Source organism: Micromys minutus (assembly GCF_963924665.1).
Source record: "Micromys minutus genome assembly, chromosome: 18".
NCBI classification, from domain to species: domain Eukaryota; kingdom Metazoa; phylum Chordata; class Mammalia; order Rodentia; family Muridae; genus Micromys; species Micromys minutus.
Window position 1 is genome coordinate 36,036,284 of NC_137953.1, and position 72,089 is coordinate 36,108,372.

At 35.9% G+C, this 72,089-nt stretch overlaps 1 protein-coding gene and 1 pseudogene across 2 annotated transcripts; one reads left to right on the forward strand and one right to left on the reverse strand.

Moving 5' to 3' along the window:
- Window positions 1-11,803: 11,803 nt before the first annotated feature.
- Window positions 11,804-24,328, forward strand: LOC308432613 (sororin-like; the record flags this gene model as incomplete). Its single annotated transcript, XM_080932388.1, has 2 exons — window positions 11,804-11,834; window positions 23,439-24,328. The coding sequence occupies 2 exons, from the start codon at window positions 11,804-11,806 to the stop codon at window positions 24,326-24,328; spliced, it is 921 nt and encodes a 306-aa protein (XP_080788514.1).
- A 10,585-nt stretch (window positions 24,329-34,913) lies between these two features.
- On the reverse strand, window positions 34,914-35,392 carry LOC308432825 (large ribosomal subunit protein eL24-like; annotated as a pseudogene). Its single transcript has one exon. The product of its transcript is annotated as a large ribosomal subunit protein eL24-like (transcript).
- Between the last annotated feature and the right edge of the window lie 36,697 nt (window positions 35,393-72,089).

The following is a 72,089-nucleotide window of genomic DNA, read 5'->3' on the forward strand; positions in this document are numbered from 1 at the left end:
TCATTCTTTTATTCAATCTTCATATCCCTCAACAGTGCAATTCTCATGCACATCAAATTTTATTCAGTACAAAACAAATACATCTGCAATTCACCATCCTTGAATGGTTCACTCCATTTGTTCAAGCTATATCAATATAAAACAGCATGAAGAACAGCATTACTTATGATAGATTTAATAACACTTCAATTCAATAAAGGTTATGAAACTTTAAACATTCACACGGATTTGTACACCAGTTGAAAAATGTATCTGCACTACAAACCATTTTTGGAGTAAAAGGTTATAATCAAAATGCTTGAATTTAATTTTCCAAAAGAAATATATTATTTTTTTAAAAAAATAATAATTTATTATAAACTTTTCAAAGTCAGAAATGAAAAATACATCATGAGCATGCAAAGTTGATAAGCAAAGGAAGGGAGGGACTTGGATGGGAGTGGGGAGAGGGAGGAAAAAGGAGGGCAGAGTCAGGTATGGCAGAAGACAGGGGAGAAGTCCAGAGGAGTCAAGAGAATTAATGGAAATATCCAGCCATGAGGGTTAGGAAGTGGGTGCAGGGGAACCTATAGAAAGTCCCAGACAACTGGAATGTGAGAGGCTTCTAGGACTCAATGGGATGACTTTATCCACAATGCCCAAAAGTAGGGAGATGAAATCTGAAATGACCTCCAGTAGTTAGAAAGTTTCCTGCCCCACCCAAAATAGGGATAATGTCACTACCTCATTTAAAATTTAAAATTTTTGACCCAAAATTACTCAAAAGTAAAAAAAAAATACAGGGACAAAAATGGAGCAGGGATTGAAAGAAAAGCCATCTAGTGACGACCACCACTTGGGATTTATCCCATGGGTGGGCACCAAATCCTGACACTATTACTGATGCCATGTTTTGCTTGCAGACAGGACACTAGCATAACTGTCCTCTGAAAAACTGAATTAGACAAAGATACTTACATCCAACCATTGGACTGAGGTCAGAAACACAGAAGAGTTGGGGGAAGGATTGAAGGAGCTAAGGTGTTGGCAACCTGTAGCAGGACCAACAGTTTCAACTAATCCAGACCCCTAAAAACTCCCAGAGACCAAGCCATTAACCAAAGAACATACATGGGCTGGTCTGTGTCCCTCCCCAGCACATATATAGCAGAGGACTACTTTGTCTGCTTCAGTGGGAAATAATGTGCCTAATCCTGTAAAGACCTAGTGCCCCAAAAATGATGGACATGGGGCAGGGAATGAGCTGAAGGTTAGGGGGTAAGTAGCACCCTCCCAGAGGAAAAGGGGAAGAGAATAAGGTGAAGAACTCATGGAGAAAGATCCAAAAAGGGGAACAACACTGGGAATGTAAATAATAAAGAATAAAAAATAATTAAATGCTAAAAACCATTATATTAAATATAGTCTAGAACTGGCTAAATGTCTCAGAAGGTAGACACCAACCATTGCAAACAGATTTCGATCCTCAGGACTCACATGATGGTAGATGATAACTTTCTCCTATGATTTGTTGTAATCTCTATATATTCAAAAAGTCCTTCAAACACACACACACACACACACACACACACACACACACACACACACACACACACTATCATACAATTAAAGAAAAAAATCACAAGATCAACTTGGAAGATAATCACAGAGTGCTATGCGTTGTTTGGGAAAAATTCTTTATTTCATTTAATGTGAGTGAGTGAGTGAGTATTTATGTTCCTATGCCATGTAATGTCTGCTAAAGTGGGAAGACTTTCACATTATTTATGACAGGATTTTATGTTGGTCAGTACCATATATGCCAGGCTAGCTAACGCATGAGATCCTGGTATTCTTTTCGTGTCTGCCTCTTTTATCACTAGAAAAGTGCTGGAATCACCGACATGCACTATTGCTTTTAGCTTTACATATTTTGAAGAATGAAGTCTGTGTCTTTAAAGTGGTCCAGCAAGCCCTTTATCCACTAAAACATCTATCTACCCAACATAGCTTCATTGATTTTATGAACCTCAAGATTGTCCCCACCTGATGATGTGATTTCTATAAATTGTGGAGGTTTAGTTAGAGTTTCATTGCTGTAAAGAGACACCTTGACTAAGGCAACTTTTGTAAGAGACAACATTTAATTTAGGCTGTCTTACAGGTTCAGAGGTTTAGATCATTATCATTAAAGTGGGAGCATGGCAGCTTGTACAAAAGAATGGCGCTGGAAAAGCTGAGAGAGAGTTCTACCTCTTATTCCGATGACAAACAGGAAAATACTGGCTTTCAGACAGCTTAGAGGTCAACTACCACACTGACACACTTTCTCCAGTAGGGTCACACCTATTCTAAAAAGGCCACACCTGCTAACAGTGCCACTTCCTAGACCAAGCATATTCAAACTTTTATTTATTTATTTATTTATTTATTTATTTATTTACCAAATTTTCTTTTTTATTGGATATTCTCTATATTTACATTTCAGATGTTATCCTCTTTCCACCAATCCCATCCCCTCTCCACCTTCAATTGCCTTCATGAAGCTACTCCCTCTCCCAACAATCCTCTCCCACCTGTATCAATTCCTCTAATAAAGGACATCTGGATTCTTTCCAGCTTATGAATTTTATAAGTAAGACTGCAATGCACATGGTGGAGCATGTTAGATTTTGGAGATACTTTTGGGTGTATGACCAGGAGTGGTAGAGCTGGGTACTCAGGTAGTACTATGTCCAATTTTCTGAGGAACCAAGAGTGTTTTACCAGCTTACTACCCCACTAAAAATAAAAGAGTATTCTGCTTTCTTCACATCCTTGCCAGTATCTGCTATAACCTGAGTTCTTGATCTTAGCCATTCTGACTGGTAAATTGGTCTGAAGTTCACTTTCTACATAGGGTATTTTTGTATTATAGGAATTAGCTTAATCTTGGCTGACAAGAAAAAGTTGAGTAGTGTTTTTTCTATTTCTATTTTGTGGTATAATTAGAGAGTATTGGTATTTGCTCTTCTATGAGAGTCTGATATAAATTTTCACTAAATCCATTTGATCTGGCGTTTTCTTGCTTGGGAGGCTTTTAATGACTGCTTCTATATAATAAGGAGTTATGGGACTCTTTTTTTAAACTTTATTTTAAAAAAACAAAGATAAAAGAAAAATTATACATTTTTGCATAAATTTATACAAATACAATTGTGTCAGTGCTTGGATTTTTTTTTCTTTCTTTTAAGGTTTGATACTCTGCATTAAGGTCTTACTAGTTACAATTAGCAAAAAGTACATGTAAAACAGGGTGTAACCCGGAATTAGTCAACATTTTCTTGGTGTATAAGGATTGAGCATGACTTTTTTTGTTGTTGTTGTTGTTTTGTTTTGTTTCCTTTTTTTTTTTTCATGAACTTTACACAGTCTGTGAGTTGTTTCTGGAACAGTCCTAGCCTCTGGGATTAGCATCCCACTATCAATGACTGGATATCATGTCTGGTCTTTTGTGACTGGGTTATCACTCTCAGGATGATATTCTCTAGATGAAGCCAGTTTCTTAAGAATTTGGTTAAGTCATTGTTTCTGATGGCTGAGTAGTATTCCATTGTGTAAATGTACCAGAATATTTGTATCCATTCATCTACTGAAGGACATCTGGGTTCCTTCGAGCTTCTGGCTATTATAAATAGAGCTGCTATAAACATTGTGGTGCATGTATCTTTGTTGTATATTAAAGTGTCTCTGGGGTATATGCCCAGAAGCAGAATAGGTGGATCGTCAGGTAGTACTATGTCCAATTTTCTGAGGAATCCCCAGACTGATTTTCAGAGTGGTTGTATCAGTTTACAACCCCACCAACAGTGGAGAAGTGTTCCTCTTTCTCCACAACCTCGCCAGCATTGGCTGTCATATAAGTTTTGGATCTTGGCCAACCTGACTGGTGTGAGGTGGAATCTCAGAGTTGTTTTGAATTGCATTTCCCTAAGGCTAAGGATGTCGAGCACTTCCTTAGATGTTTCTCAGCCATTCCATATTCCTCAATTAAGAACGTTTTGTTTAGCTGTGTACCCCATTTTTAATAGGGTTGCTTGATTCTCTGGTGCCTAGCTTTTTGAGTTCCTTGTATACCGTGGATATTAGGGCTCTATCTGATGTGGAGTTGGTAAACATCTTTTCCCATTCTGTTGGCTGCTGCTTTGTTTTCTTAACAATGTCCTTAGCCTTACAGAAACTTTGTAATCTCATTAAGTCCCATTTGTTAATCTTTGACCTAAGAGCTTGAGCCATTGGTGTTTTGTTCAGGAAATTTTTCTCCTGTGCCTATGTGTTCTAAGGTTTTCTCTACTTTCTCATCTAATAGTTTCAGTGCACCTGGTTTAATGTGAAGATCTTTGATCCACTTACACTTGAGCTTTGTACAAGGAGATAAGAATGGGTCTATTTTCATTCTTCTGCATGCTGAGTGCTAGTTGGACCAGCACAATTTGTTGAATAGGCTGTCCTATTTCCATTGAATGTTTACAGCTCCTTTGTCAAAAATCAGGTGACCATATACGTGAGGGCTCATTTCTGGATCTTCTATTCTATTCCATTGATCCATGTGCCTATTTCAGTAGAGTTCAATGGAGTTTTCACCACAATTGCCTTGTAATATAGCTTGAGGTCAGGGATAGTGATTCCCCCAGATGTTTTCTTGTTGTTGAGGATGGATTTCGCTATTCTAGGTCTTTTGTTATTCCTTCTGAAATTGCACATTGATCTTTCCAACTCAATGAAGAACTGGGTTGGAATTTTGATGGGGATTGCATTGAATCTGTAGATTGCTTTTGGTAGGATGGTAATTTTTAAATGGTGGTCCTTCCAATCCAAGAGCATGTCAGATCCTTTTATTTTCTGAGATATTCCTTGATTTCCTTCTTTAGAGGTTTGAAGATCTTGTCATACAGGTCCTTCGCTTGCTTAGTTGGAGTCACTCCAAGGTATTTCATAATTTTTGTGACTGTTGTGAAGGGTATATTTTCCCTAATTTCTTTCTCCACATGTTTGTCCTTTGAATATAGGAAGGCTACTGATTTGTTTGAGTTAATTTTCTATCAAGCCACTTTGCTGAACTTGTTTATCAGCTGTAGGAGTTCTCTGGTGGAATTTTTGCGGTCACTTAAGTACACTATCATGTCATCCACAAAGAGTGATGTTTTTACCTCTTCCTTTTCGATTTGTATACCCTTGATCTCCTTTTGCTGTCTAATTGCTCCAGCCAGGACTTCCAGTACTATGTTGAATAAGTAGGGGGAGAGTCGGCAGCCTTGTCGGTCCCTGATTTTAGTGGTATTGCTTCAAGTTTCCCGCCATTAAGTTTGATGTTGGATGCTGGTTTGCTGTATATTGCTTTTATTATGTTTAGGTATGGACTTTGGATTCCTGTTCTTTCCAAAACTTTTAACATGAAGGGTGTTGAATTTTGTCAAATGCTTTCTCAGCATCTAGTGAGATGACCATGTGATTTTTGTTCTTTGAGTTTGTTTATATGGTGTATTTCATTGATGGATTTTCTTATATTAAACCATCCCTGCATCCCAGGGATGAAGCCTACTTGGTCATGATGAATGATCATTTTGATGTGTTCCTGGATTCGGTTTGCAAGGATTTTGTTGAGTATTTTTGCATCAATGTTCATAAGTGAGATTGGTCTGAAGTTCTCTTTCCTTGTCGGGTCTTTGTGTGGTTTAGGAACGAGGGTTATTGTAGAATCAGAAAATGAGTTAGGTAGTATTCCATCTGATTCTATGTTGTGGAATAGTTTGGAGAGTATTGGTGTTATATTCGCAATAAATGTCTGATAAAAGTCTGCACTGAACCCATTTAGACCTGGGCTTTTTTTGGTTGGGAGGCTTTTGATGACTTCTTCTATTTCTTTAGGTGTTATGGGATTATTTCAATGGTTACCTGGTCCTTGTTTAACTTTAGGATCTTGTATCTGTCTAGGAATTCATCTATTTCCTCCAGATTTTCCAACTTTGTGGAGTATAGGTTATTGTAGTAGGATCTGATGATTTCTTGAATTTCCTCAGTTTCAGTTGTTATGTCTCCACATTCCTTTCTGATTTTGTTAATTTGTATACTCTTTGCCCTCTAGTTAGTCTGTCTAGGGGTTTATCAATCTTGTTGATTTTGTCAAATAACAAACTCTTTGTTTTGTTGATTCTTTGTATGATTCTTTTTGTTTCTATTTGGTCTATTTCTGCCCTAATTTTGATTATTTTTTTGCCGTCTACTCTTCTTGGGTGTATCTGCTTCCTTTTGTTCTAGAGCTTTTAGCTGTGTTTCAATTTGCTGATTTATTCTTTCTCCTGTTTCTTTTTGGAAGCACTTAGGGCTATGAGTTTTCCTCTCAGTACTGCTTTCATTGCATCCCATTGGTTTGGGTATGTTGTGTTTTCGTATTCATTAAATTCTAGAAAATACTTAATTTCTTTATTTCTTCTTTGACCCTGCTATCATTTAACAGAGTGTTGGTTAGTTTCCATGTGTATGTGGGCTTTTTGTTGTCTTTGTTTTTGTTAAAGACCAGCCTTAGCCTATGGTGATCTGAGAAGATGCATGGGAGTATTCCAATCTTCTTTTATCAATTGAGGCTTGTTCTGTGTCCAATTATGTGGTCAATTTTCGAGAAGGTGCCATAAGGTGCTGAGAAGAAGGTGTATTCTTTTACTTCTGGATGATATGTTCTGTAGATATCTGTTAATTCCAGTTGGTTCATAGTCTCTTCTAGTTTTACAGTGTCCTTTTTCAGTTTCTGTTTCCATGATCTGTCCATTGGTGAGAGTGGGGTATTAAAGTCTCCCACTATTATTGTGCGGGGTGAAATGTATTTTTTGAGCTTTAGTAGGGTTTCTTTTATGAATATGGGTTCTTTTGTATTTGGAGCATATATGTTAAGGATTGAGAGTTTCTCCAGACAGATTTCCCCGGTAATGAGTAAAAAGTGTCCTTCCTTATCTTTTTTGATAACTTTAGGTTGGAAATTTACTTTATTCGATATTAGAATAGCCACTCCAGCTTGCTTTTTGGGGCTGTTTGCATGAAAGTTTTTTCCCAACCTTTTACTCTGAGATAGTGTCTGTCTTTGTCTCTGAGATGAGTTTCCTGTATGCAGCAGTATGCTAGATTTTGTTTATGTATCAAGTCTGATAGCCTTTGTCTCTTTATTGGGCAGTTGAGTCCATTTATGTTAATAGATATCAAGAAATATTTGTTTCTGTTTCCTGCTATTATTGCTTTTCTAGGTTGAGTTGTGTCTGTGTCTCTTTCTTCTTTTGGTTTTCTTGCTTTGGAGTTTTCTTGTTTTTACTAGGATGTAGTTCTCCTCTTTGTATTGGGTTTTTTACCTATAATTCATTGTAGTGCTGGGTTTGTGGTCAGATATTGTGTAAATTTAGATTTGTCTTGAAATATCTTCATCTCTCCATCTATGGTGATTGATAGTTTTGCTGGGTATAGCAGCTTGGGCTGGCCATTGTGCTCTCTTAGGGTCTGCATGATGTCTGTCCTGGCTCTTCTAGCTTTCATAGTCTCTCTTGAGAATTTGGGTGTGATTCTGATTGGTCTGCCTTTGTATGATACCTGACCTTTTTCCCTTACTGCTTTTAGTATTCTTTTTTTGCTTTGGGCACTTGGTGTTTTGACTATTATGGTCTGGAGGAATTTCTTTTCTGGTCCAACCTATTTGGAGTTCTGAAGGCTTCTTTTATGGTCTTGGTCATCTCATTCTTAGGGGTAGGGAAGATTTCTTCTATGATTTTGTTGAAGATATTTACTGTGCCTCTTAGTTGATATTCTTCTCACTCTTCTATTCCTATTATCCTTAGGTTCGGTCTTCTCATTGTTTCCTGGATCTCTGGACATTTTGGGTTAGAAGCTTTTTGGTTTTTCCATCTTTTCTGGTTGTTTTGTCTATGTTTACAATGTTGTCCTCAGCCCCCAAGATTCTCTCTTCCATCTCTTGTAGTCCATTGGAAATGCTTGCTTTTTTGACCTCTGATTTTATTTTTAGGTGTTTAACCTCTAGGTTTATCTCTTTTAGTGTTTTCTTTATTGTGCCAATTTCTGTTTTAAATTCTTTCTTCTATTCCTTTATCTCTTTGTTTCTGTTTTCCTCCAGTTCTTTGAGTTCTTTGAGTGTTTTTCTTGTATCCTCTTTAAAAGCTTCTGATTCTTTTTGCTTTTCCTCCAGTTCTTGTTTAAGGATCTCTATCAGTGTCTTGAGGTCTGATTTCAAGTCTCTGTTTTCTTTTTATGGAGTGTTTGGCATTTCGCTGTTTGCTGTGATGGGAGAGCTGGGTACTGGTGTTGCCAGATTGTCTTGGTTTCCTTGGTATATGCTCTTTTGCTTTCCTCTTGCCATCTTGTTTTCAGTGATATGTTCTTGCCTTTCTCTTGTACCTAGTCTGTGTCCCTGTATTCTCCACTGGTCCAGGTGGTGGATGGTCTGAGCCCTGTTCTGTGCCCTAAAGCCGCTGGGTAGAAACAGAGATTCCAATGCTGTGTTCCTGGTCCCTGGATCAGGCAGGGCAGCGGAGCGATTTCCGTGCTCACTCTGCAGAGATCTCTCTGCTCCCTGGCTGCCCAGATCTTCTTGTCACCAGTCTTTAAACCTTTGGGAACTGCCGGTCCAGGTGGCAGATGGGCTGAGCCTGTTCTGTGTCCCAAAGCCACGGCGTGAGAACAGAGGTCTCAAACTTTTATAATGACTGTCTATTCTGGACATGTACTAATAAACTGCTTCTTTTCACTAATAAATAACTTGTAAACTTATCTTTTCTTCCTAATTACAACTTTCTCAAGAAAGTAAGCAATATCATAGACAATGTTTAGCAGTGCTCACCCAGGATCCACATCACAGGAGTCACTGATGTCCACTTAGGTCTCATTATGCTATTGTGTTTCCACACAGGATTTTTATTCTGTTTGTATTTTTTTTACACAAACTATAATTGTGTTGGTGGTGTGCAAATGATCTACAGTGACTAGTGTCACTCTGATGTTGCATTTACACTTATTTTAGTAAATAAATGCAAGTCTCTTTGGCTATAATTTTATGTACCTGAGTTAGTTTTGCTTCAAAATAGAATTTTATATTGTTTTATTTCTTTAGAAATTAATTTTGCATGTGGTATTCTTTAGACCTAGATGCTGAGATAGTTTTGGAGATGAAATCAGTAAGGAACAGGATTGTTCATGAGATATGACACATGCTGGGAAGACTGACAAAAGTCTTCCTTAGCTCGGAGAAGAATTCAAAATATCTGTTTTGCAGTGAGGAGTTCTCATACTCCAATGAAAAGGCTCAGAAATTTTACAGCCAGTTTAATTAGATACTCTTTGCATTCTGACCTGGAACACAGAGTCATTTATTCTTGCCTTGCTCAGTCTCTTAGAACTTATCTCATGTTGTAAATGCTGAAGCAAGTCTGACTGAAATTATCAACAAGAAAAGTTTGTCCCTGACACTGTTCTTCACAAAGCTTTCTAATCCAAGCATAAAATGACTGCATGAGTTACTGTAATATTTACTTTGTAAACTAACAGGTGATTGATAAAATGTTGGTTTCATTAATATTATCTTAAACTTTCAGCAAAGTTCATAGTGCATTCATTGAAAAAAATACTCTATTAATTTTTGTATATGCGCATGAAAAAGAAAAAAATTGACAAGCAAAAATCCAACAAACTTGAAAGAAACCATATATATTTTAGCAGTATGTTGTTTTCAATCATAGAAAAAGAACAATTTATCTATTTTAAGATTAATTAATCAGCACCTAAGAAAAACATGATCAAATATAACCTGTATGAAGATGATGGTTTCAACAGCTCGTAGCTTTTCCTGCTCAGAATTTTATGCAAAGATGACTCAAAACTGGCTCAAAAGCTATACAATGGCTTCAAAGGAAGCATGTTGTTAACAGTGGCTCTTGCTGTGTTCTATGAATGGACAATAATATTCGTGCAAAATAACAGTTGGAAGTTAAATACACCTTTCTTTGAGAAAGAATGAGTCTGTCAAAGTTCTACCTTTTTTTTATTAGGGTACTATTAATCAAAGGAAATGGCTTCTCATTCTCACCTTATACTATAATTATGACACTAAGAATAGACACTAAATTAAACTTTTTGACAAGCTATGGCATTTTTGACTTGAAGAGAATTAATTTATTTACAAAAATGTAGAAGGAGCCTACAGTGGTTTGGACATTGGCATGGTAGATTCTATCTTGAGTCAATTTAAGGAATAAACTGCTTGAAAACTCCTGTAAGCATAAATATTGTGCACTAGGCTTCAAAGGGAAACCCATGCTGTGAATCACAGTCACATACAAAGGATTTTTCAAAGCATCATTAAATGAATTCTACTTAAGGAAAAAATCATAGAATCAAAGAGGCAGCAATATAAGATGTCAATGCAAGTACAAAATTTGGGGAAAAAATGAAGGGAAATTTTGTATAGTAAACAAATGTTAAAAGAATTGAAAATAAATTGTATCTATCATCAGGTAAGTTACTGAGGCAAAGGAGGCTGGCTCTGTAACTGAATCCATCCTTCCCCTTGGGTGTACTCATGCCCAAATCACCCTGAATATATATAAAACATTCAGAATAAGCATCCTGTCTATCAGAGTAAAATTCTTATTAAAATCTCACATTGTCATATGAAATCTAGAATCACATTTCAAAATATACCTCATGATATTTTTTTAGGATTTTGCTAAATAGCATATAACATTTGGAATTGACCCCATCATATGTTATAGGTTCTAAATCTGTGAACATAGATTAATATAGCTAAGGTCAGTCATACTTATGTTTTCCAAATTAATGTTTGATAATATAAGTGTGTGCATGTGTTCTGCCATAAAATTCAATTTGGTATTCATTTCTTGTATCTTCAAAGATGACAGGGTGGTGGAGTAATTGAAAAAGTACCCACAAAATATGTAAGTCATGGAAAACATCAAGTGCAATAAATCTGTGAAAAAAATAATAGCAAAGGCAATGCAAAAACATAAGGAAATAATTTGAAAAAGAAATATTCATAAGAATACTTTCATTGCAAATGAACAAAAGTGAATGTCATTCAATCTCATAAGTGTTAACGTAAACAAAAATTTGCACCTTAAATAGACACATTTCTCTGAGTGACTGAAACAAAGATGACAGGCAAAGATAAATATTGGTAATAAATTATGACAATAAGAATCCTAACTCCTAACCAGACTATAGTTTGTGTACCAAATTTGGAGTCTTGTTTGGCACAGTAAATGAATGTTGAAAATGTACATATGCTTTATTAACACTCTACATTTAACTGGCAAACGAGGTAGTATGAAAATGAGTGAAAATATTCCAAAACTCCTTCTCAGAATTTAACTCTCTCAACATTTGGTATACTTTTTCTGTATTGATAAGGATCTACTGAGAGCATATTAAAAAACATTCTTATAATTCATATGACTTCAATATAAAATAGCAAGAAGGTACAAGAGATTATTTTTCAACATAAAATAAAAGCCTTGTAAGACACCATAAGACCTGAATACCATGTCCAGTAAAGTTGTCACAGGGTTTTCTTCCTCAAGACTAACACTATGCTCATTAGAGATGGTGTAACTATTTGGTTACTCTTCATGAAAATATTACTGAGTTGTCAGCACAGACTTTTCACAACTGTAGACTGTCAAGTGAGAAGCCAAATAGTAGGTAAAAATGGTGGCTTGTGCTGTCCCTTGGCAGAGCTGGCTCCAAGATAGTTAATACAATCTGGTGATCAAAAATAATCATGCCGAGTGACATCAGGCTCAGGCTGGCAGGTAAGGTACCACAGCAGAGGGTTGTCAAGTGATGCTTGCTGAAGGCCAAGTGCTGTGTGTTGGTGTGTGTGCTTCTGGCACACAGACTCCTAGATGGATCACAGGGGGAAACAACATATTTCCTGCAGCCTTAACCCTGTGCCAGCTGTCCAGAAAGAACTATTTAATGACTGAAGCTCCCATAAGAAGTTTGTTTCTCATTGTTAAAAATAAGTCTCTTTTGTTGAAGAAGGCAAATAATGTTCAGTTGTGTTGAAAGGCAATACACACCAAACGCAGAGGGACATTCTCTTACTTGCTATCGAGTAAGTTAAATATAAAAATGCAATAAAGATGTGTGGATATAGAGTCTTGAGGATATTGTATTTAAATGATCCTAATACCTGTATATATTCACTATAAAATACTTGGCTAGTATCTTTACTGAATTTCTTGCCAAGAGTCTTATGAACAGTTTTAGGGTACTGAAGCCTGAAGTTAAGGATGGCAGAGAACACATGAGTTGAAGATTCTGGCTCTCTCTAAGTAGAAAGTTGACAATGTGAAAAAACAAAAAAAAAAAAGTGATACCACTTATCACACATGACTTATATGTGCTCAGAAAACATTGCTCTGTATAGATCATCCCAAATTAAAACAGAGATAAAATTGGCACTCACATGCCTTTATGCTCAGAAATGATGATGGATGCTCTTACCGTGTGTAAGAGAGAATGATACAGGAAGTAGAGTACAACTGTTGGTATTAGTTAATGGAACCACATTTATTCAAGTGCAAGCATTTTATGAATAAAGGGCATCTGACAAGTCTCAGGGCTTGCAAGAAAGACCTTGGGATGTCTTAGTGTAGTATACACTGGGTAATCTATAATTAGAGTCCATGGCAACATAACAGCATGACATGCTGGAAAATGGATAGTATCTGCCACAGAGTTAGAAGAGGTGCCAGCATGGTTCACCAATTCTTAAAGTTACCTATGGAGGGGTTGGCAATAACCATTCTGGAGTGGCATCATTAGGAATGTGGATACACCCATCGGTGTTACAGCTATTTCCTTTTTATTAGCACTTATTTGTTGTACAAAACATTGAGCTCCCCAGATTTACTTTCATGTATATGATATAATTTTGCTATATTTACACACATTGCCCTCTCCTGGCTTTTTTTAAAACTTTCTATTGATTCTTGTGAGCTTCAGATCATGTACCTCATGTGCACGCTTGTCTTCTTGTCCCCTCATAGGTACGGTTTGCCCTGCAACCTCTGCCTCCTCACCAAAAGTAAAACACATGCACAAAGGACAACAAAGAAACAAAGCACAGAAAATATTTCTGTTGCATGTCACAGTGTATTCTACTGTGCATTCCTCTGTCCACACATTTTCACTTGCAAATATTCATTGCAATAAGTCATTGGTCTGGTTTTAGGTCTCTGTCTTTTGTGGCAAGATCAACACTGTATTTTCATTAGGACCCCTCCAAGTTATCCAGTTGTTGCTTGGTGTCAGGAAGATCCCACAGCTTTCATGAGATTTGAATTGGACCTCTTCTGAGACCTCCTAAAGGAGACTCATAGAGGTGCTGTTCTATGCAATATTACTTCAGCATGTTGGCGTCATCCAACTTCAATGGGGAGGCAACCCTGAGCAGATTCTAAGAGGAAATTATATACCTTGCATTCACTTGGGACAGAATTTAAACAATTGGGGCAGAACTTGAGCAACAGTAACTAGGCAGAGTACTGCTTACATTTGGTTGAGCTAAACAACTTTCAAACTGACTCAGTGTATGGTACAGAACTTTTTGAGGGAGTTGCTGGTAACTTTGTTTTAAAGTTTAGCTTGTAAACTAGCACCTTTACTTTTTTCTTTTCTTTTTGTTGTAGCCTATTTTAAAATTAGAACTAAACTAAGTCTTTGTGCCCTCTGACCTTAGAATGACCCCCAACTCTGGCTCTTTCATTTTGAAACAAGACTGGCTCTTTCATGTGTCCCAAATGTTCACAGATAATATATAGTTTGGGTTGAACAATTCAGATCCCTGAATCTAAACCTGGGGATTACCTGAACTAGTCAGCCCATCAACTGTCACTTACTCTCTCACACTGGTTAGTTCTCCAGCACTGCCTGACCACCCAGTGTCACCATCAGCAGGAGGCAGGGTCAGGTCTTTCACTCTCATGCCCTTGGGGACAATTAACCAACACCCAGGTGTCCAGATTTAATTCCACTGTGCTGTCCATTCATGACACAACGCCTATTTTCTCACAGGCTGCAGACTGTGAGGGACTTAGTCAGCTCTATTTTCATACCATTGGGGCTGCCTCAACCCTGCCTTTCCATCAGGACCCTACACTCTGTTGATCAGGTGAGACAAAGGGTTTTCCCTCCTGAGTGTCAGCCACCAGGGATGGGTCTTTAGCTCTCATGAGGCCAGCTTTCAGCTACTTCAGGTGCCGAGGAGGGAAAGGAAAGGAATTTCCCTTGTACCCACTCCATCTCATGCCAGACAAGTGGCATAAACAGCTCTCCCACCCTGTCATCCTCAGGAGGGCTTGCACATTTGTGCCCCTGCCACCAGGGTCAGCTGCGCCGCCCAGATAAGGTGCAGGGCCTGCTATTCAGAGTGCTGCAGCCATAGAGAGACATCGAAACATCACCTGCCTTCATGACCTGAAGACTAGTGTGCCCCACATCCACACCACTCAACAGCAGACAAATGATGGGTTCAGGCCTTCCATGCATTCATCCTTCCACCCTTGGGGCCAGCTCCCACCCTTGGGACCAGCTCCAATCCTTGGGGCCAGCTCACCAATGCTCTCTCCAGCAAGGCAGCTCTACTGTGCTGCCAAGGTGAGGTTCAGGGTTGGCTCTTCTAGTGATACAACTGATGATGGACACACTGAGCTCTCTTGTGTTCATGACCCTGTGGTCAGATTCCCTGAATATCAGAAGTGACAAAGAATATGAGGAAAGGGGGCATTACCTTTATGCATGTGCCGCCCTACAAAAGACAAATGACTGGGTCATCTCTTCCACACTCATGCCTTTTAGGCTAGCTTGATAGTTCCCTCTCCACAAGGACCATCTTTACTTTGCTGCCTGGTTGAGCTTTATGAGCCATTCTCCAAAGCACGGCCAATAGAGAGAGATGAAGTCAGTTCTCTAGAGTGTTGCATCCAGTAAAGGGTGGGGCCAGTTATTCATAGCTCCTGGACATCCACATGGTCCCCAGAGACTTTCCCATCAAAGACAGTCCCATGTTCTCTAGTATAACCCAATGACATTGACACTGACCCCTGCTTAGCCACAGACTAAGACATGACTCACAGTGGCAGATTAGGCTGGGATCTCACCATGATACCATGTGGCAGGAGCAGCTACTCACAACAAGCTACTCCTATCCACTGTCTAGTCTCAAGTTCTATCTTTCTTCATATTGCACAAGCTGTTCAACTTCTCTTCTCTCTAATCAGACCACACAGATTTTTACACTATGTTGGCTGTAAGAGAAGGCTGGCCATGCAGATGGCAGGGTCCTGGTTGACACGCTCCATCAGTACTTTGCCTATGGCCCTCCTTAAGGGCAGGTCTGTGGGTGGCATGTGGCCTACAGGTATCTATCTATATAACTCCTTCTGTGATGTGCTGCTGAATTTGATTTGAGTTTTATGAATCCTAGAAATAAGACCAATATAGCTACCAAGCCAGACATTAATCGAGAATGAATAAAGACTACTATCTGTTTTGCACATGATTAACTTAAGAACAATATCATTAATAAGTCATCTTTTTTCCTATTCCCTAGGGTTTCTTGATTATTCTTATTAGCAATTTTCCTAATCTCTACCCCCTAACCCCTGTCCCCATACACACATATTGTAGATCTCTTTCTAAGTATGGCTTATTTTCTTTAATAGATATATCTTTTGCTCCATCTATTTTCCTGAAAATGAAATACTTGTTTTCTTCTTTTTGGCTGAATACTAACTACTTCATTTTATAATTATATCACAACCTCATTATCCATTCATCTGGTAATAGACATTTCTTCCAACCCTATGGTTTGGTCATTGTGAATAGTCCTTGAATCAGCTTAGGTAAGTGATTACCTCTATTGTATAATGATGATGTATATTCCATTCAGTAGGTTCTATGGGGCATATGGCAATTCTATTTTTAGTTTTATAGAACATATCATACTGATCTACATAAGAGAATCAATCATTCCATGATTTCTGAGTGCGTATTTGACATGTATAACATATTCACATTATGCTTTCTTTTTTGGAGCAGGAGACACCCTATATCAGACTAGTTTCTGTTAAGTCACTGTGTTCAATACACCAAGTCAGTGGCAATTGTACTATCATTGCTGTGGAATAACATCTACCTCCATTATTAAAGTATCAATTTCTCACAGTTGTACACCCAGATCTGCAGTTATCTTGTATGTCTAGATTCTACCAGGTTTCTAGAAAATGCAAAGGGAGGGATTTACTTTCAGACTGATTGGAAGGAAGAAAAACCTGTACTTCTGTATTAAAAACATGCTTTGAACAATTTCCTTTTAAGAAGTAGCTCCTGACATACTAGTGACTCAGTGACCAAGTGAGCAGAACTGAATAATATCTGTTGGGTCACATCCAACAAGATATAAATTTAGGTTTGTAAACCTGCTAGCTATCATCTGGAAGGAAATGGCACACTTGAGATAAAGAAGAGTACAGTGAAGGTCTTATGTAAATTGGATGAGTTAAGTGTCTGATTTCCCCTGTCGCCTACTGTGTTTACACTAACCTGCTTCTTCAACTCACACATATGGCCTCTGTGCAACTTTGCCTTTAGTGTGCTACCTCAACAATTACAATCTCAAGCATGCCAAAGTAATGTTTGACATGATAAGCTGTAACAGGCCACATGGACTGTATAATGCTGAAAAGATGATGGTATGAGGAAATACTTCCATTGAGCAGGGCCTAGAAAAGAGCTTGTATAGCACATATTCTGTGTATTAAATGTAGACTGAGACCTGTTTCTATTCAGACTTCTGTGTAGTGTCAAGAATAACTCGGTTGAGCCAAAGATTTTACAGAAAGATACTGAAATACTACAGGGAAGTAGGCATAAAAAATATAAGCAATTCACAGGCATGAAGCAATATGCACACGTTCTTCTATCACATATTCTAGTGGATATGAACATATCCTGGCCCAATTTTTCTTCTAGAACAACCTCATCTTAATGATGATGATCTTCACTTGATGTTAGTGTTTCCAAAGCTAACACCCAGAATCATGTCAGAGAGTACCTTATTGGAGACTTCCTAAGTCTGACTAAACTTTTTTTACACCTGATTGTATTATCATATTGAGTGTTAACCCAAAATTTTTGGGCTGAATGAAGAGTCATTTAGAGATTTCACATGACTCAGTACTACAGGTTGACAATTCAGGGATTAAAAGCTATATTATTAAACAGATATTTCTAGGAGAAAATATTTTCTGAAAAGCTTTCTTGCATGATGGATCTTACAGTATTTCTCTTTCCTACTCTGAAACGTACACACAATAGAAAACATTCATCAGGTTGTGTTTACATACATCCATATCTAATAAATTAAGTCAATAAAAAGAGGCTATATTTTTAACAACTTTATTTTAAGAAAACAAAGATAAATGTACAAATTTTAAGCATTTTTGTATAAAAGTATGCGAATACATTTTTGTCAGTGCTTGGCTTTTTTGTCCAAAGGTTTGAGAGTGTGCATTAAGGTCTTACTAGTTACAATGAGCATAAAGTACATATAAAATAGGATATAACCTGTAATTAGTCAAAGTTTTCCTGGTGTGAACGGATTGAGCTTAATGTTTTTTTTTTCTTTTCTTTCTTTTTCTTTTCTTTTTCTTTTTTTTTTCTTGACCTCCATTCTGTGAGTTGTTTCTGGGGTATTCAGAGCTTTCTGGGGTTAGTATCCCATGATCAGTGACTGAATATTATGTTTGTTCTTTAGTGACTGGGTTATCTAATTCAGGATATTCTCTAGATGCATCCATTTTCTTAAGAATTTCCTTAAGTCATTATTTCTGATAGCTGAGTACTCCATTGTGTAAATGTATAACAATTTTTGTATCCATTCATCTACTGAAGGACATCTGGGTTTTTTCCAGCTTCTGCCTATTATAAATAGAGCTACTATGAACATTGTGGTGCATGTGTCTTTGTTGTATGTTGGCCTGTCTCTGTGGTACATGCCCAGAAGTGGAATAACTGGATCTTCAGGTAGTACTATGTCCAATTTTCTGAGAAATCACCAGACTGATTTCCAGAGTGGTTGTACCAGTTTACAACCCCACCAAGAGTGGAGAAGTATTCCTCTCTCTTCACAGCCTTGCCAGCATCTGCTGTCATCTGAGTTTTGGATCTTGGCCAATCTGACTGATATGTGTTGGAATCTCAGGGTTGTTTTGATTTGCATTTCCCTGATGGCTAAGGATGTTGAGCACTTCCTTAGATGCTTCTCAGCAATTCGATATTCCTCAATTAAGAGCTTTTTGTATAGCTCTGTACCCCATTTTTAATAGGGTGGTTTGATTCTCTAGTGTCTAGTTCTTTGAGTTCTAAAGAGATAGAAGCAGTCATAAAAAGCCTCTCAAACTAAAAAAGCCCAGGTCCAGAGGGGTTCAGTGCAGAATTTTATCAAACATTTATAGAAGACCTAACTCCAATATTCTCCAAACTATTCCACAAAATAGAATCAGATGGAACTCTGCCTAACTCATTTTTGAGGCTAAAATAACCCTCGTTTTTATAGCACACAAAGGAAAGAGAACTTCAGGCCAATATCACTTATAAACTCTGATGCAAAAATATTCAACAAAATTCTTGCAAACCGGATCCAAAAACACACCAAAATGATCATTCACCATGATCAAGTAGGCTTCATCCCTTGGATGCAGAGATGGTTTAATATAAGCAAATCCATCGATGTAATCCACCATATAAACAAACTCAAAGAACAAAATCACATGGTCATCTCACTAGATGCTGAGAAAGCATTTGACAAAATTCAACACCCCTTTATGTTAAAAGTCTTGGAAAAAACAGGAATACAAGGCCCATACCTAAACATAATAAAAGCAATATACAGCAAACCAACAGCCAACATCAAACTTAACTGTGGGAAACTTGAAGCAATCCCACTAAGATCAGGGACTCGACAAGGCTTCCCACTCCCCCCCTACTTATTCAACATAGTACTGGAAGTCCTGGCTGGAGCAATTAGACAGCTAAAGGAAATCAAAGGGAAATAAATTGGAAAGGAAGAAGTAAAAACATCACTGTTTGCAGATGACATGATAGCATACTTAAATGATCCCACAAATTCTGTCAGAAAACTCCTACAGCTGATAAACAAGTTCAGCAAATTGGTTGGATATAAAATTAACTCAAACAAATCAATAACCTTCCTATACTAAAAGGACAAACAAAATATCTAGAGTAGTGAAATCCATCCTCAACAACAAGAAAACATCTGTGGGAATCACCATCCCTGACCTCAAGGATGGTGGTTTATTATATTAAAAGGCAATCTTGGTTAAAAATGCTTGGTACTAGTACAGAAATAGGCACGTGGATCAATGGAATAGAATAGAAGATCCAGAAATGAACCCTCACATATATGGACACCTAATTTTTTACAAAGAAGCTGTAAACATTCAATGGAAAAATGACAGCCTATTCAACAAATGGTGTTAGTCCAACTGGCACTCAGCATGCAGAAGAATGAAAATAGATCCTTTCTTATCTTCTTGTAAAAGCTCAAGTGTAAGTGGATCAAAGATCTCCACATTAAACCAGATACACTGAAACTATTAGAGGAGAAAATAAACCTTACAACTCATAGGCACAGGAGAAAATTTCCTGGTCAGAACACCAATGGCTCGAGCTCTAAGGTCAAAGATTGACAAATGGGACTTAATTAGATTGTAAAATTTCTGTAAGGCTAAAGACACTGTCAAGTTAACAAAACAGCAGCTAACAGAGTGGGAAAAGACCTTTACCAACTCCACATCAGATAGAGGCCTAATATCCAAGGTATACAAAAAGGCACTATTTTGAACATGGATAAACATAAGAGTTGTTTTCTGGAAGGTACCTGGGAGAAAACTTGTATGGTAGAAAGGGAAGAACAACATGATGTAATTCTATTTCTACTAAAAGGCTGGCAAACTGTTTGGTCATGGTCGTGCACTGTAGGAAGCCGTTGGCGCCAATAGATGGCGCCAGCTTCCTGCCCATTATTCAGCCTACAAAAACCTTTCCCCTCGTGTTGCTTGGCAACCACATAAGTCACAGCCCAATCTCGGGGCAGGTGAATGAGCTACTGGAGGATACACCAATCAGGTAGCAACACAAGTCTCTTAGGCATATATAAGCAGTTCATTTCTCTCCCACGTGGGAGATAGTGGAGAGATTGCGGGAGACCCCACGTGGAGAGATGGCAGAGAGATCCCACGTGGAGAGAGACCCGATAAGAGAGATTGCGGAGAGATCCCACGTGGAAAGAGACTGGGCACAGAGATCGCGCGTGTGAGACTGCACGTGAGAGGTCGCCTATACAGTAGACCCCGGTAGGGAGTCCCCTGCTCAGAGAGAAGTTTCCTGCTCAAGAATTCCCCTGCTCAGAGTGCTGTACAATAAAGGTTGTCCGCAGAAGAATCCGTTTGTTGCATACCTGTTCCTATCGGCGGGAAGCGTGGGAGCGCAACAGTGCACATATTTATTCCTAGTACTCTTGAGGCAGAGGAAGGCAGATCTCTGAGTTGAAAATCAGCCTGATCTACATACAGAGTAATAAGTTTCAGAACATCCAGAAATACTAGAAACAAACAAACAAACAAACAAACTAATGGGCAACAAAATCAGTTTAAAATATATTATTGTGTGTAGTGGTACATACCTATAACCTATAGCACCTGAAAAGTGGAGAATCTTTTAAGTTCAAGGGCATCTGGGATAGATAACAAATCCATGTTTAGTTTCAGCTCTGGATAAAAGATACTATCTCAAAAATAATAAACAAATATTTAGAAGCTATCATCAAGTTACCTAATGTTGAACAAGAGTTTAAAAAGTATGGTTGCTGAAATGGTTGTGAACTGTAGTACAAAGAGTTTACCTTTTTTCTTAGGTAAAATGTGAGGAGACTTTACTTATCAATATAACCTAGTCACAGCCAGGATACCCTAATTAGGGTAAGCTGGAAGAAACTGAGAAGGAGGTTGGATCCATGGAAAGACCAACATTCTCAACTGACCAGGATCTTCAAGATCTCTCAATCACTGAGCCACCAACCAGGCAGTTTTATATGAGGCCCCTGATTCATATACAATAGAGCTGGTCTGGTCTTAGTAGGAAAAGATGCATGTAACCCTTGTGAGACTTGAGATCCCAGGATGTGGGGAGGAGTGGCAGGAGTGGAAATGGGAGGAAGAATAGGGGGAGGTGTGAACATCCTCTTGGAGAAAAGGAGGAGAAGAAATGGGATGAGGAACTGTGGGAGGCCAGACTGGGAGGGGTAACAACTGGACTTAAAAAAATTAAAGGTTAAAAATAAAATCTCCTAACAAATACAAATAAAACATTAGATTTAACAGAGGGCAATGTTAACCTCCTGTCACAAAAATAGAATCTTAAAAGGGGTTATGTATTAACATTCCTTTATTATAGTTTTTTTAATTTTCCTTCTGATCTATTACTACTGATTCGTTCATATCTACATACAATAGCCTGGTTCATCAAACATTCCAAGCACATCCCAAACTTACAATTTTCATAATTCTCTTTGCAGGACTTTTCTTCAGAGCTCCATATGGCTTTCTCCATTCATTCTTATATTTATGTATGAACACAAGTTCTTGAAGATGATGCTTCAGAAACTGAACAGCTGTCTAACCCTTCTCCCCTTCCACTGCTGTATTTCTACTAATCACCATGGAACATGCTATTTACAGATTCATCTAATGATGAAGATGAACTCCTCTATTTTAACTCCTTGAAACAGGGACTACCAGAAGAGAAAAGATTCTCCTTATCAAGTTCACACCATAATTAATCTTTTCAAATGGCAAGGCTTCGTATGCACGATCCTATCACACCGGAGACTGATGCCCATTTTACTCTCAAATCAGTACCACCGTCCTTAAGAAAAACACTGAAGTCAGACTCATGCTCTGGCAATTTGTTCTTCTTGTCTTTTCCCTGAGTGTGGCATGGATGCATTCTGAGCTTCCTTAATGATGGAGTTGAAATCCCCATGGTTACAGTTAGAGTCTAGTTTGCCTGGGTCTTTTCACTGCCTTGTTATAGAAATGGTCAAGAGGGCGCCCATTTAAACACTAATGACCCAAGCCCTATAGACCTGGTATGTATACTGTTGAACCATTTTTACTTATTTTTAAGACCATCTACTTATAATGAATTCACAGATGTTTTTCATTATTTTATAATGAGAACCAAGGATATGCCTATGCACAGAAAAGCTAAGTAACTGTGACAGTATTCTTCAAGCCCACTGAACTCCATCTGCTAATGGTAACAAGGGGTGCTATGCGAAAACATCTGATTGATTTTTAATAGCACCAATAGGGGAATAGAAGTAATACTTAAATAGAGTGGTGAAGCACCGGCAAAATTGGCACTGAAATTGGGCCAATAAACATCAACAGGCAAAAGGTAATAAAACTCTCCTGGACTGTAAAAAAACAAAACAAAACAAAACAAAACAACAACAACAAAAAAAACAAACAATCATACAAAGAATATAAGAATGCAAAGACAGCTCCTTGTTTGGGTGTGACAAAAGCTACATGTGTCATCGAAGAGATTACCTCTGTAATAGGTAAGAATCCTTGGCAGATTTCAGGTTTCTAAGAAACAAAAGATAGGGGTTAGGCAAAATCGAAAATGCACGTATGTGATAGGGAATTAGTATATGACACAGAACTCTTAACTGAGATGCACAAAGGACACATCGGTTTATTTTAATGTGCTTACATTCTCATTTCACAGTTAAAAATGTGGAGCTAAGAAATATAAAGGAATAGTAAATGGTTAATGATCATAAAGAAGAAGGCCTGAAGTCCGGAATAGTTGCATCTTTACCACAGAGAACATAACAAATAAAATAGAGATATTTCAGTCTGACTATAGTTATAAGATATTTTGAAACAAGGCACAATCATTCTCTCTTCTGCTGCCTTTGATAAAACTGGAAGTTGCTATGTAGGCTGCTGTAGAAGAGACATAATTTACTGACCATAGCAGTGAAACCTGATAAGATATGCCAATTGGTCCAGTAGTGGTATAGTTAGTTGTTCAGTCTCCAACAATCATTGTCTGGATTAGAGGCTTATTCTGTAGAGGGAACAAGAAGGATGAGACTATAAACTTGATCAAATATCTCTAATCTGTTTATATTTTGTTTGTTTTTCTTTGTCATAAGATGTAAGCATTGATGACTGCAAGCCTAGATGCAAGGATTGGGATATTAAACATAGTATAAGCACATAAACAATAAATTTTTTACTAATAAAAAAGCTAAGTATGGACAAACTTCCCGTTTGGCGCGAGCCGGAGTAGGCGACCGCGGAGACTAAGCCCGACCACAAACGTGTCAGAGCAGCGAACACGATCCGGAGGGGCCGCCCAGCGGTCTGGGCCCATGACGTTACTTACTAAATCTTCAAAGTCGTCCAAGCAGAAATCTGGCTCAGATATTCCGAACACGCTCCCTGAAATCTGGCCGAAGACAACTCCAGCTGCCCCAGTCAGAAAGGCCATCGTCTTGAAGAAGATCGTAGCTCATGCAGTAGAGGTCCCGGATGTCCACACACCACTTCGAAGGACTCCAAGGATCTCTTTTATCTTGGAAAAAGAAAACGACCCTCCGCTCAAGGAACCCACTAAAGAGGACCTCTTCAAGACTTGTAGTGTCCCTGGCACTGCCTCCAGCACCCCTGTGCTGTACACTCAGAAGGTTGAGTCTGGTTCTGGAGAAGAGGAGCTGGACACCAGAGATTTGGAAATGTCTCAGAAAGTCAGGCGGTCATATAGTCGGCTACAGACCCTCGGTCATACCTCAACCTCCACCCCTGATCGCCGATCCTTTGGCTTTGAAGAACCTGAAGACTTGCCTGGAATCTCACCTGTTGTGGGTTCAAAGTTAATTGAGACCCCAAAGGTTTCTTTGAAGCACTCGGTTCCAGATAGAACACTCCCTGGAATCTCTCCCCCAGTTGTGAAAGAGAAACGAAAGAAGAAGGTCCCTGCGATCCCGAAATCAGAGCTGGATAAGTGGGCTATGGCCATGAAGGCTGAATTTGAAGCTGCTGAGCAGTTTGATCTTCTGATTGAATGCGATGAACTGGGATGCCAATCATTGAGTAGGGTGAACTGGCTGGCTCTTCATGTACATACGGTGCCCTTTGAGTAGAACAGAATATATGGAGTCCTCTTTACTAGCCTTATTACCCAGAAAGGTGTTCCTGGCCTCTTACCATATTGTATCTAGTTACCCTGGACTTTCTACCTCTGCTGTGTTGGGGATGAGAAGCCGCTTTTGCTCTGAGGCCAGAACTATCAGAAACTGGTTTAGCCATGGGCTGTCTCTGCTGTTGCGACAAGCCACCAGCCAGTAAAGAGGGTTTGTGTTCTGCTTTGTTTCTGTAGAGTTGAGAGGACTTAGAGGCAGGGCGGGGGACAGTTAAATGCTTGAGGGAGGGTCTGGACATTGAGTCTGTGGAGTCTGGGATATGAAAGGAGGGGGAACCGTGAGTATTATGTAGCAACTGGTCTGTGTCTGCTGTTGACATTGGTGAATGGGGTACTGCTGCTTTCAGCAAAATGGGTACACTTGATAGTGTGGGCCTCAGATGCACCAACATAAGGTTTACAGTCTCTGCTTTGAGCTCTTTCCTCACCCACATCTGCTTCTTTAAACACAGCTGCATGGTCTCAGCTCAGGACATCTTGTCACATCTCTTAAGTGCTAAACAGCTGGAGCTCTGATGGCAGCTTCTGCTGTGAGCTTAACTATTGTTCTCACCTGAGACCATTCCCAGGGGGTTGTTGGGAACAAAAGTGGATATATCATGGTTTCCGCGTTTCCTTCCTGCCTACCACCTTCTCTCAATTATGGTAAAAGTTATGGTTTAAAGGCCATTGGACTTCCGACATTTGCAAGTTGATGGAAATGAGAACCCACGGGAGAGCCTGGTATACCAGGATGGTTTCAGTGGGACACTCCTGCAGGACTTGTCTTTACCTGTTCTGCTGAATTGCTTGCTATCTTCACTACAGACCTTTGAGGAACGAATGTGCAGCCAAAGGGAAAGGTGGCTTGATTTCAAATAAACTTTAGAAATCAAAAAAAAAAAAAAAAAAAAAAAAAAGCTAAGTATGATGATGAGAATAACTGAAGCCTTATTATGATGTTTTTAATATGCTTGGTCCAGGGAATAGCACTCTTAAGAAGCCTTGTTGGATGAAGTATGATATTGTATGCATGGGTTCTAAGGCTCTCTTCCTAATTCCTTGGAAGCCAGTCTTCTTTGCCTTTGGAACAAGATGTAAAACTCTCAGCTCCTCCTACACTATTAGACTCCTCCTGTCTGGATACTGCCATGCTCCCACCTTGATAATAATGGACTGAACTTCTGAACCTGTAAGTCCGCCTTAATTAAATATTGTCCTCATAAGAGTTGTCCTTGTCATGGTGTCTGTTCAGAGCAGTAAAACCCTAACTAACACAGAAGTTAGTACTAAGTATTGTTGTGATAGGCATGCTTTAGTTTGGAAGAATATGGATTTTGAGACTTTGAATTTGGAAAGAAACAGAATTCTTTAGTGGGGTTCAATGGTGTATCATAGTAGGAATTATAAAAGACAGAGCTGATGAGATTGATTTGAACTGTGTAGTCCTAGCCCAAGAAGTCTCAGTGGAGAAGGATTTCAGTATGTGGCATAGAGAATGTTTCTATTGTATTTTGGATGTAGATGCTTTTTTGCTATTGTTTGAAGAGTCAGCCTGAGGCTAAGTTAAAGAGATATAGATTAATTGCTTTGAAAAATGAAGCTTAAAAACAGCCTGGTATAAATAAATAAGATCACTCTTATGAAGAGCATTTTAATGAAAAGAAGCAACACACACACACACACACACACACACACACACACACACACACATATATATATATATAATCTCAAGTATTAAAGGTATACCAGGAAGAAGAATAAGCTGAATTCTCTATTCTAGAAGATAGTACATAAAGGGAGTAGGACTTTGGAGAAAGATCCCATCCTGCTAAATTTAGGTCCAGGCATGATGTTACCTACCTTTAATCACAGAAGACACAGCCATTTAGATCTCTAAGTTCAAGGTCAATATACAGAGCAAATTTTAGGACAGCTAAGTATAGGCAGTCATGGAGTTAGAAAACTGAAACTGGCAATAGAATGGGTGTAGGAAAAAGCATGTTCCAACACCAGCAAGAAGCAAAACTTGGCAGCTTGGGCCATGTGTCTGTGGCTTTAGGATCCAGAATAGAAGGGACTACTGGGATAACTGATGTTTCTTGTCTAGAGCTAAAAAAACTTAGTGGTGATTAAAGTATCATGGAGGTGAAATATGAGAAGTGTTTTCTGATAGCACAAAGAAACCACATTCTTGAGATAGGCAAAATTGTACCTTGTGCTACAGCTGAACTTGGTAATGTGTAAGAGTCACCCAGGTAGTACTTGTCTTGATGATATAAAGGGGTCACAGAGAATAGCTGTGGCTTGACACTTTGAAAGATCAGGGAAGGTCACTGATGAAAGTGCAGCCTTAGTTGCAGTTGATGACCTAGTGCTGTATGGTACACACAAAAAGAAGTTGAGGCTTGACACCATGAACATAGCCTATGAGAGGCTATTGGTGAAGCCTAGTTGCGGCAGAAAACCCCAGTGTATTAGAGATGTCAGGACCATGAGATCACTATCAAGAACAGCAAGAACCATTGAGTTGAATCAACCAAAGAATAGAGTGCTACAGAGGGCAGTGCTGAAATTGTGATCCAAGACCTTTAGAGGACACTAAAACAAGAAGTTGCAACACTAAAGCTGCCTTGGAGACCTGAAGAAATTTGAGAAGCCAGAGTTGTAAGATATCTGCTGAGGAAAGCTAGTACGAAGGAGTAGAGAAAGAAGTTTGTTGCAGTCAACAAAGATGAAAAAGGAGTTGGGGATCTGGAAACCTGTTTGATATCAGATATGGAGATGCAGTGTGGAGTTTGTCTAGATGGTTTCCTCTCTTGCTTTTGGGATGACAGTTAAGTGATTGCATGAATCTTAGAAGAGACTTTGAACTTTAGACTTTTCGTGTTGTTGAGAATACTATAGACTATGGGAACTTCAGACATATGACTCAATGTTATTTTTTATTGAACAACTTTATTTTTAAAAAAACAAAGATAAATGTACAAATTTTAAGCAATTTTCCATAAAAGTATACGAATACATTTTTGTCATTGCTTGGCTTTTTTTTTTTAAGTTTGATCCTGTGCATTAAGATCTTACTAGTTACAATGAGCATAAAGTACATGTAAAAGAGGATGTAACCTGGAATTAATAAATGTTTTTTTGGTCTGTAAAGAGTAAACATAATGTTTTTTTTCTTTTCTTTGTCTTTTTCTTGAACTTCAAACAGTCTGTGAGTTGTTTCTGGGGTGTTCAGAGACGCTCAGGGAGTAGCACAATTAGGAGGTGTGGCTTTGTTGAAGGAGGTGTAGCCATGTTGGAAAAAGTATTATATTGTGGCCATATCTCATATATGAGACCCTCATCTTAGCTCCCTGGAAACCATCCTTCTGTTTGCCTTTAAAACAAGATGTAGAACTCTCAACTTTTCCTATATCATGCCAACCTGATTGCTCCACCATGATAGTAGTAGCCTGAACATTGAACCTATAAACCAGCCACAATTAAATGTTGTTCTTGCTTCTAGTTGCCATCTATGCCATGGAGATAAGCCTGTGCCACATTTCTCTGTACTTAAATTTCTGATCCACAGAGACGTGGGTTCTCAGGAGTCCTGACACTTCAAAGTTCATAGGTGAAACCCCTAGTATTGCTCCAATAGCCAGCCTAAGAGGGATCAGCCAGAAGCCAACGGGGCACAGGAACTTTGGAACACCCTGGGATAGGATCCTTCTAGTTTCTATTTATGCCTTGGAGTAAAGCATGTGTCACAGATTTCTATACCCAAACCTTGCACTGAATAATCTTGTCTCCCAAGAGTGCTAACACAACTTAAATCATAGGCTCACTGGCTCACAGGCTCATAGGAGGGACAAACTCCAGTCAGTAACAACAAGACCAGCTAATATCAAGGATAACGAAATCAAAAAAGTCAAGCACAAGTACCTAAGCAACATAAACAAATGTTCCTTGGCATTATCAGAACCCAGTTGGCCTGCAACAGCAAGCCCTGGATATTCCAACACACTAAAAAAACAAGATTCTGATTTAGAATAACATCACATGATCATGATAGAGGAACTTAAGAAGGACATAAATAACTCCCTTAAAGGAGGAAAGGAGAACACAGGTAAATAGGTAGAAGCCATTAAAGGAGAAATGCATAGCCCCCCCATAAAAATACAGAAAAACACATGCAAACAGGTAAAAGAATTGAACAAAAAAAATCAAGTATCTAAAATCAGAAATTGAAAAAATAAAGAAATCACAAAAGGAGACAACCCTAGAGATAGAACACCTAGGAAAGAGTTCAGGTTACAAATATCACCGACAGAATATAAGAGATGAAAGAGCATCCCAGGTGCAGAAGAGACCATTGAAAACATTGATATAACAGTTAAAGAAAATGAAAATTTAAAAAGCTCTTAACTCCAAATATCCAGGAATTCCAGGACACAATGATGAGACTAAATCTAAGGATAATATGGCAGATAATAGGACAAGAAGAGAGCAAAGATTCCCAACTCAATGGGCTGAAATATATTTATCAAAATTATAGATAAAAAACTTCCTTAACCTAAAGAATTAGAACTTTATAAGCATACAAGAAGCCTGCAGAATCCCACATAGATTGAATCAGAAAATAAATTCTTCTCTTCACATAATAATCAAGACATCAAATCCATAAAACAAAGAAAGAATATTAAAAGCAGTAAAATAAAAGGTCAAGTAACATATAAAGGCAGGCCAGTCAAAATTACAACAGACTTCACAACAGAGACTATGAAAACCAGGAGATCCTGGGCAGATGCAATATAGAAAATAAGGGAACATAAAGGCCCGCCCAGGTACTAATCCAGCAAAACTCTGAATTACCATAAAATGAGAAACCAAAATATTCCGTGACAAAAGCAAATTTACACACTATCTGTTTTTAAATAAAGCCCTAAAAAGGATAATAGATAGAAAACTCCAACACGAGGAAGAAAACTACATTCTAGAAAAAGCAAGAACGTAATCTTATTGCAACAAACCCAAAGGAGATAACTCCCCAAACATAATTCTACCTCCAATAACAAAAACAAAGGATGCAGCAATCACTGGTTTTTAATATCTCTTAACTTCAAAGGACACAATTCCCCAATAAAAATATATGGACTGGATATGTACAAAGGACCCAGCACTTTGCTGCATACAGGAAATGTACCTCAGTGACAAAGACAGACACTACTTCAAAGTAAACTCTGGAAGCAAATTTTCCAAACAGATGGTCCCAGAAAAAAAGCTGGAGTAGCCATTCTAATACTGAACAAAATCAACTTTCAATCAAAAAAAGATTTTAAAAAGGACACTCACAAAGTGTCCTTTTTTAAAAATTAAAGTATAAAATAATACTCACAAAGGAAAAATCTACTAAAGTGAACTTTCATTTCTGAGCATCTATGCTCCAAACGCAAGGGCATCCATATTCATAAAAGAAACTTTACTATAGTTCAAAGCACACATTGCACCTCACATATTAATAGTGTGAGACTTCAATACCACACTCTAATCAATAGACAGATCATGGAAACATAATCTAAACAGAGACACAGTGAAACTAACAAAATGTATGAACCGAAAGATTTTAACAGACATCTATACAACATATTACTCTAAAACACAATAATATACCTTGTTCACAGCAGCTTATGGTACCTTCTCCAAAATTGACCATATGATCAGTCAGAAAACAGGCTTCAACAGATAGGAGATGATTGAAATATTTCCATGAATCCTATCAGATCAACATGGAATAAGGCTGGTCTTACATAACAACAAAAGCAACAAAAAGATCACATACAGATGGAAGCTGAACAATACTCAGTGATAACTTGATTAAGAAAGAAAAAAGAAAAAAATTGAAGATTTTTTAGAATTTAATAAAATGAAGGCACAACATACCCTTATGGGAAACAACAAGACAGTGCTAAGAGGAAAACCCATAGCTATGAGTACCTCCTATAAGAAACTAGAGATAGCATACATTAGCAGCTCAAGAGAATATCTGAAAGATCTAAAACAAAACGAAATGAAAAAAGCAAATATACCCAATAGAAATAGATGGCAGGAAATAATCAAACCCAGTGTTGGAGTCAACCAAATAGAAAACCCAGAACATCAGAAACCATTCTCAAAAATAAAAGAATTTCTGGGGGAAAATCACAATCCCTGCTCTCAAGCTACACTGCAAACTAATAATGATAAAAACGACATGATATTAGTGCAGAGACAGACAGGCATATCAATGAAAAAGAATGAAAACCCAAAATACACCCACACATGAATGGTCACTTAATGTTTGACAAAGGAGACAAAACCATCCAGTGAAAAAAGACAGCATTTTCAAAAAATGTTGCGGGTTTAACTGGTGGTTAGCATGTAGAAGAAAGTAAATTTACCAATTCTTATCTCCTTATACAAAAATCTATTCAAACACTGACAAAATATATCCTCAATATAATATGGAATAAAATGCACGATTGAATATCAGAATACAAATAACTATTTCATCACACTGCACTTTATGTGCAAAATTCAAACAGCAAAGTTCTAGAAACTCTCTGGAGCTAACTAAAATAACATAAAATTATATTGATGGACAGTCTATTTGTACAAAATATCAATGCAAACAGAAACTGTTACCTCAAATTGGCATTTGCATTTGTCTTACAGATCCTGTGAGAACATATTCATGAGTAAAGGAAGAAATAAGAAATGGACTAGAATGTATGTTCATATTAGTTTGAATAGCTAATATTTCACCAAGGACAAAGTTATCTTAGTCTCATCAGTCTCTGCCTGCAGGAAAAAAATAAATGTGAAGCTACTATTGCCTATCAGGCTATTAAAATATGTTAATTTAAATCATGGACAAGGGTGGGACAAATTTGCACTCTCTAACCAAGACTCACTGTGAGATTGGACATTACTCCAACCTCTAATTCACAAAACCTGGCAATATATAACAGTATTACATTTTTGTGAACCTTTGCTCAAGAAGTCTCCATGAATGTTTACTGGTAAAAAAAATAGAAATGAGGAAATGAGACAAACTGAGGATATGCAAAATAGCACTGTATATACTAGCAGAATACAAGGGTCATAAATACCTAAGAGCAGAATATTAATTACTATTTATAAAATATGTACTAGATTCAAATAAAATAATTACTGTGTAACTTCAAAATTGAATAAAATGTATTTACACCAACCACTATGGAGAACATTTAAAGAACATTTCTTAAGATGTTAGAAAACTCTTTGTTAGTAGCGAAATAAAACTATCATTGTTTAAAATTTTAAATGTTGATTTTCCCTGATTAATGAAATATAGAGGCAGTGTAATATAGACAGGTGAAAACAGTGTATCACCTAGCCTACCTTGCATAATTCAGTCTTATTTAGACTTATAAAAACATAAAAACTAAATTAAATGGAAAATCCCTAAGAAATCAGACAAAAATGGTATAGACTGAATTGCAAAATGAATTTATGGCCAGTATGTAATTCATGTTAGTATTCAAATCTACTTTATTTTAAAACATGAATACATAGAAACTATAAAAGATTTATGTAACTTAGTAACTTATACATCATATCATAATACTGATTCTATGCAGTCAGTTATATAATTAATAAATATTATATAGAATTAAGTTAATAAAATAAAAAGCTGATTATTTTCACATTAAAAAACATAAAATATCTTTCTTAGGGCAAAAAGGCAAAGTAAAATAATAAAATGACAATAAAAACTGCAAATTATATATATTTTCTTTTTTCTGTATATTAAACTAGTATAAGCGCATTGTATGTCTCAATATTAATTACTGTTTTAACAGAAACACTAAAGAAAATAAGAGGGAATAAAACACTGAGATTCCACCTTATACCAGTCAGAATGGCTAAGATCAAAAACTTCCTATTTATGTTGTTATTTAAGACCACCTTAGTCCATAGGGATCTGATAAGATGCTTGGGATTGTTTTGATGTTCTTGTATTTGTTGATGCCTCTTTTGTGACCACCATTTGATCAATTCTGGAGAAGGTATTGTGAGATGCTGAGAAGAAGGTATATTCTGTTGTTTTATGACAAAATATTCTATAAATGTCTGTTAAATTCATTTTGTTCATAACTTAGTTTCACTGTGTCTCTGTTCAGCTTCTGCTTCCATGGTCTGTTCATTGATGAGAGTGGGGTTTTGATGTCTCCCACTATTATTGTGTGTGGTGAAATATGTGATTTGAGTTTTAGTAGAGTATTTTTTGTGAATGTGGGTGCTCTTGTGTTTGGAGCACAAATGTTCATCATGATAGTTTTCTTCTGTGATGAGTAAAAAGTGACCTTCCTTATATTTTCTGATAACTTGTAGTTGAAAATCTATTTAATTTGATATTAGGATGGCTACTCTAGCTTGTTTCTTGGGAACATTTGCTTGAATTTTTTTTCCCAGCCTTTAACTCTGAGGTAGTATCTCTCTTTCTCACTGAGATGAGTTTCCTCTATGCAGCAAAAAGCTGAATCCTATTTACATGTTTAGTCTTGTCATCTATGCATTTTAATTGCAGAATTGAGTCCATTGATGTCAAGATATATTAAGAAATAGTTATTGTTTCCTGTTATTTTTGTTGTTAGTGGTAGAATTATGCTTATATGCTTATCTTCTTTGTGATTTGTTAAATTAAGATTATTTTCTTGCTTTTCCTAGGGTCCACATAGCATTATTTTATGAAAGTCATCCTCAGGTTGATGTGCAGAAAATTTGTTCAATGGGTTTGGCTAATACCCAGGTATCAATCATAACAGACTATAAGCATACAGGGTCTTACATTGTCTGATTTCAGCATGTCATGTATATTAGAAATATAACAATGACAAACATGGGAAATCATACTAGCATCAAGAAGCAATCTTGGAGTCATGGCTTTTTGGGTTCATATATTCAACCCTGCAAAATGGTGGGCCATTTCCAGGAAGTTCACTTGCCCACTGTAGTTCCTCTGGAAAGTCACCTGCCACTGACCTTTTTAGTTTCACCTTCTATGTAAAAAAACCTGATCATCAAGATTAAGGTGTGAATCAGTAAGGTAACACCAATGGTGTCAGTCTAAAAAGACTGAAGTAGCCAAAGAAGGTTAAAGGTAACAATTTACCAGAATAATAGACTTTGAGACCCAAGCTGGATGTGTGTGACTCACCCTTATTTGCAGACTACAGAGAAATAAACAGAGTTCCTTTCCCTTATATGTCAGCACTTTCTTCTTTCATTAAAAATCTTTGTTGAAAGCATTGTTTTTATTGACCAAATAACATTATATAAATAATTATCAAATAATTATTGTTGAAAGTTTCTCTACTTTCATAAAGGCTTATTGCTAAGAAGGTGTGTAAATCACGGTTCACATGAGAGGCAGAAGAAATCATAGACTACATATGAAGCAAAGAAGTTGTCAAATTTTTTGAGTTGGAGGTTAAATATTCCACAATGGCAAAATAAACATGAAAGCATACACACAACAGACACTAAAGAGTTAGGAATGTTTTGTTTTTTTTTTCTAGGAAGAATGAAACTTGATAGGAAATAATACTGTAGAAACTTCTTGTGTTCAAGACTTGCATATTCAAGAACAATAAGACTTAAAAATATTTTAAATCTTATTGGCTCAAAAAGTCAAACAAAACTGATGTTGGTGGCATACAGCTGAGGTCCAAGTAATCAGAAGGTTGAAGCAGGAGAACAGGTGAGAGTTCCAGGTTATCCTTAGCTAAATCAAAAATACTAGGTTACCCAGATATGCAATAAAACAACTCCAAAGTTTCAAAGTGTAGTTAAAGGACAAAGTATTGGAGATAAGACATGATTCATCAAAGAGGCTTGGAAAACAAAGTGCCAGAGTCTACACTATTTTCTTCTCAAATTTTATCCACAAGGAATAACACATGTGAAGGACAGATTGTGAAAATTAAAAATGTATACCATAATCTCTAGGATAGCTACTACAAAAGCAATACAAAAAACATATCTGAACAACCAATAAATAAATTATGGTGAAATTATTAATAATATATGAATAATACAATAAAAGCAAGGAAGTAGGAATAAATAAACAGAGAACAAAACCACAGAAAACACTGCCAAAAGGTAGAACTTGCAGACAGGCTGTCTACAGATGCATAGAAAATATAAAGACACAAACACTGGTGGTTAAATAGATGAAGAGAATAGTGTTGACCTAGAGACAAAAGAAATTTCATTGAAGATAACAATGCCTCATGGTATCCATAGAATAGAATAAGTTTTTCTATAAAGAACACAAAAACATTTGCAATAAAAATTAAGAAAACTTAATGTCAAGCGTATATGTACATATGTTATAGCCAAGGTACAAATTAACTATTGAACTCAGAAACACAACTCCTAAACAGGACTTGAAATTTTCAGCTTATTCTTTTCTTTCTTTTCTTTTTTATTTTTTTAAGTAAAAAACAGATTTTTATTTTAAACTTTGATCTACCAAATTAGCATTTCCAACCAACTCTGGGAGCAGAGACCTTTACATGTTTCACAATCTTTGGTTTAGGTGCTGTGTTTGTGGGGTCTTTTCGGCAGCCATTGTTGTCTTCTTCTTAGATGCCTTAGCAGTTTTTGCTTCCTTGGCAGCCCTCATAACCTGTTCAATCTATTCAATCTGACCTTTTCTAACTTGTGGTTTCTGACTTCTCTTCACCATTTTATCAGTAAGAGATGCACCAGTGATGGCTCTCTGGAACTTGACTGTACTTGTTCTTTTCTTTTGAATTTCTTCTAACTTTCCTTTCTTCTGTTTTCTTCTGTAGAGGACAGTCAAGTTTATCTGTTTAATATTCCTTTTGTAAAGGAATGCAGACTCACATTTGGCATTAAGAAAGTCGCAAACCTTCCCGTGGGTCCTGGCATAGCACCCCCTTTGTCCTAGGTAGATCTTGTACCAGCTAAAATTGCACAGCTCCACCGTCATGGTGATAGATGTTGGCCTGCCTGGGGAAAGATGGGGAAGAGGAATATTATTTTCTTAATTGACAAAATAAGCAACATAATTTGTGTTCTGGTGCATATAAAATAAAATTGAAGAATGAAATATTTTAAAATAGAGGATACATTTATCAGGACTCATTCTAGAACATGAAAGCAGTTTTGTAAAGAATAATATGACTGAGACCATCACATTGTGTTGTCTGAGAGTAATAAATTAATAATCTATAAAAATAAGATAAAAAACCACAGAGATGTTTAAACGATATATTATTTATTAAGGATCTTATTAAAGATGTTACAGAAAAAATGACAGAGCCATTTGATGAATATACAATATAAATTTTTGATATAAAGTTAAATGAATTATTCTGAGAAACTTATAACTTTAAACTTCAGATAAGGTAAAAACAATTAAAATATACTGAAAGATGGAGAGATTGAGTCTATAAGCGACTTCATGCCAACAAGGGCTCCGTACTCGTGCACATTTCTCACTCACAGACTGTCATACATAGACAAAAATAAAAATAAAAATATTTTTAAAAATCTAAAAAATAACATTTTAAAGAACTTCCACAGAATATTATGTGGTAGCATTCTCTGATTCTTGATTATATAATCAAATCCAATGTGTCTGAATATAAAACACTGGAAGGAACAAACACATAATAATAAAGCACAAATGAAAGATCAGGAAGAGCTCATAACATTTTTATAAATGGGAAAAACATTCAGTCTTCTAGAAGGAAAGTTCAGTGCTCTTAAACTGAAGCAAGCTTCCCTACTAATTCAGAGCATAGCACTTCCAGTCCTAGACATTTATCCTGTAGAATTTCACAAGTAGTGCAAACTCACATAAAGATGTAAAATTACAGTCATAGCAGCTTAATCCACAAGGAAAAGTTGAATCGTGGCATTTATATCCTCTGGGGAACCAACAGTTACCTAGTTGGACTTAAGGCCTGCTAAATAAAAGAGAAATCATGCCGTGGAACTGTAAATTTGACCATGTACCTGTGGCTAGTGAAGCCATGAAATCAGAGGAGATCTACTACTGTTACTTTCCTAAAGCAGGAAACTGCTAACTGAACTGTAAGTGTTCTTCCTTATATCCACAAATATATGTGTGGATATAAACCGAAATTACAGAAAGCCACAACTGGTCAGATTTGGCAATCAACTGACAAGTTGGTGTCTGCCCCTGAATAATACCATTTCCATACAACTCCATACACTTAATTCTCTAGGAAACATCACAGACGATGGCGGAGGGGACAGGATTCTGTAAGAACTAAAGTGCAGGGACATCTGCTCTGACACAGTCTGCTTAAAGGAAAGCTGCAGGGCAGGAAGGCTGGGGAAGGAGAAGATAGAATCAGGAGAAGTTGGAGAGACAGGAGGAAAAAGTGTAATCAAGACACATTGTATAAAATTCTCTAAAGTGTAGAATGCCAATATTAAATTATTTTATAAATAATATAAATAAATAAAAGTACATAAGTATCAAAACATATTAGCTTAAAAATATAATATAAAAATATTGTATAATATGTGTATGATATAACAGAATCAATTGTGAATAACACAACTTGGAGCGATTGTTTGCAATATTCAGTGCATTTGATATTTAAGAAAAAACTGATATAAAAATTTTTCTTTCAATGTTATATTTGCTTTTAATTTTCATAATAATTATATGCCATAAAAAGTACACCTACCTATATTTATGTCTATGTCTATATTTATATCTATTTGTCTGGGATTCAGACATAATGAATTAAGAAATGTGTATATATATATATATATATGGATATATATATATATGGATATATATATATGTATATATATATATATATATATATATATATATATATATATATATGTAAGAATAACTTTTTAGAAAAGCTCATGAATTTATGGGGGATGAGTGAGCCACATAGCAATTTGGAGGATGGAATGGTGGATTGGAAATGATGTAGATACAGTATTTACATGTAAAATGCTCAAAAAATGAATGTATACATACCTAGAAAAATAAAAATATTTCCCTACACATTCTTGCAGAAGCATTTGTTTTGTTTACTTTTTACCATGCTTATAAGATACATCTTGGCTCTGTTCTCTTGTCTCTTGTTCTCTTGCCTCTCTCTTGCTCCCTCCTTATTTCTCCTCTTCCCCTCCCCTTCCCCTGTCTCCCTCCAGTGCTCTTCGCTGGCCTCTACTCCTCTATTCCTCCTCCTCCTCTCTCTCTCTCTCTGCCTCTACTACACTTTTAACTCTCCCATGACTTAAATAAACTCTATTCTAGACTAAAAAAATAAGATACATCTTGAATTAACCTTTTTAAGAAAGATAGTTTCAAGTTTTCTTACTTTCACAGACACTGGCATATAAAGCATCAGGTATTAAAGTTGTCATTCATTCTCCCTGAATTACCATAATACCTTTCTACAGATGGAGTCTTTGTAAAGACTGATGTCTACATACTACTGCCTTGTTCCCCTTGATGTGCTTCCTTACACTTGTTTGTTCCTGAAATCTTTCTCAATAATTTCAACACATCCTACATCTCCACCCTCATATCAATCATCTTGTTGAGTGGTCAATTTGTCAACCTTTTACTTTTTCCTCCAAGATCCTAGAATTTTACTAGGTTTACTAAATTTGGTCCACTTATGAAACTTGCTTTTTCAAGAACAATTTGGTAAGAGTGTGATTGGTATTGTATTAACACTTTGATTTTTGTCTTATTGTAAAAATAAACAGTTTGCTGATACCACAAAATGTATATCAAGTATGAAAGTTTTTTCTACTATTACAATAATGATTCTATAAAATAGACATTGGAAAATATAAGGACAATCTCTTAAGCTTATGATTATATAGGACAAATGAACACATCAAATTAGAGAGTGTTTGTTTGTTTTTTTAGGAAAATTATGGTGTGCTCTAGAGTTTAAAAAAAGATTTCTATTTTAAAGGGAGATGTGAAAATTTAGATCTATCCTCTGGTTATATCTGAATGCACAGAGTTAGTATCCTGTGAGTTTAAATGGAAAACAATATAAGTGATATTAGTAACTCAAGGACTTTCCTTGAAGTTTCATTTCCACTCTTGTTATGAAATGAATTTAGACCTTCCTGCTATAGACCCTGTATGGTTGTTTTTCTTATTCCTATACTTAGATATCTGACAGAAAAGTACCGGGAGGAAATACAAGGTCAAATAGAGGAACAGGGATTGAAAAAAAGATTATTCAGAAGTTGCCACACCCAGGGATCCACACCATAAGCAGCCACCAAACCTAAGCACTATTATGGATGCCAAGATGTACTTACTGGCAGGAACCAGATAAAGATGCCTCCTCAGGGGCTCTGCCAAAGTCATAGATATGCAGTTGAGTATGCTTGCAACTAGCCATAGGACTGAACACAGGCACCCCAATGAAGTTGCTAAAGAAAGGACTAAAGGAACTGAAAGGGGTTGTAACATCATGGGAAGAACAACATCACCAACCAACCAAACCCACCAACTCCCATCAACTAAAACATCAACCACTGAGCACACATTGATAGACCTATTGATCCATTTGCATATTTAGCTGAAGATAGCAGTGTCTGGCATCAATGTGAGAAGAGGCTTATTTCCAGTGTAGGGGAATGCCAAGACACTGGGGTATAGAGGGTGATTAGGAGCTAGGAGCTAGTGCACCTTCATGAAGACAAGTGGAGGGGGATGGGGGATAGGAGTTGGGTGCGGGAAGGGAATAACATTTCAAATGTAAATGCAGAAAGTATCTAATAAAAAATGGAAAATAAAAACAGAAGAAAGTAAAGGTGTATTTTATCTTACAGCTTGAAAATCTACAGTCCATTTCAGTGGGAAAAGCATGTTTTCAGGAGTGTAATATATTAGATCAAATGGCATTCAGAGTCAGGAAGCAGAGACTGAACAGAAAACAGGGCCTGAAAATAAAATCTCCAGTCTTGCCCCTAATGACTTTGGTTCTCCAGTGAAGTTCCACCTTGCATAGACCCTAATCCTAGCTATTTTGTGATCTGCCTGACAAGTAATGAAGATCCTGGCATCATATTTGAGAGTGAAAGTAGAACATTCTGTCTGGTATAGTCCCAATAATAATGAAGGATATGAGACAGACCGCATTGCTAGTCCCAGGTGTATACATTTTTCTTATAATTTATTTCATTGCATCATATTTAATTTGATGTATCTGTCTCTGTGTCATCTTCATCCATAATTTTAAATCATCATAGCCTCTTTTACATATTTCATTTCATATATCATATTTTCTTTTCTTATATTTCATATAAAAGACTGGTTTATGTCACTAATGCAAAATAATTATATTTTCACTTTCTCTACATTTCAATAGTTTTCATCATTGTTTATTTATTTGCATCTAAATATACAATTGCTGAATAAAAATATTTACAAGATTTTAGAAAGCTCAGAATAATTGATTGTCTCTTGAATACATTAATATTCAAATTTGAAAAATTACATTAATAGTCCAAATAGTAACATATGGCAATAATTTACATAGCAACGATTCCTAAGTAGAAAAAGAAAATATCTTTAACTGTCTTTGGAATGATAAATAACACAATCATTTTGTCTTTGTAGATAAAGTAAAAAAAAAAAAATCCATCCCAAACTATTCATTGTGTGATAGGTAGTGTGACAGTCTTGCTTTTTGTGTTTGTGGAGTCTGTAGGAAAAGCTGTTATAATGTAGACATGTCTTTTTAAATTTGATTACAAAATCAAATGAAAAGAAGCAGGTTAAACTTTATTAAGTGAAAGGCAAAGAAGATAGAAAACATGGAATGAAGGGTAGGACATAGAAAAATTTTTAAAAATGATATCAGAGTGGAAGAAAATCAGGTTCTGAGAAAATGAAAGCCATAGTAGCTAAGGCAGGCACAAGTCTCATGGAACATATGTTTTATATGCAAGTAAGTATATAAAATACTGGCATATTTGATGGAAATAAAATGAGATTTAAGAATAATCTGGTATCATATAAAATTGAAGTAATATGTATTTAATAGTAATAAGATAATTACAGATAAATAAACAGTATCAGTCATTGATCCACATAAGGACCTATTTAGCTTTAACTATCAATACAACCAGAGTGACTTAAGGTCTGAGCCCACAATGAGTAATTACCTATTCAGGTTGATCTTTGAATATAATGGGTATGGGGTTGTATTGATTTTAATTAATGTTGGAGGTACCAGTCCACTCTGGGCACTGCTGTCACTAAGCAAATTGCCATGATCTGTATAAGACAGCTAGCTGAATATAAACTAGCCATAAAGAGGACTTAATATATTTATATTTATGTTCACAATTACACATGGAACTGTTTATACGGAGTTAGACACAAGCTTTTACCGTGGTGTTACATCACAGCAAAACACATATCTAAAAACTTGATGTCTACCATGAAAGAATGTAAAAAAACTATTCCAAGTAAATCTATTATATTATGATTTCTTATAAAAGGTTTAGGCCTAAAATGGGATGTTGCCATTTCCAGATTTCTGTTCATTTTAATTTTGAAAAATTGTATTTGCAAAATTTTATGATTTTTAATACTTAAAAAATGTAGGAGTGTGTAGCAATAATGACAACAAAATATCTGAGGACATGTATGAAGTTATAAGAGACTCAGAGAATTTCTAACCAATGTAATTAGAAGATAACCATCTAGGGCTGGAGAAATGGCTCAGCAGTTAAAAGTAATGGCTACGCTTCCACGGGGCCTGAGTGCAATTCCCAGCAACCACGTGATGACTCAAAACCATCTGTCATGTGACCCAATGCCCTCTTCTGGTGTGTCTGAAGACAGCTACACTGTGCTAATATAAGTTAAATAGATAAATCTCTAAAAAATAACAATCATCTGTTTGTGCTCCTTTTAATCAAAACTAGTGTAATTAATTCTAAAATAAATTTTGCATCAATTGAATGAATTGGATTGATAAAGGAAATACCTGCAGATGAACGTACAGAAAAATAAAATTCAGTATTTTTGTTATACATGAGAAAAACTATGGAGAATGGAAAAACTAGACTAAATGTAAAACGAACTTAATACAGGTACTAAGATGTGCTGTACTTTAATTTTCATGCTTAGGAAGTTACAAGTATGATGTTGTTTAAAATTAACTAATGTAGCCAGAAAAATAGAGTGGGGACATTAGATACTATAGAAATGAAAAGTTGAATTTAAGACTTTTCTTCCTCAGCCACAGTAGATGTATGGTTTGTGCAAAAGCTTTGAACATTATTAAAAGAATAAAATGTTGCCTATGAAGAATATGGCCGATTGTATCCAAACCAAACACTCAGGCCATTTGCCACTGGGAACAGCTGAGATCCAGGTACAACGGCCTGGCAAAACTGCTACAACAAGATGGTAAGAGGAAAGTGAAAGAACTTACACAATGTAAATCAAGATAACCTGACAATATCAGAACCCAGCTCACCCATCACAGGAATTAACAGAATGTGGAAGACTCCAGAAAAAGAAGACTCAGACCTGAAATCATACCTCAAGATGATAATGGAGATATTTGAGAAGAACGTGAATAATTGACTTAAACAAGAATGGGAGGAAAAACCATAAAAATGGAAGCTATTAAAGAGGAACAAGAAGACCACTAAAGGAAATCAAAGAACTAGAGGAAAACAGAACCAAAGAGATGAAGGAATTGAAGGAGGAGTTGAAAATGGAAAAGAAAACAATAAAGAAAACAATAAAAGAGACAAATCTGGAGGTAGAAAACCTAAAAACGTAATCAGGAGTCACAGATACAAGCATCTAAAACAGATTACAAGAGTTGAAAGAGAAAATCTCAGGGGCCAAAGACAACATTGAAAACATAGAATAAACAGTCAGAGAAGATGCAAAACCAAAAAGCTCCTAACCTAAAACGTCCAGGAGATCCAGGACACAATGAAAAGACCAAACCTAAGGATAATAGGAACAGAAGAGGGTGAAGAATGTCAACTAAGAGACACAGTAAATATCTTCAACAAAATCATAAAAGAAAACATCCCTACCCTTAAGAATGAGATGACCATGAGCATAAAAGAAGCCTACATAACTTCAAATGGAGTGGATCAGAAAAGAAATTCTTCCCAACACATAATAGTCAAAATGCCAAGTGCCAAAGCAAAGAAAGAATACTAAAAGCACTAAGGGGAAAAGGTCATTTAACATATTAAGGCAGACCAATCAGAATCGCACCTGATATCTCAACAGAGACTATGAAAGCTAGAAGATCCTGGGCAGACATCATGCAGACCCTAAGAGAACATAAGTGTCAGGCCCGGTTGCTATACACAGCAAAAATATTAATCACCATAGATGGAGAAAACAAGATATTCCAGGACAAAACTAAATTTACACAATATCTGACCACAAACCCAGCACTACAATGAATTATAGGTGGAAATTCCAATACAAGGAGGGAAACCACATCCTGGTAAAAACAAGAAAATATCAAAGCAAGAAAACCAAAATAAGAAAGACACACTGGAATAATTCTACCTCTAAAAGCAAAAATAGCAGGAAACAGCAACCACTATTCCTTAATATCTGTTAAGATAATTCGACTCAATTCCCCAATAAAAAGACATAGGCTATCAGACTAGATACATAAACAGAAGCCAGCATTTAGCTGCATACAGGAAACTCATCTCAAAGACAAAGACAGACACTATCTCAGAGTAAAAGGTTGGGGAAAAAAAAAACTTCCAAGGAAAAAGGCCCCAAGAAACAACCTGGAGTAGCCATTCTAATATCAAATAAAGTAGATTTTCAAACAAAATTTATCAAAAAAGATAAGGAAGGACACTTTTTACTCATTACGGGGGAAAATTATTAGGAGGAACTTTCAATCTTTAACATATATGCTCTAAATACAAGAGCATCCATATTCATAAAAGAAACCCTACTAAGGCTCAAAAAATACATTGCACCCAAAACAAAAATAGTGGGAGACCTCGACATCCAACTCTCATCAATGGACACATTATGGCGCCAGAAACAGAACAAGGACGCAGTGAAACTTGCAGAGGTTATGAACCAATTGGATTTAAAAGACATCCACAGAACATTTCAGCCTAAAACAAAGAATACACCTTATTTCTCAGCACCTCAAAGTACCTTCTCTACAAGTGACCAAATAATCACTCACAATATAAGCTTCAATAGATATAAGAAGATTGAAATACCCCCATGCATCCTAACAGATCACAATGGTCTACGGCTGCTCTTTAATAACAACAAAGACAACAAAAAGCCCACATACACATGAAAAATAAATAATGTTCAATTAAAAGATAGCATGATCAAAGAAGAAATAACCAAAGAATTTTCTAGAATTTAATGAAAATGAAAACACAATATATCCAGACCTATGGGATGCAAGGAAAGCAGTACTGAGAGGAAAACTCATAGCTCTGAGTGCTTCCATTAAGAAACGGGAGAGAGCATACACTAGCAACTTGACAGCACAGTTGGAACCTCTAGAACAAAAGGAAGCAGGTACAAGCAAGAGGAGTAGACAGCAAGAAATAATCAAACTCAGAGCAGAAATTGACCAAATAGAAACAAAAAGAACCATTGAAAGAATCACCAAAACCAAGAGCTGGTTCTTTGAGAAAATTAACAAGATTGACAAACCCTTAGCAAGACTAACTAGAGGGCAAAGAGTAAGTATCTAAATTAACAAAATCAAAAATGAAAGGGGAGACATAACAACTGAAACTGAAAAAATTCAACAAATCATCAGATACTACAATAGAAGCCTATACTCAACAAGCTGAAAAATCTGGAGGAAATGGATGAATTCCTAGATAGATACCAGATATAAAAGGTAACTAGGACAGGGTAAACCATCTAAATAATCCCCTAATGGTTAAACAAATAGAAGCAGTCATCAAAAGCCTCTCAACCAAAAAAAGCCCAGGTGCAGACGGGTTCAGTGCAGAATTCTATCACATATTTATTGATTTCTTAACACCAATACTCTCCAAACTATTCCACAAAGTAGAGTCAGATGAAACACTACCTAACTCATTTTTTTGAGGCCACAATAACCATCGTTCCTAAACCACACAAAGACCCTACAAGGAAAGAGAACTTCAGGGCAATCTCATTTATGAACACTCATACAAAAATATTCAACAAAATCCTTGCAAACTGAATCCAAGAACACATCAAAATGATCATTCATGATGAACAAGTAGGCTCATAGCTGGAAAGCAGGGTTGGTTTAATATAAAGAAATCCATCAACGTAATCCACCATATGAAAAAAATCAAAGAAATAAAACTATGTTTTCTTCTCACTAGATGTTCAGAAAGCACTTGACAAAATTCAACACCCCTTCATGTCAAACATCTTTGAAAGAAGAGGAATCCAAAGCTCATACGTAAACATAATAAAAGCAATATACAACAAACTAATAGCTAACATGTAACTTAATGGAGAGAAACTTGAAGCAATCCCACTAAAATAAAGGACTAGATAAGGCTGCCCAATCTGCCCCTACCTTTTCAACATAGTACTGGAAGTATGGCCAGAGCAATTAGACTGCAAAAGGAAATCAAAAGGATATAAATTGGAAAGGAAGAGGAAAAAAATATCATTGTTTGAAGATGACATGCTAGTGTACATAAGTGACCCCAAAAATTCCACCAAAGAACTTTTACAGCTGATAAACAAGTTCAGCAAAGTGGCTGGACAAAAAATAATCTCAAACAAATCAGTTGCCTTTCTCTACTCGAAGGACAAACATACAAAGAAAGAAATTAGGGAAGGATAGCCTTCACAAAAGTCACAAACAATATGACGTACCTTGGTGTGACACTAATTAACCAAGTGAAGGACCTATATTACAATAACTTCAAAACTCTGAAGAAGGTAATTGAGGAAGATCTTATAAAATTGAAAGATCTTCCATGCTCCTGGATTAGAAGAATTAACATTGAAAAAATGCCCCTCTTACAAAAAGCAATCTACAGATTCAATGCAATCCCCATTAAAATTCCAACCCAATTCTTCATAGAGTTGGAAAGAGCAATATGCAGTTGTATCTGGAATAACAAAAAAACCTAGAATTGAGAAATCCATCCTCAATAACAAGAAAAAAATCTGTGGGAATCACCATCCCTGACCTCAAGCTATATTACAAAAAAATTGTGTTAAAAACTTCATGGTACTGGTCAATAGATAGGCACGTGGACCAATGGAATAGAGTAAAAGATTGAGAAATGAGCCCTCACATATATGGTCACTTGATTTTTGACAAAGGAGCTGTAACATTCAATGGAAAAAGATAGCCTCTTCAAAAATTAGTTTTGGTTCAACTGGCACTCAGCATGCAGAAGAATGAAAGTAGACCATTTCTTATCTCCTTGTATAAATCTCAAGTGCATGTAGATCAACGATCTCCACATTAAACCAGGTAAACTGAAAATATTAGTAGGGAAAACCTTAGAACACATAGGCACAGGAGAAAATGTCCTGAACAGAACACAAATGGCTTCAGCTCTAAGATCAAAGATCAACAAATGTGACTTAATGAGATTGCAAAATATCTGCAAGGCTAAGGACACTGTCAAGAAAACAAAATGGCAGTCAACAGAGTGAAAAAAGTTCTTTACCAACCCCACATATGATAGAGGTCTAATATCCAAGGTATACAAAGAACTTATGAAGTTAGACACCAGAAAATCAAACAATCCTCCTAAAAATAGGGTACAGAGCTAAACAAAAAGTTCTCAATTGATGAATATTAAATGGTTGAGAAGCATCTAAGGAAGTGCTCCACATCCTTAGTAATCAGGAAAATGCAAATCAAACAACCCTGAGATTCCACCTCATACCAATCAGAATGTGTAAGATTAAAAATTCAGATAACAGCAGATGCTGGTGAGGAATCAGGGAAAGAGAACACTACGCCACTGTTGGTGGGGCTGTAAACTGGTACAACCACTCTGGAAATCAGTCTGGTGGTTCCTCAGAAAATTGGACATGGCCCTATGTGAAGACTCAGTTATCCCACTTCTGGGCATATACTCCAGAGAATCTCCAACATACAACAAAGACACATGGACCACAATGTTCATAGCAGCCCTATTTATAATACCTAGAAGCTGGAAAAAACCTAGATGTCCTTCAGTAGATGAATGGATACAAAAATTGTGGTACTACGAGGCTATCAGAAACAATGACTTTATGAAATTCCTAGGAAAATGGATGCATCTATAGAGTCATCTTGAGTGAGATAACCCAGTCACAAAAGAACAGGCATAATATGCAGTCACTGATAATTGTATACAAACCTTAGAAAACTCTCAAAACCCCAAACACAACTAACAGACTATATGAAGTTCAAGAAAAAAAAAAGAAGATAAATAACCATTATCCTTAATCTTTACACACCAAGTAAACTTTTTCTAATTCCAGGTTACATATTGTTTTACATGTACTTTATGCTCACTGTGACTAGTAAAATCTTAATGCACACTATCAAAACTTCAAAAGAAACCAAGCACTGACAAAAATGTATTTGTATACTTTTATGAAAAAATGCTTAAAATCTGTACATTTATCTTTGTTTTTTTTAAAATAAAGTTGTTCAACTAAAAAAATTTATAAGTCCCCTCTGTTTTTACATCATTCTATTCCCTCTCCCCCAATTCAACTCCTGCTTGTCTATATTCATGGACACTTCTTTAAGTTGTGTTAAATACCAAAATGAATACAGCACATTAATTGAAATTAAAATATATGAGATAATAAAGTTCTAATTAATAGCCAGTCAATAATAAATTGTCAATAAATTTTTATCAAATCAATAACTGGAATAAAAAATACTAGGGCTTAAAATTAAAGTTTAATGAAAAACGCTAGATAACTTTAGACCTAATTAATGTTAACCGAACTTTATTTAACTCTAGCTAATTTAAAGCAAAGAAAATAAAGAAAATATTTATTAGACTTAAAGCATAACATTTCAAGAACTTAAAAGCTGTAATGTGTTCTGATTTTAGAGTGAGAATAAGACAAGATTTTATCTTGCAATTTTATATAATTAGAAAGAAGAATAATTATTTTCATATAAACGAAAATTTTGAGAAAGAATAAATAAAATGACTCTTTGGTTGGTGATTAAGTCCCTGAAAGCTCTGGGGTGTCTGATTCATTGTTTTTATTGTTCTTCCTATGAGGTTGCAAACGCTTTCAGCTCCTTCAGTCTATTCTCTAAATCTTCAACTAAAAAGTACACATGGAGGGTTCCATGGATCCAATCACATAAATAGAGAATGAAAGTGTCTGCCATCAATAGGATGAGAAGGACCTATCTATATAGATAGATGATAGATAGATAGATAGATAGATAGATAGATAGATAGATAGATAGATAGATAGATATAAACTTGTTATTACAATGAGGCTCAATTGTTAGTTCAATGCTGCACATTTATTAGTGAAAATAAGAGGACAATCTTACTGGAGAACTCTCCTATACAGTGTGCTTTGAGCTGTTTTTTGTGAGCTGAATGAACATAAACAGCAGGATCATGAAAAGCTGTTGCAATTAAGCTTAGATATGGGGAACTCACTGCACTGCTTCAGAACTGCAGGTTCATCATTCATTTTTCTTTCCTGTCTCCTCCTGGATACACTGTATAGTTTTATTCATTTCTGACTGGCAGGAAGAAATTTCAATAAATTATGATTGCCACTTTATGAATCTTCAGAACATCTGAGTAATGGAAAATGATATATTTCAACAGCAAAAACGATTCAGGTACTGAGCAGGCATTTTCAATAGGTTTAGAGAGCAGATGAAAGATGATATTTCAAAGACTATACTGAATGAACTATCCTTCACAAAATGACTGCTCAAGTGAAAATCACTCTTGATGTAACTAAGATAACTCTCTTAGGGGTCATCTAGAGAAAAAGATACAGTGGGGGAAAAACGTATGAGATGTAAATGTTAACTACGCCTTTAAAAAATAGATTCTAACCCCATAGATGCTATGGGATGAAAAAAATGCTTCCATTCTTCTCTGTGCCATATACCATGGCTGCCATTACTTATTTCTGAGAATTTTTACTGAAATACAGTATGTACACGAGAAGGCTATGAATTTTTGACCTGTACAATTGTGTCAAACTTCATTGCACATTTGAGACCCACATAGCTTATGTCTGTAGATACAGTTAAAATTGAGCCAGAAGTCCGTAATTATTTTTCTGAGATAAGCGGATTTTGGACCTAGTGTGATACTGGACCTACAGGATTCTGTACCTTACCACATGCACTGTCAAAGTCATCTGAGAGATTTTACACAGCTCACAAAAGTAAGAAAAAAGTTAAAAGCTGGGAGTTTTAAGAGCTAGCAGACTGAAATATTTATCACATTTGAACAGGTTACAGATGAGAAGCAATTGTAATTACATTTCTTTATGTTTTAAAAGCTTTCTTATTTAGTTTAGTTCATGTTTGTGAAAGAAAGAAAGAAAGAAAGAAAGAAAGAAAGAAAGAAAGAAAGAAAGAAAGAAGGAAGGAAGGAAAAAAGAGTGTTAAGTGTTGCTTTCAGAGTCTTAAATTGTTGTGAGAATCCCTCCAACGTCCTAGTATTAGCTCCTTCTTCAAGTTCTTAGATGCTGAAAAAAATAAAAATAAAAACAAAACAACACAAGAGACAAAAACTGTTTTGCAATGATTACAAAATTTTTTCTACTAAATATCAACATAAATATCCAAAAACATGAGAGAAACAACATAAAACTCTTGTTTCTGAAATAAATTTTCATAAATTAATATCTCTAAAAGGAAAAATAATATTTCACACTCATTAGATATTTACTATTTATTTTTATCATAAATATCATATGATAAATCCATGAGGTTAAATTTATTTTCATTTAAAATTTTGGTTTTTTTTTTTGAAATCATAATTTGATTACAACTGTTCTCCCTTAACTTTGATACCTCCAAACCCTCTCATGTACCCCAACAAAACTACTTCAAATTCATGAATTCTTTTCTTCTACAAGTTTTTATTATGCACAAACACACAAAACTGCAGGCACAAAAATGGAGAAGAGCCTCAAGTAAAGGGGGTCCATTGACAGACCCAAATTGAATTTCAGCTCAAGGGAAAGCACCAAGTCCAGACAATATTGATGTTGCTATGGTGTGCTTACAAACAGGAGCCTTTCATGACTGCTCTCCAAAAGACCCAACAAGCAACTAAAAGAGTCAGATGCTGATATGTACACCCAACCAATGGACAAAAATTGTGGCTAAACTAGGGACAAGCTGGAAGACCCTGAGGAGGAGGAAACTTTATAGAAAGACCAGAAGTCTCAACTAACTTGGACCCTTGATATTGCTAAGACACTGAGCAACCAACCAAGAATCATACACCAGCTGATATACAGAAGTCCCCAACACATATACAGGAGAGGACTGTTTTGTTTAGACTCACTCAGAGAAGATGCACCTAACACTTGAAAGACTTGTGGCTCCAGGAAGTGTGGAGATCTGGTGGGGAGATGAAGGCAGGGGGAACTATGGAATGTGAAATAGTCAGAAGCCAACTAGGATGGAGATAAAATCTAGACTATATAAAAAAGGTTAAAGGATAAATAAAAATAAAAATCGTGTCACATTCATATGTGTGTGTGTGTGTGTGTGTGTGTGTGTGTGTGTGTGTGTGTGTGTTTGAGGCTGACAACTTGGCACTGTATAGCCAATTACTGTGTTCTTATCTGAAATAAAATCTCATAAAATCAATATTAAAATGGTGACATATTTGTTATTACTCAGCTGTTTTTGTTTTGAGAAATTCCATAGCTTAACAAAACAACTACACAACTCACAATATGTACACCAAAACTTTTTAGGCATATGAAGAACAAATTGTGTCTGTGTTTACTCACATGAGGTTTAATATACCGGCTGTATAGGTTATTCTGCTGACTGGAGAATAGGTCCTTTTGCAATATAGGATTAAGAAGATCTACTTGAATGTGCTCTGTAGAGATATTAAATGAGAACATGTAGTTAGGACATAGGTGAAACCCAAGGAGCATCCTGAATCAGTGGAATGTCTTTCTAATTTTGAACTTAAAAATTTCCTCCAAGTAAGTGAAAGACCCTTTAGAAATATCAGAGCATCTGAAATAAAACAATAAAATATCTGCCATCACTTTATTAATTTTTGGTCAAGTAATCAATGAGAATCTATCAAAAATTGTTTTTCATTTCATTCTAATAATGACATAATCACTTTTTTAAAAGTTTATGTATATTTTATTAAATGAACTATGAAAACAATAGTAATTGAGACAAGAAGAATTAGTCCTATTAAGAGATCAACCCCCTGATAGCTTATGCATTGTGAAGTGGTCTACAATAACACATAAATACTACCAACAATAAATGTATTCACTAGGCTAAATTTACACACACATGCACACACACACACACACACACACACACACACACACACATACTTAATGAAAAGGAGGTCATAAATCTAAGAGAAACTGGAGATGACATTGGTAGAAGATGGAGCAGGGAGAAGGAGAAATAGAGATCCTGCAAATAAAATAAATGAAAGCAATTCTTCTGGTCTGAATGTGTGCTCTGAGCAGAACTTGGGCACTGGTTTCATTCCCATCCCCATAACACCCAGTAAAAACCTGTAACCCAGGTTCTCTAACATGCCCATGATCACAGGATCACAAGATATCAGGATCACAGAGGAAACTTGACTTTCCTGATATGACACCCACTTGGGAGCACTGGAACTCTGACACACTCAAGGATATCAAAATCTAGCTCACACCTGGATTTCAGTATCTCAGAGGCAGCTTGACTCTTAGGAGCTCTTTCAAACTTGGGATACCAAATCAAAGGATCACAGAATCACAGGATCATAGAGACATCTGAACTGTAAAAGTTCTGACAAACTCAGGATAACAAGAAGGGCAGACGCCAATCAGAGATAACTAGGGCAGGTAGCACTAGAGAAAACCAATTGGCAAGTGGCAAGCACAAGAGCATAAGCAGCAGAATCCAAGGTTACTTGGCGTCATCAAAACCCAGTTCTCACACTACAGCAAGTCTTGGATACTCTATCACACTGGAAAATTAAGATTCAGTTTTAAAATCATATATCATGATGATGAAAGAGGGCCTGAAAAGAGGCATAAATTACTCCCTTAAAGAAATATAGGAGAACATTACCAAACAGGTGAAGGAATTAAGCAAAACCATCCAGGACCTAAAAATCAAAAGAGAAACAAAAAAGTAATCACAAAGTGAGACAATCTTAGAGATACAAAACCTAGGAAAGAGATCAGCAATCATACATGCAAGCATTATCACAGAACATAAGAGATAGAAAACAGAATCTCAGAGGCAGAGGATACAATAGAAAACATTGTTACAATGGTCAAAGAAAATGCAAAATGTAAAAGGCTCCTAACCCAAAACATTCAGGAAACCCAGGATACAATTTGTAGACCAAACAAACAATAACAGGTATAGAAGAGAGCAAACATTCCCAAATTAAAAGGCTAGTAAATATCTTCAATAAAATTATAGAAGAAAATGTGCCTATCATAAAGAGATGACCACGGACATACAAGAACCCTACAGAACCCAGACTAGATTGGACCAGAAAAGAAATTCTTTACATCATATAATAGTCAAAACACCAAATGCACCAAACAAAGAAAAAATATTAAAAACAGTAATGGAAAAAATCAAGTAACATTTGAAGACAGATGATCACAATTACACCAGAATTTTCAACAGAGACTATTCAAGCTGGAAGATCTTAAACAGATGTGATTCAGACACTAAGAGAACACAAATTCAAGGACAAGTTACTATACCCAGCAAAACTATCAATTACCATTGATGGATAAACCAAGATATTCCAGGACAAAAATGAATTTACACAATATCTTTTCACAAATTCAGTTCAGTGAAGGATAATAGATGGACAAACCCAAACAAGACAAATAACTATTTCCTAGAAAAAGCCAGACAGAAATACTTTTGCAACAAACCCAAAAGAAGAAAGCCACACAAAAGTAATTCTGCCTCTAACAACAAAAAATAACAGAAAACAACAATCATTGTTCCTTAATATCTCTTAACATCAATGGTCACAATTCTCCCAGTAAAAAGATATAGAATAACAGGCTGGATATGTAAACAGGACCCAGCATTTTGCTGCATGCTGGAAACACACCTCATTGGCAAAGACACAAACTAAGTTAGAGAAAAAGGCAGGAAAACTATTTTCTAAGTAAATGGTACCAAGAAAAATGCTTAAGTAGCCATTCTGATATTGAATAAAATTGAGTTTTAACCAAAAGTTATCAAAAAAGATAAGGAATTTTAGAATCACCAAAGGAAAAATCTACAAATAAACTTTGAATTCTGAACAGCTATAGTCCAAATGTAAAGGCACCAACATTCATAAAAGAAACTTTACTAAAGATCAAAGCATACCTTGAATTACATACAATAGTAGTGGGAAACTTTAACACCCAACTCTCTTCAATGGTCAAATCACAGAAACAGAACATGAACAGAGACACAGTAAAACTAACAGAAGTGAATAATCAAATGGATTTGACAGATAGTTATATGAAATTTAATCCTAAAACAAAATAATATACCTCTTCTCAGCACCTAATGGTATCATCTCCAAAAATGACCTTATAATTGGTCATAAAACAGGCCTCAACATATACTAGAAGTTTGAAACAATCCCATGAATTCTATCAGATCACCATGGATTAATATTGTTCTTCAATAACAAAATAAAAAAAAAGGAAGGCCAGGTACTCATGGAAGTAGCTGAAAAATGTGCTATTCAATGATAACTTAGTCAAGGGAGACATAATACCTCTGAGTGACTCCAAAAAGATAGAGTATATACTAGCAGCATGACAGCACACTTGAAAGTTCTAGAATAAAAATGATCTAATACACTTAAGAGGAGTAGAAGGCAGGAAATCATCAAACACAGGGCCAAAATCAACCAAGTAAAAACAAAAAGAACCATACAAAAACAATCATCAAACCCAGTATCTAGATCTTTGAAAAAATATACAAGATTGATAAAGACCTAGCCAAACTAAAGAAAGGGTACAGAGATTTATAATTTATAATTTCCAAATTAATTTTATCAGAAATGGAAAGGAAAGCATAACAACAGAAAGAGAGAAAATCCTAAAACAAAATCATCAGATTCTCAAACAAAAGACTATACTCAAGAAACCTTGAAAATTTTGAGGAAATATTTGGTTTTCTAGACAGATACCAAGTAAAATTAGGATCAGATAAACCATCAAAATAGTCCCATAACCCCTAAACAAATAGCAGTAGTTATTAAAATTCTCCAAAGTAAAATAAATTTTAAAAAGCCCAGGACCAGTTGGATTTAGTCTGTCAAATCTTCAAGAAGACTTAAAACAATACTCTTCAAACTATTCCACAAAATAGAAACAGAGGAAACACTACCCAATTAGTTCTATGAAGTCACTATTATGCTTATAACTAAATTACACAAAGTCCTAACAAAACAAAAAAAGTTCAGGCCAATCTCTCTTACAGACATTTAGGCAAAACTACTCAATAACATTTTTGTAAAAATAATCCAAGAACACGTCAAAATGAGTATTCATCGTGATCAAGTAGGCCCTATCACAGAGATGCAAGGATGGTTCAATATATAAAAATCAAACAACTTATTCCACTATATAAACAACCTCAAAGATCAAAAAAAAAAAAAAAAACACATGATTATATTTGAATATAATTGCAGGCCCAGAAATTAACACACACACCTATGGTTACTTGATCTTTAACAAAGATTATAAAAAATATCCTGTGGAAAAAGAGCATTTTCAAGAAATAGTACTGGTTAAACTGGAGATCAGCAGGTGGAAGAATGCAAATCGATACATTTTTATTAACTTGTACAATGCTCAAGTCCACGTTGATCACGAACATCCACATAAAACCCAATACACTGAAACTAATAAAAGAAATAGTGGGAAAGCGCTTTGAACTCATAGACAGAGTGGAAATTTTCCTGAACATGATAACAATAGCTTATACCCTAAGAGGAAGAATTGACAAATGGGAACTCATAAAATTGCAAAGCTTATGTAAGGCAAAAGACATTGTCCGTAGGACAAAATGGCAACCCAAAGATGTAGAAAAGATCTTTACCAATCTTTTGTTGCATGCAGTAAACCAGAGGACTAATATTCAATTTTCAGAAAGAACTCAAGAAGTTTGACTACAGAGAATCAAAAATCTTATTAAAAATGGGCTACAGAACTTAACAAAACTTTCAAATGAAGAATATTGAATAGCCGAGAAGCATATAAATAAATGTTGAATATCTTCATCAGAGAAATGTAAATCAATTCTGAGATTCCACCTCACACCAGTCAGATTGGTGAAGATCAAAACTCAGGTGACAGCAGATGCTGAAGAGGATATGGAGAAAGAAGAATACTTTTCAATTTTTGGTGGGATTGCAAGCTGGTATGACCAATATGGAGATCTGCCTGGAGGTTCCTCTAAAATTTGGACATAGTACTTCCTGAGGATCCAGTTATACCTCTTCTGGGCATATACCCAAAAGATGCTCCAACATGTAACAAGGACACATGATTCACTATGCTCATAGCAGCCTTATTCATAATATCTAGAAGCTGGAAAAGACTCAGATGTCTTTCAATATACAAATAGATACAGAAAATGCAGTATATTTATACAATGTAATAATAGTCAGTTGTTAAAAACAATGACATTATGACATTCTTAGTCAAATGAATGGATCTAGGAAATATCCTGAGTGAGACAATCCAGTCAGAAAAGAAGATTCTTGGCATGCTTGCACTGATATGTGGATATTAGCCCTATAATTCGGAAACCCAAAACTACAATTCACAGACTTCATGAAGCTTAAAAGTTGGAAGACAAAAGAGTGGTTTCTTTTTTTATTCTTTATTTTTGAAAAACTTTATTTTTAAAAACAAAGATAAATGAACAATTTTTAATCATTTTTTGCATAAAAGTATATGAATACATTTTTGCCAGTGCTTGGCTTTTATTTTTTCAAAGGTTTGATAGTGTGCATTAAGGTCTTACTACTTACAATGAGCATAAAGTACATGTAAAACGGGATGTAACCTGTAATTAGTCAAAGTTTTCTTGGTGTGTAAGGATTGAGAATAATGTTTTTTTTTCTTTTCTTTCTTTTTTTTTTCTTGAACTTCACACAGTCTGTGAGTTGTTTCTGGGGTGTTCAGAGATTTCTGGGGTTAGTATCCCATTATCAGTGATTGCATATTATGTTTGTTCTTTTGTGACTGGGTTATCTCACTCAGGATGATATTCTCTAGAGGCATCAACTTTCTTAATAATTTCATAAGGTCATTGTTTCTAATAGCTGAGTGGTACTCCATTGTGTAAATGTACCACAATTTTTGTATCCATTCATCTACTGAAGGACATCTAAGTTCTTTCCAGCTTCTGGCTATTATAAATATACCTGCTATGAACACTGTGGTGCATGTGTCTTTGTTGTATATTAGAGTGTTTCTGGGGTATATGCTCAGAAGTGGAATAGGTGGATCTTCAGGTAATACTATGTCCAATTTTCTGAGGAATCGTCAGACTATTTTCCAGAGTGATTGTATCAGTTTACAACCCCATTAACAGTGGAGAAGTGTTTCTCTTTCTCCACAGCCTCACCAGCATCTGCTGTCATCTGAGTTTTGGATCTTGGCCAATCTGACTGGTGTGATGTGGAATCTCAGGGTTGTTTTGATTTGCATTTCCCTGATGGCTAAGGATGTCAAGCATTTCCTTAGATGTTTCACAGCCATTTGATATTCCTCAATTATAACCTTTTTTTTTTTTTTTAGTTCTCTACCCCATTTTTTAATAGGGTTGTTTGATTCTCTGGTGTCTAGCTTTTTGTGTTCTTTGTATGACTTGGATATTAGGCCTCTATCTGATATGGGGTTGGTAAAGATCTTTTCTCACTCTGTTGGCTGCAGTTTTGTTTTCTTTACAGTGTCCTTAGCCTTATAGAAAGTGCAATCACATCAAGTCCCATTTGTCAATCTTTAACCTTAGAGCATGAGCCATTGGTGTTCTATTCAGAAAATTTTCTCCTGTGCCTATGTGTTCTAAGGTTTTCCTTAATTTCTCATCTCATAGTTTCAGTGCACCTGGTTTAATGTGGAGATCTTTGATCCACTTACACTTGAGCTTTGTACAAGGAGATAAGAAAGGGTCTATTTTCATTCTTCTGCATGCTGAATGCCAGTTGGACGAACACCATTTGTTTAATAGGCTGTCCTTTTCCCATTGAATGTTTACTGCTCCTTTGTCAAAAATCAGTTGACCATATATGTGAGGGCTCATTTCTGAATCTCCTATCTTTTCCAGTTATCCACATGCCTATTTCTGTACCAGTACCATGCAGTTTTTAGCACAATTGCCTTGTAATGTAGCTTGAGGTCAGGGATAGTGATTCCCGCAGATGTTTCTTAAATGGGCAAAGTATCCACTGGAGGAAATACAAAGTCAAAATGTCGATCAGGGACTGAAGGAAAGGCCATCCATAGACACCCCCACCCAGGGATTCATCCTATATACAATCACCAAACCCAGACAATATTGTTGATAAGAAGAAGTACATGCTGACAGGTCCTGATAAAGCTGTCTCCTGAGAGGCTCTGTCATAGCTTGAAATTTACAGAGTCAGATAATCTCAACCAATCCGTGGACTGAGAACTGGGTCCCGATTGAAGGAGTTATAAAAAGTACTGAAGGAGTTGCAGGGTTTTACAACCACCCCCCAAAAAAAAATATAAACCAACCAGACCCTCAAGAGTTCCCACAGACTAAACCACCAACCAAAGAGTACAAATGCAGGGACCTATGACTCCAGCCACATACATACCAGAGGATGACCTTACCAGGCATCAAGGAGAGGAGAGGCCCTTGACCTTATGATGGCTCAATATCCCAATGTAGGGGTATACCAATGCAGGTAGGTGGGAGAAAATGGGTAGGTGGGAACATACTCTTATTGAGGCAGAAGAATGGGAGATAGTATAGTGGTTTCTAGGGGGAAAACTGGAGAAGGGCATAACATTTGAAATGTATAAAAATATACAATAATAATAATTATTAATAATAATAATAATAATAATAGTATAATTGAAAAATTTTACAAAAAGAATGAAATGACTAAACTCATTTGTGGGTATATGAAATGGAGAAATAAAAAAAAAACTTGAACATACCATCCAATAATGATAGGAAGTCTCTGTAATTTCTTAGTTTTAATTAAATTTAAAAACTAAATAGTGAGTATTATATATTCTTAAGAAACGTTATAGAATAGTTTAAATGAAGCAGTGTTAGAAATTTAGGGCAGGGAGAGGAGAAAACTTTTGATGTTCTGTGTGACATATTACATGACATACATTTATTGCCCTCCAAAATTGGTAGCTATTTATCATATTGTAACTTTGAAAAGTTATTTAATCATATTTCTAAGTTAAATGTGTGAAGTGAAATTTTAAATACTTTGCAATCATTTGAGCAGTAAGTTTAATATTTACCATGTATATTATAAATCAAACAGAATCTTCGTCAACTCCTTCATGGTAAACAAAATATTTCTAATCAATCTTATTTCCAACAAAGGATAATATGCTACTGAACAGAACTGTTACTCTGTACTGATAGACAAATTCATGAGACTAAGGGTATAAAGTAGCAGATATACAGCGTGAATATGTCCAGAGGCTCCAAGAACATGTAAACCAATCATAGTAAAATTGATTATATTGGAAGTTTTGGTAAATACCAGTTTTCAGCTACTATTATCAGAAAATAAGTATAACATGTCATGTTTACTTATTTCGATACAATTACAATTTTAAACTGTTTGATTCTTGATGTAATCTTGAAAACCTGAAGTAGACACAATAAGTTTATTAATAAACGTTCATACAAGGATAAAATACGGACCAAACACCTATAATCCCATCTACTTTGAATTATATTTATGTATATAGAAAATGTATAAAAATCATAAATACTTAGCATAATTTCCCACATTATTGAGTTATTTTATAAAATCAATATAAGATACAATTTTGTGAGTTTAGACATATCCTTCTGTTACTGCTATAACCTTAAGCAAAAACTCATATATCATTCTTAAAAAGCAAAGTATAAAATGATTACAACAGAAATATGATAAAGTTTGATAAGGGTAAAGCAAACTCAAGCAAGCACTTTAGTTTTAAGCACTGTATAATTGAAAAAAATACTTTTGCTATAAAATAGTGTACTTGAAGGTGTGTATGTCTGTGATTGTGTGTGTGTGACCATATGCAAATATATGCCTGAATGTCCCTGTATGAGTCTCTATGAATGTGTGGAAGTGTATAAAAAGAGTATGACTACACATAGTATGAGTGTGAAAATTTATATGAGTGTGTACAACAAGAAGTACGATTGTGTATTTGTGTGAGTGTGTATGGGTGTATGACAGAATATGTGTATGTATGTGTATGAGTGTTTATGTGTTTGTCCTGGCACCTGTGTGTGTGTATATGAATGTGTGTGTGTTGTCAGGCATATGCGACTGTGTCTGTGAAGGTCAGAGGATAGCCTTCAGAAGTCCGTTTACTGCTTCTACCAAGTGGTTACTCAAATCAAACTTAAGTTGTGAGACTTGGGAGGAAACTCTTTCAGTCGCCAAGCAAGCAAATTGGCTCATATTTGAGGTCTGTCAACAGATATTATATGAAGGGTAGCACAAATATTATTGTCATCTGATGTTTACATAAGAAAAGCTTTTAAATAGTATAGTGCACATAACTTTCCAGATCACAAGAACTAATATTCATGGGAATTCATATTTCAAATGTGTTTCGAGTTCCCAAAGGTAAAGACCTGGTGAGACAGAGATCTGAGTAGCCAGGGAGCACAGATATTTCTGCTGAGTGCACACGGAAAGCACATCCCTGCCCTGCCGGATCCAGGGACCAGGAACCCAGCATTGGGATCTCTGTTTCCACCTGGCGGCTTTGCAGCACAGAACAGGGCTCGGCCCATCTGCCACCTGGACCAGAGGTTCCCAAAGGTTAAGGCCTGGTGAGAAGGAGAGTAGCCAAGGAGCAGAAGGATCTTTGCTGAGTTCCCTTGGAAGGTGTGCCCCTGCCCTGCCAGATCCAGGGAACAGGAACCCAGCATTGGGACCTCTGTTCCCACAGGGTGGCTTTGGGGTATAGTACAGGGCTTGGACCATCCACCAACTGGACCAGCAGAGATCCAGGGACACAGGCCAGGTACAATGGAAAGGCAAGAACATATCACTGACAACAAGATGGCAAGGGGAAAGCGAAAGAGCATATCCCAGGGAAACCAAGACAACCTGGCAACACCAGTACCCAGCTCCCCCATCACAGCAAACATTGGAATGACAAACACCCCAGAAAAAGAAGACTCGGACCTAAAATCATACCTCAAGACAATGATAGAGGTCCTTAAACAAGAACGGGAGGAAAAGCAATAAGAATCAGAAGCTTTTAAAGGGGAAACAGAAAACAAACACTAAAAGAACTCAAAGAACTAGGGGAAAACAAAACCAAAGAGACAAAGGAATGGAAGAAGGAATTTAAAACAGAAATTAACACAATAAAGAAAACACTAAAAGAGATAACCCTAGAGGTAGAACCTCTAAAAAAGAAATCAGAAGTCACAGAAGCAAGCATTTCCTTTTTTTTTTTAAATTTTTTTAAACAATGTTATTTTACAAAACAAAGATAAATGTACAGATTTTAAACATTTTTTTGCTTAAAATTATACATTTTTGTCAGTACTTATTTTTCAGATTTTAACATAATTTTTACATAAAACTATATGAATATATTTTTTAGTCAGTACTTGATTTTTTTCAAGGGCTTGACAGTATGCCTTGAAAACTTAATAGTTACAATGAGCATAAAGAGCATGTAAAATAAAGTGTAAAATGGAAATAGTTAAAGTTTTCTTGTTTTGTAAATTTTTTTTTGTTTTGTTTTGTTTTCTTTCTTTCTTGGACTTCATACAGTCTGTGAGTTGTTTCTGGGGGAGTGCAAGCCTATGGGGTTACCATCCCAGTATCAGTGACTGCATATTATGTCTTTTCTTTTGTGACTGGGTTATCTCACTCAGGATGATATTCTCTAGATGCAGCCATTTTCTTAAGAATTTGGTTAAGTCATTGTTTCTGGTGGCTGAGTAGTATTCCATTGTGTATATGTACCACAATTTTTGTATCCATTCATCTTCTGAAGGACATCTGGTTCCTTCCAGCTTTTGGCTATTATAAATAGAGCCTCTATGAACATTGTGGTGCATATATCTTTGTTGTGTATTAAAGTGTCTCTGGGATATATGCCCAGCAGTGGAATAGCTGGGTCTTCAGGTAGTACTATATCCAATTTTCTGAGGTATCTCCAGACTGATTTCCAGAGTGGTTGTATTAGCTTGCAACCCCACCAACACTGGAGAAGTGTTCCTCTTTCTCCGCAGCCTCGCCAGCATCCTCTGTCATCTGAGTTTTGGATCTTGGCCAATCTGACTAATGTGAGGTGGAATCTCAGGGTTGTTTTGATTTGCATTTCCCTGATGGCTAAGGATGTCCAGCACTTCCTCAGATGTTTCTCGGCCATTCGGTGTTCCTCAACTGAAAACGTTTTGTTTAGCTCTATACCCCATTTTTTAATAGGGTTATTTGATTCTCTGGTGTCTAGCATTTTGAGTTCCTTTTATAGCTTGGATATTAAGCCTCTATCTGATGTGGTGTTGGTAAAGATCTTTTCCCATTCTGTTGGTGAAGCAAGCATTTCCAATAGAATACAAGAGATGAAAGAGAGAATCTTTGGGCCTGAAGACAGCATTGTAAACATAGACAAAACAGTCAGAGAAGACGCAAAAACCAAAAAGTTCCTAACCCAAAATGTCCAGGAGATCCAGGACAAAATGAGAAGACCAAAACTAAGGATAATAGGAATAGAAGAGGGAGAAGAATATTAACTAATAGGCACAGTAAATATCTTCAACAAAATTGTAGAAGAACACTTCCCTACCCTTAAGAATCAGATGACTATGAGCATAGAAGAAGCCTTCAGAACTCCAAATAGGTTGGACCAGAAAAGAAATTCTTATGACACATAATTGTCAAAACACCAAGTTCCCAAAGTAAAAAAAGAATACTAAAAGCAGTAAGGGAAAAAGGTCAGGTAACATATAAAGGCAGACCAATCAAAATCACACCCGATTTCTCAACAGAGACTATGAAAGCTAGAAGAGCCTGGAGAGACATCATGCACACCCTAAGAGAGCACAAGTGCCAGCACAAGCTGCTATACCCAGCAAAACTATCAATCACCATAGATGAAGAGATGAAGATATTTCAAGACAAATCTAAATTTACACAATATCTGACCACAACCCAGCACTACAACGAATTATAGGTAGAAAACACAATACAATGAGGGGAACTACATCCTAGTAAAAACAAGAAAACTCCTAAGCAAGAAATCCAAAAGAAGAAAAAGACACAGACACAACTCAACCTACAAAAGCAATAATAGCAGGAAACAGAAACAACTATTCCTTAATATCCATTAACATAAATGGACTAAACTCCCCAATAAAGAGACATAGGCAATCAGACTGGATACATAAACAAAATCCAGCATTTTGCTGCATACAGGAAACTCATCTCAGAGACAAAGACAGATACTACCTTAGATTAACTGGTTGGGAAAACAAACTTTCAAGCAAACAGCCCCAAGAAGTAAGCTGGAGTGGCTATTCTAATATCAAATACAGTAAATTTCCAACCAAAAGATATTAAAAAAGAAAAGGAAGTACACTTTTTACTCATTATAGGAAAAACCTGTCAGGAGGGACTCTCAATCCCTCACATATATGCTCCAAATACAAAAGCACCCACATTCATAAAAGAAACCCTAATAAAGTACAAAAAATACATTTCACCCCACACAATAATAGTGGGAGACTTTAATACCCCACTCTCACTAATGGACAGATCATGAAAACAGAAACTGAACAAGGACACATTAAAACTAGCACAGACTATGAACCAACTGGAATTAATATATATCTACAGAACATTTCATCCTAAAGTAAAAAAATACACCTTCATCTTAGCACCTCAAGGAACCGTCTCAAAAATTCACCACATAATTGGACACGAATGAGCCTCAACAGAAATAAGAAGATTGAAGTACTCCCATTCATCCTCTATGATCACAATGGTCTAATGCTGGTCTTTAAGAAAATCAAAGACAACAAAAAGCCCACATACATATGGAAACTAAACAATGCTCTTTTAAACTATAGCAGAGTCTAAGAAGAAATAAAGAAAGAAATTAAATATTTTCTAGAATTCAATGAAAATGAAAACACAACATACCCATACCTATGGGATGCAATGAAAACAGTACTGAGAGAAAACTCATAACCCTGAGCGCTTCCAAAAAGAAACTGGAGAGAGTATACATCAGCAACTTGACAACACAGCCAAAATCTCTAGAACAAAAGAAAGCAGTTACACCCAAGTGGAGTAGACGGCAAGAAAAAATCAAAATTAGGGCAGAAATAGACCAAATAGAAACAAAAAAAACCATCGAAAAAAATCAACAAAACCAAGAGCTGGTTCTTTCAGAAAATCAACAAGATTGATAAACCCCTAGCCATACTATCTAGAGGGCAAAGAGAGAGTATACAAATTAACAAAATCAGAAAGAAAAGTGGAGACAAAAAAAATTGAAACTGAGTAAATTCAAGAAATCATCAGATCCTACTACAAGAGCCTATACTCCACAATATTGGAAAATCTGGAGGAAATGCATGAATTCCTAGACAGATACAAGATCCTAAAGTTAAACCAGGACCAGGTAAAACATTTAAATAATCCCATAACATCTAAAGAAATAGAAGAAGTCATCAAAAGCCTCCCAACCAAAAACAGCCCAGGTCCAGATGGGTTCAGTGCAGAATTTTATCAGACATTTATTGCGGACATAACACCAATACTCTCCAAACTATTCCACAACATAGAATCAGATGGAATACTATCTAACTCATTTTTTGAGGCTACAATAACCCTCGTTCCTAAACCACACAAAGACCCTACAAGCAAAGAGTACTTCAGACAAATCTCACTTAAGAACATTGATGCAAAAATACTCAACAAAATCCTTGCAAACCGAATCCAAGAACACATCAAAATGATCATTCACCGTGACCAAGTAGGCTTCATCGCTAGGATGCAGGGATGGTTTAATATAAGGAAATCCATCAATGAAATACACCATATAAACAAACTCAAAGAACAAAATCACATGGTCATCTCACTAGATGCTGAAAAAGCATTTGACAAAATTCAACACCCCTTCATGTTAAAAGTCCTGGAAAGCACAGGTATCCAAGGTTCATACCTAAACATAATAAAAGCAATATACAGCAAACCAACAGCCAACATCAAACTTAACAATGAGAATCTTGAAGCAATCCCACTAAAATCAGACACTGGACAAGCCTGCCCACTCTCCCCCTACCTATTCAACATAGTACTGGAAGTCCTGGCTGGAGCAATTAAAGAGCAAAAGGAGATCAACGGAATACAAACCCGAAAGGAAGAAGTAAAAACATCACTCTTTGCAGATGACATGGTAGTGTACTTAAGTGACCCAACAAATTCCACCAGAGAACTCCTACAGCAGATAAACAAGTGCAGCAAAGTGGTTGGATAAAAAATTAACTCAAACAAATCAGTAGCCTTCCTATCTTCAAAGGACAAACGTGGAGAAAGAAATTAGGAAAAAGATAGGCTTCAAAATAGTCAAAAAACTATGAAATACCTTGGTGTGACTCTAACTAAGCAAGTGAAGGACCTGTAGGAAAAGAACTTCAAACCTCTAAAGAAGGAAATTGAGGAAGATCTCAGAAAATGAAAAGATCTCCCATGCACATGGATTGGAAAGATCAACATTTTAAAAATGGCCATCTTCTCAAAAGCAATCTACACATTCAATGCAATCCCCATCAAAATTCCAACCCAGTTCTTCAGAGTTGGAAAGATCTATGTGCAATTTCATCTGAAATAACAAAAGACCTAGAATAGCGAAATCCATCCTCAACAACAAGAAAACATCTGCGGGAATCACTATCCCTGACCTCAAGCTATATTACAAGGCAATTGTGCTGAAAACTGCATGATACTGGTACAGAAATAGGGACATGGATAACTAGAATAGAATAGAAGATCCAGAAATTAGCCCTCACATTTATGGTCAACCCATTTTTGACAAAGGAGCTGTAAACATTCAATGGAAAAAAGACAGCCTATTCAACAAATGGTGTTTGTCCAACTGGCACTCAGCATGCAGAAGAATGAAAATAGACCCTTTCTTATCTCCTTGTACAAAGCTCAAGTGTAAGTGGATCAAAGATCTCCACATTAAACCAGATGCTCTGAATCTATTAGATGAGAAAGTAGGGAAAACCTTAGAACACTTAGGCACAGGAGAAAATTTTTTGAACAAAATACCAATGGTTCAAGCTCTAAGGTCAAAGATTAACAAATGGGACTTAATGATTTTGCATAGTCTCTGTAAGGCTAAAAACATTGTCAAGAAAACAAAATGACAGCCAACAGAATGGAAAAAAATCTTTACCAAGTCAACATCAAATAGAGGCCTAATATCCAAGGTATACAAAGAATTCAAAAAGCTAGATACCAGAGAATCAAACAGCCCTATTAAAAATGGGGTACAGAGCTCAAAGAAACATTCTCTATTGAGGAATATCGAATGGCTGAGAAACATCTAAGGAAGTGCTCCACATCCTTAGCCATCAGGGAAATCCAAATCAAAACAACCCTGAGATTCTACCTCACACCAGTCAGATTGGTCAAGATCCAAAACTCAGATGACAGCAGATGCTGGTGAGGTTGTGGAAAAAGAGAAACACATCTCCACTGTTGGTGGGGTTGTAAACTGTACAACCACTCTGGAAATCAGTCTGGCGATCCCTCAGAAAATTGGACATAGTACTACCTGAAGATCCAGCTATTCCATTTCTGGGCATATATTCCAGAGATACTCCCATATGCAACAAAGATACATATACCACAATGTTCATAGCAGCTCTATTTATAATAGCCAGAAGCTAGAAAGAACCCAGATGTCCTTCAGTAGATGAATGGATACAAAAATTGTGGTACATTTACACAATGGAGTACTACTCAGCTATTAGAAACAATGATCTTATGAAATTATTAAGAAAATTGATGCATCTAGAGAATATCATCCTGAGTGAGATAACCTAGTCACAAAAGAACAGACATAATATGCAGTCACTGATAGTGGGATGCTAACCCCAGAGTGTCAGAGTGCCCCATAAGCAACTCACAGACTGTGTGAAGTTCAAGGAAAAAATTAATGGAAACAAAACATAAGAAAACAAAACAAACAAACAAAAAAAAAAAAGTCATGCTCAATCCTTCCATACCATGACAATGTTGACTAATTCCAGGTTACATCCTGTTTTACATGTACTTTTTGCTCATTGTAACTAGTAAGACCTTAATGCAGAGCATCAAACCTTAAAAAAAAGAATAAAAAAAAGCCAAGCACTGACACAATTGTATTATTATAAAGTTATGCAAATATGTTTAAATTTTTTCTTTTATCTTTGTTTTTTAAAATAAAGTTTAAGAAAAATAAAGTGAGAAAAAATTATTATACCAAGTACATTTCTCAGGTATATGTTATTTAGAGCTAATCAATCTTACTACATTGACAAGTGAAGGACCATACACAGAGAATCATATGCAACATGTAATGCTTCAGAGTATAAATGTTTCTGCTGCTGTATTTTAATTTAGCCCCTTCTTACCATTTTAGACCACACTATTTCTTCTTTGTTAGATGGGTTAATCCAAAGCAATGTGCCCTTGGCTGGGAGCAGTCCCACAGATCTTAACTCTAAGCTTGTCCATCAGTTCTCCTGTGGTTGTCTTGCTCTTGTGTTGCTCTCTTTGTCATATGCTTAGTCGCAGGAAGCGATGACATGTATTATTTGTAGGTGTCGAGTAATCCATGCCATCTTGGTTTGTGATGGAATGTTTTCATAGTCATGATGTACTCTCACTGAGCACTTCTAAAATGGAATCCAATAATCAGGAGACACCAAGCATGTGTGTGTGCCTGTGTGTTTATATATCCATATCCACTTCACATTATCACATATATAAAGAATAGTTCAGGATTTCCATTCCTTAATGACTGACAGTGCACAAAATGTTTTGGGGGATTTTGTAAGATTTCAGAGCTGATACTTATTTGAGGGAAAGTTACTTTAATATTTTTTTCATATATAAAATATGAAAAACTTGATATCAATACAAGAAATATAACATACTCTATTCTTTCTCTCTTTCTATTCTTTACATTAATTAGACCAAGAATGAACAGAGCTATAGACAAACCAATTGTATTTTTTAATCTCATTCATTCACTAAGACCAGATATATGCAAGTCATGTGAGCATTTCAAGTTTATGTTTCACTTTCTGTAACTTATATTTTTATACTGTACTGCATTTCTTCTTTAAAACAGAGATGTCCATAAATGTCCACAGCACTTAATTTGTATGTGCTAAAGTGTGGTATTCTATCTAAAGTTGCAACAAAATGGAAATATTTCTCTTTGCTTTGCAATATATTTTATTACTTTTATTTAAAAAATGTGTTTCAAATATTTACTATTCATCCTAAAGGATTTTAGAATAGTTAAAAAACTGTATTTACTGAGAAACAAGGGAATTAGCAAAATATTAAATTATGAAATCTTTTAAAGCTATAAGCCTTGAAAAAAATATTAAGCAAACAAGGTCATATAAGCTTGAAGAGAAAGGTGTCAATGCCATTAACTTGACTTCAAAATAATATTTTTGTTGTTGTTGTTGTTTCTCGTCTCCATTTGTCATCACTGGCCTTTTTATATATTTGGGAGACACTTACTCTAGTCATGAAATATGAGACGATTATAAAAATAATTGTGTCTGTGTTCCCTGAATAAAAGTTAGAAATATTATAGTGGATGAACTTGTTTCTATTAAAACTTCTATCTGCAGATGTTTGCTGTATTCAATGGAATGTTAGGACAAAAGCAGCAGACTGAGGCCACCATCTTTCAGAGCCTGCCCAGGAAACATCACTTGAAATCAGCACTTATATGAATAAGTACCAGCGCTGCTTCTCACAGAGACATTGAACCTTTATCTTTATCAAAAAATGCAAGTGATTTCTTAATAGGAACTGAACCAGTTACTGAAGGACTGAACAGTTTACTGTGACTTTTCCAGGTTGTGAGCTGGAGTGGTACTCCACAGTACTTCTGTCATGTAATCAAACCGGAGATGAACCACAACTACAGGTTCCTTCTCTTTTGGTGACACTCCTTGATTTGTCATATCCCAAACAAACTCTATTTCTGTTTGTTTCCATTTCTAAAGACCCGTCAACCATCTTACTTGTTTTCTAAACCTGAAGTCTCCTTCAATATTTCTGTTACTCCAGTCAGATTGGCCAAGATCCAAAACTCAGATGACAGCAGATGCTGGCGAGGCTGCGGAGAAAGAGGAACACTTCTCCACTGTTGGTGGGGTTGCAAGCTAATACAACCACTCTGGAAATCTGTCTGGCGATACCTCAGAAAATTGGATATAGTACTACCTGAAGACCCAGCTATTCCACTTCTGGGCATATACCCCAGAGACACTTTAATACACAACAAAGATATATGCACCACAATGTTCATAGCGGCTCTATTTATAATAGCCAGAAGCTGGAAGGAACCCAGATGTCCTTCAGAAGATGAATGAATACAAAAATTGTGGTACATATACACAATGGAATACTACTCAGCCACCAGAAACAATGACTTAACCAAATTCTTAAGAAAATGGCTGCATCTAGAGAAGATCATCCTGAGTGAGATAACCCAGTCACAAAAGAACAGACATAATATGCAGTCACTGATAGTGGGATGCTAACCCCAGAGGCTTGCACTCCCCCAGAAACAACTCACAGACTGTATGAAGTCCAAGAAATAAAGAAAACAAAAAATATACATATATTCACAAAACAAGAAGACTTTGACTATTCCCATGTTGCGTTTTGTTTTGCATGTACTTTACGCTTATTGCAACTAGTACGTTTTCAATGCATACTGTCAAGCCCTTGAAAAAAATCAAGTACTGACTAAAAAACATATTCACATGGTTTTATGTAAAATTTATTTTAATGTCTAAAAAAACAGTACTGACAAAAATGTATAATTTTAAGCAAAAAATGTTTAAAATCTTTACATTTATCTTTGTATTGCAAAATGAAGTCGTTTAAAAAAAAATATTTCTGTTACATGGAATCCTCAACAGAAGTTTTGATTGACCTCTCCTACTCATACCTGCTGGTAGGTGTGGCCACTGACAACTTTATGTTCTCATTCTCTGACCCATGATTAGATAAAGTAGCAGAGAGAGAATCACATTAAAACCTGTTATTAAGTGGTGACGAATACTAAGTTCATCCAAAAGAATTTGTCAGGAGAAATCAGCCTGGGCTATAGCAGACACTAAGTGTGTCCCTATTGGATAGGTAAACTGTAAATACAATTTTGTGATTAAAATGATGTAGGATCAGTAGTAAACGAAGGTCTCTTTGTGTTTTGAACTAATGAATATACATTGATGTCAAAAATAGGCTTTGTATACATAAGCAGAATGTTTGTCAACTATTATTCTGAGAAAAAAAAAAGGACATCCATATTCAAATGAATCAACAGTCTTTTTATTACTAGCAATGCTATAATTAATAAAATTTCTATGCTCCATAACATCCCTTGAAAGAAAACATATATTCAGACTCCTTGCTTTCTTTCTGAGATTATGTGATTAGTCCTATCTATGAGTGTGCAGTGATTCTCTTGAGACAGAGAATACATCTTTGCCTTTATGCCTTTGACCCTACAAAGTTAACTTTTATATACCAGTAATGATAACTCAGAGTAGAGACTTCATGCTCTTTGAGATTGCCTTTTATTTTCATGATATGATACTATATAATCCTATATACCCCAGAGTGCAAGTCTGAACAAGCATTGGCCCAGGATAAAAAGGACATCACACGCAAGAAGTTGACCTAAAATCCCCCAACTAACCAGCAACAAATAATTGTGTTGTAAGCCAGAGCTTTTCAAGGTGGTGATTTCTTCCATAAAAGAGCACAATTGGTGTTGCTCTAAATTCTCAGAAGTGAGATTGTTGGGTCAAAGGATAAATGCAATTTTTATTTTGATGGATATCACAAAATGCTGTCACATGGGAATAGTTTCATTTTTCTACTACAAGCACAACCTGCCTGTCTGCTTTCTTTTGCAATGGAGCATACTAAAATTTGAGATATTTGCCAATCTGATAAGTATGAGTTTAAATTTTGCTGTTGTTTGAATTTGTATTTCTGCAGTCGAGATTGAGATTTATCCTCTCCTTAATTTAAGATTTCCACAAAATTTTTGATACTTCCCTTTGTCTAGAGTGATCTGAATACTTCTTTCTCAATTTCTACATGTTCTACTTGGGCAAGGTCAGTTTCTTCAGTGTGGCTGACCTAATTTTAACCTAATTTTCTTTAATTGTATTTATCAATTTTATTACCATTGAAATCAAAGAACCACTATCTAAGAAAAACAAAAGTATGTATTTTTTCTAATATGACACTTGAGCCAAAATCAATGGGATATTTCTAACATGGAAATTTATTTGAAGGAGATTTTCACTGGCATATTTTACCAATTGAGTCCACTCTAAATATGTATCACGAGTTTCATAGTATAAAGGCATATATGGGCTGTGTATATCATACCTATTTGAATTGATAGCTGTTGGTTTAACATTTTAAAAATTAAAATTTACAGAATTAATTTTTAAGAAACATGTAATTTTAAGTCTAGCATGCTATACTTTGACAATTTTTAGAAGAATTGAGTAGAATATAATTTATAAATGAACTATATTCAAGATACTATAAAAATGTTCTAGAAATATATTCTACCTATAATTATTAATAAATGAATAAAGCAACACTATTAAATATTATATATTAGATTCTGAAAATATAATATTTCAAACAGTTTTCCTATATTCTTTCACTCCATAATTTTACAAATATAGATTGATGTAATCTTGTTTTCATAACATCTAATATGTTGATAATTTTAAAATCAGGAACAGTACAAAACAGCTATTAAACTATACTTTGTATACTTTCAGATCTTGTTAAGTAGGAGCCTGTGACCATTCCTTAACTTCACTTTTTAGTGTAGAGTAAAAGGTAACTATTTTGTTAAAAAGTTTTATATTGAAAGATACCTGTAAGTTTAACGTTATTAGTCATAATTTGTGTATGTTTGCTTAACTCACGAATGTATTAGTATCCTAGAATTTTTAAACACTCATTTTATTACAAGAACATATATAGAAGCAAAATTATGAAATACAACAATGCATAAATAACAACTTTAATAAGGCTAAATGCCTCTTAATTATACTGTTAATCACTCATTTTGACACATCCTGATTAAATCTGTAGAGCCATGGAGATGTGCAGATATTGAAATATTGTTCATTTCAACATGTCTTTGATAATAAATGTTTTGGCTTAAATGCTTTAATTTTTCAGAGGCTTTGGTATATATGTTTGTCAAATCTGAACCCACAGATTTACCTTATTCAATTTGGAAAATGTCAGCCATATCACCTAATTGGCAAAGCCAGTCAATATTTGCTACTAATCACAAAGATTAGAATTCTTTCTGTCAGAGGATGTCTGACTTCATTTTTCAATTCAAATATACATATTAATATGCATTCTCTACAGCACGTATCTCACTTTCAAATTTAGTTCTAAAATGGATAGATGGGAAAGAGACTGGCCATGAATATCTTGAATTGGTGAAATAGTGCCCTGCCACCTTCAATATTTCTTCTTGAAGCTCCTTTGTTTGGCTTTCATGCGATTCTCTCAGGAGTGATTAATTTCTTGGTGATACTGTTGAGTGGAAGAGGCAGGTTCTCCACATTAAAACTGTCATATCTTTTCAGCTGTCTCACTTTGGAATGTATTCAGATCTCAGCCAGTGTGCTTCTTCTCAGCCACGTTGAATAGAGACATGCTCATAAAAGAACCACAAACAATGCCATTTATTGCAAATGATTGCTGTGAGTATTACAATACCAAACTTTTTATCATTTGTTTAGTGAGTGGCAAAAAAGAAATACATCAATCTTACACATTTTTAGATACCACAATGTCAAACTGCTGAATTTCAGGAAAGTATTATGTGATTTGAAATTCTGTATAAAATGTTTGTGTATGTTTCCCATTTAGACCAATTT